The sequence below is a fragment of the Telopea speciosissima genome, chromosome 9 (assembly GCF_018873765.1).
Source record: "Telopea speciosissima isolate NSW1024214 ecotype Mountain lineage chromosome 9, Tspe_v1, whole genome shotgun sequence".
NCBI lineage: Eukaryota > Viridiplantae > Streptophyta > Magnoliopsida > Proteales > Proteaceae > Telopea > Telopea speciosissima.
Window position 1 is genome coordinate 50,529,603 of NC_057924.1, and position 72,089 is coordinate 50,601,691.

Below are 72,089 nucleotides of genomic sequence, written 5' to 3' on the forward strand. Positions count from 1 at the left end.
GCCTATCCAACAGAAGCGATGAAATTTTGCCCTCGACCGATAAACAACTATTAAGGAGGAGGTAGAAAAGTTGAGCCGAGTAGGATTCATCAGAGAGGAGAAATTCCCTACTTGGCTCGCGAACGTGGTCATGGTATCAAGCCCAATAGGAAGTAGAGAATGTGCATCTACTACACTGACCTGAATAAAGCATGCCCAAAGGACGAGTACCCACTGCCCAAGATTGACTTATTGATCGACGCCACCGTAAGACATGAGATGTTGAGTTTCATGGATGCCTACTTTGGTTACAACTAGATCCTCATGCATGAGGATGATGAATCTTACACCGCATTCCGAACGGACAAGGAGAACTACTGCTATCGTGTCATGCCGTTCGGACTGTAGAATACAGGGGCCACCTACCAAAGGATGGTCAATAAGATGTTTAAGGAACAGATTGGGCATAACATGGAGGTGTACATGGATGACATGCTCGTGAAAAGTGTCCAAGCCCACCAACACCTGTCCGACCTGGAGGAAGCATTCATGGTACTGAGAAGGAACCAGATGAGACTAAACCCTGCAAAGTGTGCCTTCGGAGTAACATCAAGAAGTTCCTTGGGTTCATGGTTTCAGCACGTGGAATTGAAGCCTACCCATCCAAGATCAAAACCATCCAAGAGATGGCACCACCTCGGACTGTCAGAGAAGTACACAGGTTGAATGGGAGGGTCGTCACCCTTTCAAGGTTTGTGTCACAGTCAAGAGATAAGTGCCTGCCATTCTTTAAGACATTAAAAAACCTCGGAAGTCCAAAAGACTTTGGATGGACAGAGGACTATCAAAAATTATTCAAAGAGCTGAAGGAATATCTGGAGAATCCACCACTACTTGGGTGACCAGAACCCAATGAAGAGCTACAGATCTACCTGGATGCGACCCTAGTCGCGATGAGTGTGGTACTGTTGAAGGAAGAGGGTATGTTACAGAGACCCATCTATTATGTCAGTTATGTCCTGATTGCGCAGGGACCAGGTACACAAGGATCGAGAAGGTAGCCTACACGTTGGTGATCGCGGCTAGGAAACTACGATCATACTTCCAAGCCCATACTATCATAGTCCTCACCGACCTACCACTGAAAAAGGTACTCCACAAGCCAAACATCTTCGGACGATTGATAGCCTGGGCAATAGAGCTGAGTGAGCATAACATCAGATGCCAACAACAAACAGCCATCAAAGGTCAAGCTTTGGTGGACTTTGTTGCTGAATGCACCCTACCTGAGATCGAGTTAGAAGTAGAAGAACTAAAGGAGCATGATCGAGGATCGTGGGAGATATACGTGGATGGTTCGAGTAACGCCACAAGAAGTGGGGTTATCTTCATACTCACCAGCCCCGAAGGATTTCGTATCCAGTATGCCTTCCAATTCACCTTGTCAGCATCTAACAACAAAGTAGAGTATGAAGCATTATTGGCTAGACTCCGGGTGGCCAAAGCCATTCAAGTCACACACCTATCTATTCGAAGTGATTCCCAGCTTGTAGTGAATCTGGTGAATAGAGAGTATAAGGCAAAGGTTGAGCAGATGGCATCATATCTAGCACGTGCTTGAGAATTGATCGGGGGGTTTATGAAGTTCGAGATGGTTCAGGTTCCTAGGGTCGAGAATGCCACCGCCGATGCACTGTCTAGGTTAGCTAATGATGAACTCAGAAACTTAGCCAGTACAGTGTACATTGAAATACTACATAAACCAACATTTCAAGAGAAGCAGCTCAATGAGATTGAAGACGGGCCTAGTTGGATAGACCCTATACTAAACTACCTACAAAATGACGTCTTACCAGAAGACAAGGTCGAAACAAGGAAGCTAAGGTGTGAAGTACACCATCCTAGACGGAGTACTATACAAGAGGGGAGCCACAACACCACTCCTTTAGTGCCTAGGACCCAAGGGAGCCCAGTGTGCTCTGGCAGAGGTCCATGAGGGGATCTGCGAAAGCCACATGGGAGGAAGAGCACTAGTCTACAAAATCCTCCGCTAGGGGCTCTACTGGCCATGAACCCAAGAGGAAGCAATACAGTACATTAAGGCTTATGAGCAATGCCAATTGTTCGCCCTAGTACCCCATCTACCCGCCACCAGGCTAACGTCGATCCTCAACCCCATTCCCTTTGCCATGTGGGTGGTGGACATCTTAGGCAACTTCACACCAGCATCCGATAATTGCAAGTACTTAGTGGTCGCCATAGACTACTTCACCAAGTGGGTAGAAGACAATCTGTTGGCCAAGATCACAGAGAATGAAATGGAAAAGTTTGTTCTAGACGATGTCATCTACAGGTTCAGGATACTAAGAATAATAGTGTCAGATAATGAAAAGCAATTCAATAACCCCAAGTTCAGAGCCTTCTGTCAGAGTTACAACATTGACTATCGGCCTATGTTAGTAGCCTAACCATAGGCTAATGGTCAGGTGGAGGTGACAAACAGATTACTGCTACATGGAATCAAGAAAAGGCTGGAAGGAGCCAAAGGGAAGTGGGTCGAGGAACTACTAAGTGTTCTGTGGGCATACCGCACCATAATGAGGACGTCCATAAGGGAAAGCCCATTCCACCTAGCATATGGCACAGAGGCATTGGCACTAGTAGAGGTCCTCGCCATATCCCATAGAGTACTACACTTTAATGAACGCACCACCTATATTGATGGACTGCGGGCAAACCTAGACTTCCTGGATGAGGTACGAGAGAAGGCATTGCTGAAAAACGTCGCATATCAACAACAAATAGCCATGTATTACAACACCAGAGTGAGAAAGACTATTCCACTAGGGGGACCTAGTCCTAAGGAGAGCAAGTGCATCTCAACCATGGAAGGAAATGAAGTTGTCGACAAATTAGGAAGGACCATACACAATTTCCAAGCAGATATGCCCACGAACCAACCGCTTGAAAACTCCGTGGGGCAAAAAGGTAGACCGTGTCTAGAACTCAGAACACCTGAAGAAGTACTACCAGTAAGAGTACCAGCAACAGTACAGCCAGCAGTAGCAGCAAAGTCACCAGTAGTAACAGTAGTAGTAGTAGCAGTAATAGCAGTAGCAGTAGTGTAGTCAAATGTCAGCAATGATACATAGTAGATTGCATAACAATATCCAAGGATAATTTGAAAATTTTTATTTCAAGTAAATAGTTGATTTTAGGTATACTCGTCTACTTCTACTACTCAATCGGATCACTTCCACCACACCAAGGCATAATGCCACCAAGGTCCGCAGACCACCAAGGCGCAATATCACCAAGGTATTTAGACCACCAAGGCATAATGCCACCAAGGTCCGTAAACCATCAAGGCGTAATGCCACCAAGGTCTGTAGATCACCAAGGCGTAATGCCACCGAGGCCCGTAGACCACCAAGGCGCAATGCCACCAAGGTCCGCAAACCACCAAGGTGTAATGCCACCAAGGTCCGAAAACCACCAAGGTGCAATGCCACCAAGATTCGTAGACCACCAAGGCATAATGCCACCAAGGCCCATAGACCACTAAGGCATAATGCCATCGAGGTCCGTAGACCACCAAGGTTCATAGACCACTAGGATTAAACAACTACTGAAGACAATAGACAACACACATTAACCATAAGGAACAATACGACGAAGAAGATAAGAAGTTAACTACTCTTAACAAGACAAGAAGGTCACAGTAATCACATAGTTCAGAATTCACAAGTTCAACATGCCATATGCACAACAAGTCAAGAAACTTCCGTTGGGGGAGTCAGATCCTCCTTTGGAGGAGAAGCCATCTCTGCCTCAGGAGCGGGTGCCACGCCCTCCTCCACAAGGGCAGTACCCTCATCAGGCTAAGCGACGCCCTCCATGGGCACCACAGTGCTCTCCTTCGTCGGGACATCAGTGGTCACACCAGCGACTGAGGTCAGTGCTATAACACATATAAATCACGAGAAGTCATAGCCAGGAGTCTCCTCAAGAACGTCACATATTTTATCTGTTTACATGGAAATATAGCTTTTCGGATAGCTATACCCTATTCGTATCCATATCCGTTTAGCTTTCGGACGGATTCGGATAGTGCTAAATGGATACGGACATGAATACGGATCATATATTTTATCCGTTTACATGGAAATATAGCTTTTTGGATAGCTATACCCTATCCGTATCCATATCCATTTAGCTTTCGACGGATTCGGATAGTGCTAAACGGATACAAACACAAATATAAAAATGGATTTTGGCTATTCATTTACATCCCTGGTTGTGTGGAGCAGTAATAGGCATATGATGACATGAGCGACATGAGCATTACAAAGTATTAACCATACTAAAATAGAGAGCAGAACAAAACAAAAGAAAAGAGAAATAAAGGATCATAATCATACCATAGCAACAAGAAAATGAGAGCAAGTAGATTACTTGATTTGCTTCAGCAGCAGCTACCCTAATTTATATTCTTGATTCGCTTGGTTTCTCTTACATGAATTGTGATTTTCCCCCCCCCCCCCTCAACCTAATGATACAGTAGTATTGACACATATAATGCTTACCTTTTAGTTCACAATATCACCCCAAAATCACTAATTTGATAGCTCTCAATTTGTGATTTTTGGGAACAAACTTTTTGGACTTCCAATTCCATAGACAATAAGGATATGTAGCTTCAATCAAACATTTGGCTTATACAAACTTGCTTATGAGAAAGTTGTTAAAATTTATTAGTTTGAAACAAAACATGTTTTTTTTTTCAAACTAGATAGAAAAAGTACAAATCACATTCAAATCTTACTCTAAGATCTATTGGGTATATTCTATAACTCTAATATATGTTCTAATATAAATCTACTTAAATAAGGAATAAAGTTGTGGTGGGCCCCACTGGATAAAGCCCATCTAACCTAAAACCCTAGTCTTTCCTATAAATACTAGTGAGGTAGCAATCTGTTTATTCCAAACTTGATATGCTGGGTGTATTGCTTTAAGCAACCTTGTGCTTAAACCTTAAACCTTAATAAGTTCAACTAATTGACACAAGCACAAACAACTCAAAGCAATAAAACAAATAGCCTCAGGATGCTGTAAATAGACGGACCTTTATCGCCCCCAGTACTACTGGGGGTGCTGTGCGCATCGTGCAGCACACCACCGTCCATGTGTGCACGGTGGGGCCCACTATGCACACATGGGCAGTGCTGCATCGCACGATGCGCATAGCATCCCCAATAGTACGGGGGGCGATAATTTTTCGTAAACAAACCCAAATCTTTTTTTTTTCGATAAAATAAATAGACCCAAATCAAGGACAAGGAAAACAGATGAATCACACAGTTCCAAATATATATTCACTAATTGACAGACCAGAAATAACTTTTTTGCCCTTATATGAACATAAGATGGTTTCCCTTACCCAACACCACCAATCCAGCTTCATCACATGCATTGGTGTCTCAATTCCCCATCTTTTCATTATATGGAATGAAGGGAGAGTCAAAGAAAGACTCTTTTCCTTGTCTCGAGGGCAGCTGATCTCAGAAGTCAATCTTTTAAAATGAGAAAATTTACGAAAACCTAATTGAAAACTAATGCAAATGCCCAAACTTAAAATAACCAAATAAACAAAAAAAAAAAAAAAAGGGAAAAGGGATAGGATTCTCCACCACACTGGTATGAAGTGGAATGTGCACACCACACCAATGGCAATGCAAAAACAATATCATCTACATGGGGCCATGTGGGCAAAGTAGGAGAGAAAATAATAATTAAAAAAAATAGGTGCAACAAATTGTTGTCTGGTCGTTTAACCCCTGCACCAGTGTAGGGCCAATGAGAGGATGCATAGAGGCATCAACAGAATGAGATTTTTTATTTCACGAGGATGGTAATTTTGTGCACTCCAATGTGTAAGCACATGATCCACACAATCAGGCAATATTCTTCCCCTCTCCCCCCTCCCAAAAAAAATAAAGGAAAAGAGAACGACACCCAGTTGCACAGCACACACTGCCCCTGTGCCGTGACACAAGGGCATGTGAAATGACTCGGCACCCTTGAACCACCATGTTTGGTTGCCTAATTCTGTGGGATGTAATTTTCCAGACACATGAATCTTATTTTAAAAAACTGTTTGGTTGAAAAAAGCGAATTACCTTCCAAAGATTTACAAAATCTAGAGATTCATCATTTTAGTGTAAAAAGTGAAATCTAAGATTTCACCTCATGAGGTGAAATCCATATTGAAACAAAATTTTGAGACAAGGTATAAAAGGGCATGTATCTTCAGATTCACAAAATAATCAGGGGAACCAAATAATTTATTTTTTCCAAAATATGAATCCACAGAAAGTCCATCTAGAGATTACCATTCAAAATCAATACATGCTTCCACAAATTTACGCAACCAAATGCGGTTATGGAATTGGAGAGGATTTTGTGCCTACAAAGTGTCAACATCTCCACTCCAAACTACACTATCATGTAATTGGAGAGGATTTTTTTTTCTATCTTGAGAAACTTTTTCTTTTCCTTTTTAGACATCCAAACGTAACCTTAAAGTTTTATTAGAAAACTATGTAAACCATTAGAGTGCGTGTTTGTGTGGATTGAAGGCATCGCAAGTGCAATCGCAACGGAAGCGTAAATAGGATCACAGTATCGATGGAAAATTCATTCAAAATAAAGAACGAAGCAAGGATCGATTATTACCTAAGCCTCACAAGTGCAAGACCTCCAACCGATGATAGCCCTTTTACAATCTTTTCACGCACCACACAAGCTTTGCGTTCCCACACGGTCAAGCTTTATGTCTCCTCCATACCACCAAGGAACCACCACCTTGATGCTTTCTAGGATCAAACACCAAAGAAGAGAGAAGGGAGAAAAAAGGATTTAGGAGAGGAGAGAGCTCCAACGATTTTGGGGCTTGTGTGTATCCTTAATTGTGTGTGATTTTGTGATTCCACAAATATATATATATTTGTCTCACAAAATCCCCAAAAATATTGGCTCACATGGGTGTGAGATATTGAGTTACTAAATGTGACTCAAATATCTAACCATCCAATCTTTCTCTAATAGGAAAGATATGCATTGTTAGAGGAATCCAATATTGGGTGGAATATCCAATATTCCCCCATTGGCTTTCCTTTTCTAATAATCTCCTCCATCCTACTGTTAGATCCAATCTTACAAGAGGATCATGAAAAGGAATTCACGATCATCTATTACCTCGTAGATGAATGGAACTAAAAGGAAAGGGGTAGGATCGCAATGGGATACCACTTAGCTTCTAAGAAATATGACATTGAAGATGCTAAGCAGATGCAATAACCTACGCCCAAGGTAAGTAGTTAAAACACGCATCAGTCCCCCACAAAACAATGTTGCATGGTTCAATATAAGGCATGTGTATGAGACTGTCAATCCTTAATGAACCGATACACCGATTGAGAGATTCAATTACCTTGATTGGACCAACAGAAAACATTTTAAACAAAATATTCAAGAAAATAGATAATGTTTTATATATGTAACTAAAAACATTTCTAAAAACATTTTTGAAAATGCTACCGGTACCGGATTTAAGTCCAATCCTATATAGAATACTCTCCTCAACATAAACCCAACGTATGGGATGTGGGTTTCATGTTGGGCATCTCTTTCGAATACAGTCAGGCACTGAGAATCCAGCACACCGATATATAGTCAGAGAGAGACATTAACCTTTGGTACACCAAAACTCTCAACATATGAATGCATCGATAAGGACCCCTCAGGTCAAGGGACCAATCGTGAACTACTTAAGAGAATCTCATTTTCTTTATACTGACAATATACCACATGTGAAATTCTCAATGATCCAGTCCAATGCACACACCATATGTACACTCACATTTGTGTCTTAGAAAAAATCCTCCCTAAGCACACACAATGTGACCACCATGCCGGATGGGATGTCCTGTTCCATCCCCAGTGATGAACAGTTTTAGGTATAAATACCTAAGGACTACAACTGAGCTCAATAACTGATCATGCTAATCAAAACAAGAATTTATTATTCAAATAGAAGGAGATTTGTACATCAGTGCCAGTCACCCATGGACTTCACCCCCATATTCCCAACATGTTTCTCAAAAATACTAGGAGCCAACGCCTTGGCCATGGGGTCAGATAGGTTATCTGCAGTGTCAACCTTAGCTATGGCTACATCACCATGCTGAATAATCTCACAAATTAAGTGATATTTTCGCTCTACATGCTTGTTCCTCTGATGAGCTCTTGGTTCCTTCGCTTGTGCTATAGCTCCCCTATTGTCACATCACAGTGGCATGGGTCGCTCCACTAGCTCAGGGACTACCCCCAGGTCTGTCAAGAATTTCTTGAGCCAGACACCTTCCTTGGCTGCTTCACCAGCTGCCAAGTACCCAGCTTCTGTCGTGGAGTCGGCTGTTGACTTCTGTTTGGCACTCCTCCAAATTATTGCACCCCCACCAATCATAAAAACCATCCTAAAAGTAGACTTTCTGTCATCCTTGTTAGTTTGGAAATCCAAATCCGTATATCCAACTACTGACAACTGATCACAACTATATACAAGGAAGTAATCTTTGGTCCTCCTTAAATACATGAGAATCCCCTTGACAGCTATCCAGTGTTCCTATCCTAGATTGGATTGGATTGATATCGACTCACAATCCCTACGGCAAGCTAATCTTTTATTAACAACTCCTTTTGCAGATATTAAGCAGCAGTTAGTCTCCCAGTGCAGTGCAAACTCTCATACTGAGTTCCTTACAAAGTGTGACCAGGGATAGGCTGAAAGGTTGGCTGGGATGTTGGTGTGGGTGATGGTTGAAGAGATGATGGCAGAACCATGGTGACTTACCCACGGCCAGCTGATTTCTGCACGGCTGTTCCAATCTACCCTCAAGATCTCCCTGAGAGGTTACCTCATGTCCCTATTGAGGCTTTTGACAGCTCTAGTGCCCCGATCTACCAGTTCTCAGGCCCAACTGGCCACACTTGGTTCGATGTCTGTACTTGCCCTGATTGCAGTCATTCAAGAATGAAGCCTGGTCATCTCACATTAGCTCGGGCCTTTGGAGATAAGGTTAACCGAGAAGGTCTTTCCGTCAGCAGCAGTGAAATACTGCTTATGGGGTTTCCAATAGTAAGAGGGGAGAACATGGGGAGCAAGGATGGTCATTGAACAACCTTTGTCTAAAGTAACTATGGTTTGTCTAAGTAACTATGGTTTGTCTAAAGCAACTATAGTTTGTCTAAAGTAACTATAGTTTGTCTGTAATCATGGTCAGTTTGTATGGTTTGTCTGTAGCTGTGGTTAATTTGTAAGCCTATAAATATGGCTAGTCTTCTTTGTATTAATCAAGGCTTGGTATACAACATGGCATACATCAGACTTCCAACTGCCAAAGCATAAGAAACTCTCTTCATATTCTCAATTTCCTCAGGAGTTTGAGGACTTTGTGACTTGGATAAATCGATTTCATGTCTGAGAGGCATATAACCTCTCTTTGAATCCTGCATGTTGAACCTCTCAAGTACTTTGTCAATGTAGGTGGATTGGGACAATTCCAACATCCTCTTCTTGCGATCTCACAAGCTTTATTCCTAGGATGTAGCTAGCTTCACCTAGATCCTTCATCGAGAATGTTTTAGATAACCACATCTTTATAGATGAAAGTAACTCCACATCATTCCAAATGAGTACTATCATCCACATATAGGATTAGGAAACAGACAGCACTCCCACAGACTTTCTTATACACACATGGCTCATCAATGTTTTGTTCAAACTCAAAATCCTTGATAGTTTGATCAAAATGGATGTTCCATGATTTGAAAGCTTGTTTTAGTCCATAAATAGACCTCAACAATCTGCATATCTTATTTTCCTCTCCTGGAGAGACAAAACCCTCTGATTGATTCATGTATATGACCTCATCAAGATATCCGTTAAGAAAAGTGATCTGTACATCCATCTGTCAGATTTCATAGTCATGGTATGTAGCAATTGACAATAGAATCCGAATGGATTTAATCATCGCTACAAGTGAGAAGGCTTCATCATAGTCAACACCCTCTTTTTTGGGTATATCCCTTCGCTACCAATCTTACCTTGAAGCGTTCCACCTTTCCATCCACACCTCTCTTCCTCTTGTAGATCCATTTACACCCTATGGGTTTTACCCCAACTGGCAGATCTTCAAGAGTCCAGACATGGTTAGAATCTATAGAATCTATTTCACTGCGCATAGCTTCCTGCCATTTCACCGAGTCAACGTCCTTAAGAGCCTCAACGTAAGTATAAGGATCTGTGTCTGAACAATCAGACACCATGTGGAAATCTTTCACCTTTTGATCCTCCTCCGTGAGAAGGTTCAAACTAGTTGGTGGCCTGATAGACCTCCCACTCCTCCTAGGCTCTTGAGGCTATTGCTCGACCGTGGGTACGTCAACTGGAACCTTTATCTATGCTGAAGGTACTTGGCCATTAGTTATTTCTTTAATGACCACTAGATCTGATCTCGGTGAGATCATATCATCCTCAAGAAAAGTCGCATGCTTATTAACTATGACTTTCTAATTAACAAGGTTATAGAAGTAGTAGCCTATTGTAGTCTTAGGGTATCCTAAGAAATAGCATCTATCTGTTCGGGATTCCAACTTATTCGTCTGTTGTTTCTTTACCTGCGCTATGCAACCCCACACCTTGAGATGTTGAAGACTTGGCTTACGCCGATACCACAACTCAAAAGGTGTTCTGGTCACAGACTTTATTGGTATCCTGTTCAGTATATAGATGGTAGTTTTCAGTGCGAAACCCCAAAAATTCAATGACAGTTCCGAATAACTCAACATGGACCGAACCATGTCCAACAAGTTTCGATTCCTCCTTTCTGAAACTCCATTCTGTTGAGGTGTTACCAGGGCTGTCAACTGGGTTATTATCCCAGCGTCTTTCAGATAGTCCCTGAACTCATTTGATAAGTACTCTCCTCCTCAATCAGATCGAAGGCACTTGATGCAATTACCCAACTATTTTTCAACCTCCACTCAAAATTGCTTGAATTTATCAAAGGTTTCCGACTTGCGGTGTATCAAGTAAATATAACCATAATGAGAGTAGTCATCAGTGAAGGTCACGAAGTATTCCTAACCATACCTTGCCTGAACGTTGATGGGTCCATATACATCTGAGTGTATCAATTCTAATACTGCTTCGGCTCTTCTTCCCTTATTAGAGAAGGGTTTCTTGGTCATTTTTCCTTATAGACACGACTCATAGGTTGGATAAGGTTCTACCTTCAATAATTCCAAAGGCCCATCCTTCACCAATCTATTTATCCTTTCTACTCCAATATGACCTAACCTCAAGTGCCAAAGGTATATAGAATTATCTTGGGCTGATTTTCTTTTTAAAGAATTATTGGAGATCTCATTAACCTCTAGTACTGGTTTTAAGAGATACAATCCGTTATCCAGTAGGCCAGAAGCAATAAAAGAATTGTTCAACCGAGTAGGTAACTTATTACCAAAAAGGAAAGTATAACTATCCAAAACAAGCTTACTAACAAAAACAATATTTCTCCTAAAATGAGGAACATAAAAACAATCTCTCAAAACTAAAGTACTATTATCAAAAACTAAAGTAAAATCTCCAACTGCCTCAGCACCCGTACCCGTTTACAACCGAACTTCATCCTTACTCAGTCTTCTTATCAGCTTAAATCCCTGCAACAAGTTGCAAATATGAGCGGTAGACCCCGAGTCCACCAACCATGTGTTAGTAGGTTCCTCTGAGAAATTAGACTCATAAAGGACTAAAGTTTCAGAAATACCTTCTTCCTATTTCTCCTGCTTCTTTTTCTGAGCAGCCAGGAAAGCACGACATTCCTTCTGCCAATGTCCGTCCTTCTTACAATAGAAACAAGCCTCCTTGCTCTTGTTCTTCTGAATTCCCTTATCGCCAACCTTAGGGTTTTTACCCTTGTTAACCTTCTTCTTCTTCTTCTTGCCCTTGGGCTTTGAGGAAGAAGACTTGTCCTCTATAGTCAAGACCTCCACTTTCTACTTCTTGGATGCAGCTTCCACCTCTTGCAACATGTTGCCCAGCTCAGGGAGTTCCACGAAAAGTTTATTCATATTGTAATTGACAATAAACGATCCATAGATGTCTTGAGGCAATGAGTGGAAGATGACATCCGTCTTATAATTCAGTTTGAATAAAGTTCCAAGGTTCTCCAGATCCAGGAACAAGTTCCTCAGTTTCATGACATGGTCAATAACCGGAGTACCTTAAGCCATCTTCGTGCCATGGAGGAGTGTCACCAGTTGATGATGGGCATGACGTTCTTCCCTCCCATACATCTCCTTCAACTCCTCCATCATATCCTTGGTCAAGTACATATCCTTGACCAAATCAGCGATGGTTTTCTTCAGAGAACTCAACACGAGGAGTTTTGCCTTAGAGTTTTTCTGTCGAAACAACTTATAGGTAGGCTTAGAATCAGGGCTCTCCTCATTAGGGAATCCAGGCTCATCTTCATCCAGGACAGACATTAGACCTTCCGCAGATAGGAGTAACTTGATGTTCCTCCTCCAATCAACATAGTTAGAGCTGGTTAAAACATGGTCTTTGATAAGGGCGGCATAGTTCATTTGGGTTGACATTTTTAAAATCTACATGATGTACAAAAATTACTAATTAGCATGATCTACAACCATTGAAATAAATGGGGTACGAACAATCAATGGTCTGTCACACCCCAAGCTTCCCTGTAGCTTGTAGGGCATGAATTGGAAACGATCAATCCTCATGCTCTTGACTTAGCCTATCGGAGTTCATCATTTGCATCTTGGTTGGGTGGACTATTCTGTCTGTCACTTAGACTTCCAATGTATTTGGCCACCTGAGTGTCATGCCCATTCCTATCAGCTGACACACACTCAAATCAAGTGTTTACCCTTAATTTCGAAGGAAACTATGGTGTTTGTGAGGTAATGCCTATTATCATAGAACACATACCACTGACCACATTCTCTACCTATCACATGTGAGATGAGTGCAGACAATTCCATCAATTCATCCAAATATTATCCTATCGGCATCTACAATGGTGGATCAATGACATTTCTACACTGACCAACTAAGGGAGGCCATGAGAATCCCACCAACCAGGGTTTCCCATATCACACTTGTAGTATAATGAGGAAAATGGGAACGCATATAAACCACAAGTATACATCCAATGTATAAACAAAATAGCACATCCATCCAAGAAAAACTATAAACACAAATACACCAATGGTTATGGGATAGTATTTTTAATCAATGTGAGTTCATAACTAAGACAAACTCACTTTGACCAAAAATGGATGGGAGCAATCATAGCCTCATATATTACTCCCACACATGGCAAAATTAGTGTGATAATGCATATGTAACTATCTATTGCAGGGAAATTCCAAAATCACAATAAATAAGGACACTTCAAGTGAGCAAGTCATTCCTTCAATCTTCTCTCCAACGAACCGACAAGATCCCTGATCCATGATCCATGATCCATAATCCATGATCCACGAGGTTACAATAAATATTTTTAAACTAAGCTAAAAAATATTACAATCCTTTCCAAATAAATAAAATTACATAACAGGAAACCAGTCCACCAAAATTGAACTGCTTGGAGGATAAAAAAGAAAATTACATATAAAATCACAACCATGCCATACCTAACACACACATACATCTAATGCATGTAATTTTTATATCCCATAACCACGGTCCTCATTACACTTATGATGCTAAAAAATTAATATTTCAACATTTATGTGAAAATTACCCAAAATACAAAAAACATCATTACCATGGCAATTCAAGTCATAATGATTGTGTGCATCCAATGCATCCATCATGTATCCATTACCATGATAATTTATGTCATAATGGTTGTGTGCATTACATGACCATTACCATGACAATCTAATGTCACTATGATCATGTACATCACATAGCCATTACCATGACAACTTATGTCATAATGGTCATGACACATGCCCCCACAAAGCCATCACATACATGCTTACAATAAAATCATTAAACCATAAAATATCATAAGCCATTATGCACATGGCGAAGGTGGGTGAATGAAAGAATCTTTTCACACATCTTTTTCTAAGAGATCTTCCCAATAAAACAAGCCAGAAATATTTTTTTTTTTTTTGAAAAACTACTACATAAAATAGCCAAATCAAAACACATAAACATGGGAAGATCATATACATAAAGTGCACAAAGGCACCTATGCATCACCACACACGGCAGGGCTGCCAAACCACGCATGCGGCAGGCAGCCATGGTGCGCGCAAGGGGGGTAGGCCGCAGCAAGGGGTGGGATGCATGAAGCTAGGGGTGCGCACAGGCAGCAAGCCCGCCGCCCCTTGTGCGTATGCATCTCACTCCAAAAATTTTTTTTATTTTTTTATTAAACAAAGTGGAATAAAAATTTTATGAGCATCACCACATTAATGAACAAATAAATTGAAAACAACCCCATCAATTAAGAGGCTCTGATACCATTGAAGGCATCGCAAGTGCGATCACAACGGAAGCATGAATAGGATCACAGTATCGATGGAAAAGTCATTCAAAATAAAGAACGAAACAAGGATCGATTATTACTTAAGCCTCACAAGTGCAAGACCTCCAACCGATGATAGCCCTTTCACAATCGTTCCAGGTACCACGCAAGCTTTGCATTCCCATACGGTCAAGCTTTATGTCTCCTCCACACCATCAAGGAACCACCACCTTGATGCCTTCTAGAATCAAACACTAAAGAAGAGAGAAGGGAGAAAAACGGATTTGGGAGAGGAGAGAGCTCCAACGATTTTTGGGCTTGTGTGTATCCTTAATTGTGTGTGATTTTGTGATTCCACAAATATATATATTTGTCTCACAAAATCCCCAAAAATATTGGCTCACATGGGTGTGAGATATTGAGTTACTAAATGTGACTCAAATATCTACCCATCAAATCTTTCTCTAATAGGAAAGATATGCATTGTTAGAGGAATCCAATATTGGGTGGAATATCTAATATTCTCCCATTGGCTTTCCTTTTCTAACAACCTCAAACCACAACCCTGTTTCATGGTAGCTACGAGAGAGAATGAAGTTGTGGGGGTGTAGAGAATGAAGTTGTGGGGGTGTAGTTTGTTCAACCTTGATTCCTGTAGGCAACAAGGTCTACATCTCTATGGAGAGCATGGTTTGAGGTATCAGATCGGATTGGTCGATTTTGATCGGTATTGACCGAGATCGATACTGATCCGAACCAGATATGGTTAAAAATGTAAAAAAAAAATTTTTTTTTATGAGAAAATAGAAACAAAAGTGTCATATTTACCCGAGTTTGGCTGATCCGATTCTAATCCGATCCGATCCGATCCAGCCGATACCGAGATCACGAACCATTATTCGAGAGTCTCAGCGATGGCATCATGTGTGGTTTTGCGAAAAGCCTGCGCGGAGCCGATTATAATTATTTGATCTCATCCTCACTAAGTGGAAATTCCTGCCAAACCGTTTCTGATTTCATGAGCCAAACAGACCCGTAAGGCTCCTCATAGCCTTTTTCTTAAATCTAATTTAGTAGTTTTTTTGGTAGAAAATCTAATTTAATAGTTTAAGGATAAATGACCGTGTTGTTATGGAAAGCTAGAAAGGGTTCAAATATTAAAAGCATTAAAAAAAAAACCATTTTCCCCTCTTTTCCGGTTCGTCACATTTGTGTTTATAATAAAAGAAGAAGACCGAGAAAATCAGTATGGGGGGAATTCTTTCTCAGTTTCAATTGATTCTTCGTCGTTATTTTCTATGAAAGCAAGCAAACATGCAAATCTTGTAATATTTCACTCTCAAATTTGAAAGTTTAGCTTTCGTTACGCATTTCTGTACTTATATTTCTTCTGTGAGCCTGGTTGTTCATTAGGTTTCCGTTCGATTCAGTTTCTGTTTTTAGTTGCCCAGAATCTCCCTTTGAACAGAATTGTTTTTAAGAGTGGTGGGAAACCAATTTGAGTAATGGGTTTGTAACTGTTTCTGCGTTGGTTATGGAAGTTGAACGGCCCATGTGTGAGATCGGTTGGGGTTTCTCTGGAATTCTCGTTTTGGGATCTCTTTTCTGCGCGTGCCTATCTCGTCTCGTATTGACGATGTTTGTTTGATTCAGGATCTGTTGTATCTGCGAAGTGCTGGTAAGTTGGTGCCCACATTTTTTTTGTGGTAAAAAGTTGGTACCCACATTGATGAATCGTTGATTGGAGATTTCTTTTTTCTCGTCTTCGGTTTCTCTGGTTTGGCAGTTTCCTTTGAAGTAATAGCTTTTTACTAGAAAATATTTTTGGTTAAATTTACTAGAAAATATTGCTGTGTAGCAGACTATAGGTGCTTGTTGATTGGTAAAGCGAGCCTAATAATTTACATTGGATCTATAAGGATTTCGAATTTATTCTTCGATTGGTGGGTGCCTTTGGTTTGATGGTCCAGATTTTCTTAGTTAGAATGAACAATTGGGTTTCGTTTGTTGTGGGTTCTGTTCAATTTAGATTTATGAGTTGTAAATGTCAGTTTGGAAGGATTATCAAGAGGCATTCGAGATATCTGTGACTGGTTACAGTTTTCTAAGTGGTTTCTAAGGATGAGAAGACCCAAAAGCGACCCTGCTGGTGGGAGAAGGCTCAAATTGTCCCATTTTTTCCTGGGTATGGCGGCATTGTACTTGGTTTTTATAGCCTTCAAGTTCCCTCTGTTGTTACAGATTGCTGCTGAGTTATGTGGGAATGACAATTTTGTTGGTCTGGATGGATCAGCAGTAGGTGAGGAAGATGGGGATATCAGCAAACCTTTCTTTAGTTCTGTTTACAAGGATACTTTTCACCGGAAGTTGGAAAATAATGAATACCAGAATGCACCACAAATGCCTTGGAAGGAGCCATTCCGGGATGAGACTGGCAATTCTCCAACTGTCAAGCCACATCAGTACCGCTATGGTCGTGTAACAGGTTATACTTTGAGGCAAAAGAATAAGACATGGGTTTGTCTCCTCTGGAGAAAATGGCTGATGAAGCATGGACTCTAGGCCAGAAAGCATGGGCAGATGTAGAGAAGATGAATCCTGAAGAAGTGAATCCAGGTTCTGTACTTGAGGGGAAACCTAAGTCATGTCAATGGAGAAGAACTTGAAAAGGGGGACAATATCATGTTTCTTCCTTGTGGTCTTGCAGCAGGTTCTTCTATAACATTGGTGGGGACACCCCATGGTCCTCATCAGGAGTATGTACCTCAGCTTGCAAAATTTAAACGTGGAGATTTTATGGTAGTATGGTATGGGTTTCACAATTTGTGGTTGAACTGCAAGGTCTCAAGGCAGGTGATGGGGAGGATCCACCAAAGATTTTGCATTTGAATCCATGGTTGAAAGGAGACTGGAGCCAATGGCCAGTCATTGAACACAATACATGTTACAGGATGCAGTGGGGTACGGCTCAAAGGTGTAGTGGTTTACCATTAGGCAACAATGATGACATGTTGGGTAAGCTCTTATCTTGCTTCTTTCAGTTTAAATTTCCCTAAATATCTTTGTTGGCTAACTAATATTACCAGTGAACTCATCAAGATTATGTTAGTTTCCAAAAAGATGCAATTACAAGGTATTAAGGTATACTATAAAGGCAATAAATATCCTCTGGGTTGTGGTATTTGGAGGCACTATGTGAAGTTATTTGTGAGACTCTGTGTTTAGGTTTATGCAGACCATTCGGTGGTCAATTGGTCTTAGTTTGACCCAAAGCTTCAAGAAAACCCTAATTAAGCATCTAAACTTATTGAAATCTTTAGATTGTAAAAAACACACTCAAAATAGTAGTTTGGTTTCAGACCTTAGGTTGATAATGTATGTCATACCCTGCTGTACAGTGTATACTTTCTCTACTATAGCCTATTCTACACTCAATGTGTAGTACCAGAACACACAAAATTCAATTAAAACAACCAAAGTATGCATTAGGAATGAAGAACAATCATTTAATAGTGTCCTAAACTCCTTGTTCCACTAAGAAATGTGGGTGATTTAGCAAAAAATCTGGGATTTTTTGGGCATTTTGCTCCCTTACTGTCAAAAACCAATGAAATCTGTAAAATGGGTCAAAATTTCAACCAATTCTGATTTAAAATAGTGCTTTTTTAAGCACTGTGTTGTAATGTTTCAACCGAAATGCCTAAATTTCTATGAAACTTTGCATACCTAGTGAGTTGACCCACATTTCGTTTTAACTCATTTTGAAACCAAAATAATTTGTGAGATTTCATCCATTTTGAAATCTTAGCTATGGTTATGGAAAGGACACTCATGATGCAAGACAGAATATATCATGTACTTTGAGCTGATCCTCATATGGTTTCATATGTTTCCAGAAATTGACATGGAGATGTTTATGGGATCCATGTCAAATGTGGTTTAGTTGTACCGGGACATGTCATAAAGTGATTGGAAAACATAAGTTTCTAAAGAAGTTGAAACTTGAAAGAGAACATAAAAATGTCAGGGGTTATGTTTAGTGAATGGTGTAATTGGTGAGGTTTTTGAAAATTGGTAATACTGGAAAGTACTAAAGTATAGACTGCATAGCTATGGCTGAGTTCCCTAAGATTTAGGGTCAAACATAGCGGCTGCAACTCAAGCCAATTTCAGTCTCAGGCTCTCAACTTTGAACCAAATCGGACCAGGCTTTGCTGGGCTCGGGGTTGGCTCAATTTGGTTCAAAATCAATCAGTTTCCCACCCCAGGCCCACCTTAAATTCATCCTAGTCAAACAAAGGCCACTTAGACCTATTACTTCATGCATTGGCGTCCATAGTTCCATTATTTTCCATGTTATCGTAAGGATTTAACATATTTATGTAACTTTGATTGTGCAATAATTATAAAAACAGTGTGTTGCAAAATTGTTGATATGTAATGCAAAGTGTGCATACCATGTAGAAACATTGGGAAGCATGTTTTGCCACTGTCTTTGAAGCCAACGGATGGATATGTGTTAATGGAAACCTGATTTTTTTTCTCTTCATAGTTGAACCTTTATCAAGAAATAACTCACTTCTTTTATTTGGAGCATAATGGATCTTTTGACCTGCCTACTTAAAAATCTGGTGATTGCCACCTTTTGGTGTTGAATTATGATTCAGTTTAGGCAAGAGGGGTCTTCTGCCAATCTATTTGGTTCCTGGTTTTTCTCAAGTTTGTAATGCTTTTATTTGGTGCATCACCTTTCCATGCTGACTTCGCAGTTGATTAATCCATATTCCAAAAACTGTGCCAGACATGTGGTATAATTTAAGGGCGTTAAAATTTTGCTCCTTTGATAGACATAGATCTTCCATCTCCATGCTGCCATATTTTTGTTTGAGTTTCACCCATATTTGTGGTACTTACTGTTGGACAGTTGATGGATTTGGGAGATGTGAGAGATGGATGAGGAGTGATATTGTCGATACAAAAGAGTCCAAGACAACCTCTTGGTTCAAACGATTCATAGGGCGTAAGCAAAAGCCGGAAGTTACCTGGCCTTTTCCTTTTGCGGAGGGTAGAATGTTTATCATGACTATCCGAGCTGGCGTGGACGGATATCACATCCATGTTGGTGGCCGACATGTGTCTTCATTCCCTTATTGAACGGTATGTAACTATGTTGTCCAGAAATACTTTTTATGATGAAGACTACTCACGTTAGGATCAGAAGATAGGATTAACTGTTCATATTTCAGTTGTCCAGTTGAGTGCCACCTTGGTGCTTGTGAGGGGTTTTAGACAGTTCATTAATCATGTACTGTCTAAGGGATGCCCTAGGGCAAAGCTGACAAATCATGTGAACCTTCTGCCCTATCTAATTCCATATCGTGGGAAACGTGGAGAATGGTCAAGAAAATTCTCAAACACTGACAGCTAATATGAACAATTCTGATGAAGATTAACCTAGATCCATCTGATGCGGGGGCCTGAACTGTCAAAATTAAAGGGGGATGTCTTTCTCCTGTTGGTTTTCCAGAAACTAGTTTTCATTTAATTCTGTTGCACTTTCACCTGCCCTCTCCTATCTTTTCTATGTCACCAGTTTCTCGGATATGTTTTAACCAATGGAACAAAAGGGTATTGCTGCTGTTAAAGTTTTGATGTTTATGTTCTTAGTAGGCTTTCCCTACTTCTGCTAAAATGAGCTTGAAAATGCTGTTCTGCTGATCAGTCTTTCCATTTCTTCAGGGATTTACTCTTGAAGATGCAACAGGATTAGCAATTAAAGGTGATGTGGATGTGCAATCAGTGTATGCAACTTCTCTTCCTGTCTCTCATCCAAGTTTCTCCCTCCAGCGAGTGTTGGAAATGTCAGAGAAGTGGAAGGCTCATCCTTTGCCCAAAACTCCGGTGCAACTTTTTATTGGAATTCTTTCTGCTTCAAATCACTTTGCAGAGCGCGTGGCAGTTAGAAAAACCTGGATGCAATCATCTGAAATCAAGTCCTCAAACGTAGTGGTTCGTTTCTTCTTGGCATTGGTAAGCCTTTATGTGTTGTGAGAGATTCATGGTTGTTTGTGCTAAGAAAGTTTTTTATTAAAATAAATTTGATGGATTGGATATCTGGGTAATGCAAGACCAGACCTTTAATAGTTTACTAGACCTAATCTCACAATAAGATCTCAAGAGTAAAGTCAAATTCTTCAAAGTCAACCTTCTCAGATGAAGGTCAAACTCTAGGATTCGATCACTCACAATGAGTAGACACCTTTCAAAAGATGAGAAGGAATTATTAATGGTTTGAGAGTAATTAGAGAATTTCAGATCTGACAGAGAAAACTCAGAAATTAGTAAATCTGAAATTAATTCAAGTCAGTAGGTTGGATGTACCCAAATCTTAGGTTGAACCACTGGTTCAGTCTGGAATTCATGCATAAGGATGTTAGCAGAGACACCAAACCTCATCTTGCAGAGACGGTGGATGGTGCTTGTTCTAATCACCTATCTCTACAGTGTACAAGAAGCACCATCCACCGTCTCTGCATGATGAGATTTGGCATCTTAACCAAATGAACACAAAGAAGCTAGGACCTTCTGGAATTCATGCATAAGGATGTTACCAGTCCTCATTGCTTGGCTTGTAGCCATAAATATGATGATAAATGTCTCTAAAGGGTAACAGAAGAAGGAAGAAAAAGAATAGATGAATGGGTCAGGGAGGCAATTCAGGCCGGAACGAGTTTGGCAATTGACGAATTTTGAATAGAGCTGAGTCCAAGGTCCAGCCTGATGTAGTTTGAGTATGAGAGGAATTTTTTAATGGGCTCACCTGAGCTCAATCCCCTATTGCACTGCCATGTTTGAAGCAAAGTTCTAGAATATTTGCCTATCTTTGTTGACAAAGACCTCATGGTTTGTTGTCTTTAAAAAGTTGTTTACCAAATTCTTCACTGCTAATTTCCGTTGAAATCACTGATTTCCTTAGCTGGCCTATTTGAAGTTCTAAGTATATACCCAAAGTCAAGGTTTATGTTGGGAGGTGCCCTTGATATGGTTGGCTTGGAAAAGTATGTAGAGCAGGAACCAGTGCCTGTCTCCTGTCATATTTGTATAATATGGAAATCTAGTGGAGAGATGGTAATTCCTGTATTGCTGATTAATGACTAATCTTGTCCCAATTTCTTGTCACTCTGTGTGCTAGCTGGCCTTTCCTAAGGGATGTCCAACCCCTGGTATAGCATTGGTACTAAGCTATTTTAGGGAAAAGGGTCGGATAATGTAGGATGGATGAAGTGGAGAGGTATGACTGGAGAACTGTGTGACCAACTCATTCCGTTAAAGTTTAAGGGAAAGTTTTACAGGACTGTTGTCCGACCTGCCATGATGTATGGGGTGGAATGTTGAGCAATCAAGAAGTTCCATATAACAAATATATGTGTTGCAAAAATGAGGATGTTAAGATGGATGTGTGGCAACAGTCAGAAGGATAAAGTGAGGAATGAACGTATTAGAGCTGATGTGGGAGTTGCTCCGATCAGTGACAAGCTCCGAGAATGTCGTCTGAGGTGGTTTGGCCATGTGCAACAGAGGGCTGGGGACGCTCCGGTAAGGAGAAGTGATCTGATGCCGATTGAAGGCGTTAAAAGAGCTAGGGGCAGGCCTAAAATGACCTTAGGTGAGGTTGTTAAGAATGACATGCATGTTTGGGTCTTGTGCCAAGTATGACCTCAAATAGAGCCTTTTGGAGGGCAAGGATCCATGTTATTGACACCATGTAGTTGAGATTTTCCTGTTTTCATGAGCTATACTCTTTCCTCTTTTATTTTTCATTTTCCATTACTGACTTTTTTATCCCATTTCTTCATATATATATATACTAGTAAAAATGCACGCGTGGGCATTTGTGGGGCGTGCAGGAGTCCAAGGAAAGAGCCATCAATTTGATTGCGAAGAGCTAAAGATCTAGGCCTTGCAACCATAACTATTTGGGCTGATAGTCAAAATATGGTGGATTGATTGATGAATGATCATGAAGAGGGACAATAGGAGATATTTTCAATCTTATACGATATTAAAACTCTAACCAAGTTCTTCTGTTTTTTTTTTTTCCCCGGTAATAACCAATTTCTTCTCTAAAGTATGTTTTATCAAACAATCTTAAGATTTAGCATTAATAGCTAGAATAGAGAAGATTGGTTGACGTGTAAACCCGATCATGCTGATCTAACCAGTCGAGTGCTATTGCAGTACATACCATCAGATGGAAGAGAAGAGCAGATCATAGTATAGAATAGCTTATTGGGAGTTCCAACATCTGCCTTGAACCCCACGTATTTAATGCATTTTTTGTTTAATGCAAGCCATGCTAATAATTCGGTAATTTTAGTTGCTTCTTGCCAGTTTTAAGTTATGCAGGTTGAGTTTAAGTAGGTTAAACATGTTTGGCTACAGAAAGATTTCTTGTTTTGATTTTTCGACTGAGACTGCAAGATTAAATAGAAGTCCAATTAAAAGAGGAAGGGACCTAGACATCCCATGCGCTGTTTAAGCCATGCATTCTTTTCCCTTAGAAAAAACTATCTCAGCACTTCCCAATGGATTGTGATGATTTAGTGCTACCTAGCACACTGAAGGTGCATTAGATAACTATACAAAATATGGTTTGAGACCATTTTTGGTTCTTTTTCTTCTCCTTTTCTTTCATGGTTTACTGCTGCTGTTTCCTTCATTAAAAAAGTATCAACAAAGAGACTGCTCTCATAGTCTAACTCCTTTGTTCTCAAACCCTAACAAATCCTAGCCTAAACCTAGCTAGTTTCAGCCCAATAACCTGAAAACTCAGTTTCCTGAATCAACAAGAAATTGAACTCCTCTACGCACGCACCCATGATTACAAAGACCTTAGACAACATAAATATAAGGAATGTCACATTATAAATTGCCTGCTACAAACAATGTAAGAAAGAGGGGAAAAAATTCTCAGTTAATCTTATCGAGTACATAAATTTTTTGTTGGTATAAACAGAGTGGAGCTTGCTAAGTAAACTATGGTGGGCATCAATCACAACAACATTAGTAGCATAAAGTGGGAACACTTACAAATCCATCCCCACAACAAGGCCATTGTTGAGAAACATTAATAGCCGGAAAATAAAGACAGTTGTATAGTCAACCTGTAACAACAACAACCGGCAGAAGAAAATACAAATGTAACTGATCAAAACTTATGTATCCTCTGAAAAGCCCAATAAGAAAATCTTCGATGACTACAAAAGTGAATAGTGAAATCTTCAATAGCCAAAAGCTCACCACAATCCATATATGCAAAGGATATGTACAGAGATGATAACTCTTCCAATTGATCGAAATAATGATTCTATTAAACAAATAGTCAAAGAATAAAACACAAGCTAAAAGAGAGACAGATCAAGTTCAAGATGCCAAAGGGAGAAAGTACTAAATTTTCTGAACATGGAATGTACAATTAGGACTCGGGTGAGGTCAAGTAATAGTAAAATTATCTAAATGAAATGAAACTTTCAACTCTGAATGATAATTGGTAGAAAAGTGACAGAAAATTTAATTGTCTTCACCTCAAGATGTTTTTGAATTAGTTATAGTCAAATATTATCATGTTTTTTCCCTTAATTTATAATATCTTCATTCTCCAAGTGAGGAGGGAGGCTATGATTGCTTCACATATAAGAAGGAAAAAATGAGCTAACATTGAAGACAACAAAAATAAAATTCTATAGTTTTGTTTAATTGAAGACCAAACTTTTGGTCTGTGAATAATATATGTCCCGATAAATAAATCAAAATCGGTCAGTTTTACATGTTACGGTAAAAAACACCGAATTAATGAAGATTTGGATTGACCCAAACCTGATTTGATCATTTCTTAAAACTGAGCGAATCTCTAATACTCCTAACCAGATTTCATGTTTTTTTTTTACTCAATTCGGGTGACATAAAACCTGATTTTCCAAATATCCTTCTAACCAAATGGGCTAAGTACTGATCCACTTCTAAATTGAGGCCTACCTTTTCTCTACTGGGGTTATGGATGACTCTAAAATCTACCATGTAGGCATGTATCAATTTATGATTCACATCCAGCCATGCCCAGTTGGACTGCCCATCCTTGAAAGCACCCACCCTTCCCTAAATCTGACTAAGATTGAAACTTGATATCCAAAATCCAAATTGTGATTCTATCCAGTGACAGTTCCCAAAGCATTAAAAGTTAAAGATTGGAATACAGCAATTACACAGCTAGCAAGCTAGGTAGCTATAGCTACCTTCTATTGTTGTCTAATGATAATTGTAATCATGATAAACATTCTTATTTTCAATTTATATTCTGCCCTTCCCTTTTCTTAAATGAAAGTTATTGTTACTGAAAACCCCATATTATTCTCTCCCTAGTGACACAAAAGAGACAACCCTGCTTTTATTTGAAGGTAGACAACAGGCCAACCAGCTAACAAGACAGGAAGGACAAACGATTGCAGAAACAGAAAGAAAAAACTTTTTGACAACCTCACCACTCCCATCCCCTCCATCCTCCATTCCTCCATCCTCATCTGATCTTGTTCTGATCTGATCTGATCAGAAGTCTTCAAAGAAACCCAAAACACAGGTAAGCTCCCCAGCATTTCTCATTGGAAAAGGCTGCACCTTTTTTATGACATGACAGAGACTTTTAAAGTTGGATGAGAAGGAAAGGAAATGGGCTCTTCCAATCTACCTAATTCCAAGAGAAAAATTAAACACAAAAAAGGGGAAAAGGAAAAGTAAATATAACATGAAAATTGATAAGAACATATAAATCCTACAACACCTAGCAACAGGGTCTCTAGGACTATGGTAAGGACTTCCTTTTTCATAGATTTTGCTCATTTAGGAAAGGTCTCAGCATACTTCTACAGAATACGACTCCTCAAAAAGAAAACATTCTCATGCTATCACAATGAAGAAAAAGGATGCAAAAAAAAATACTAATTCTCTGCTGCTGTTGCAAAACAATCAAAGGAGGCTCAAGGACACCTGCGGCTCTGCTGTTCCTGCCCTGTTTCTCCAACAGATTCCGGACTTGAATATCTCCTCAACCTGCCAACGAAATCAGTTTTGGAGCACAAAACACACCTACCAGGACCTCTACTCGATCCAAGTTTCAACCTCTATTGCTGCCTTACTGGCTGGATTGTTTTACAGCACTTACGTTTTACCTTCAATTTTCAAAACCAACTCAAATCTCCACTTTTAACCATCGGAATTGGAACAAACTTGGAGCACGTATTCACCCCACCAAGGCTAGCCTTAAATCAGATTTGGAGACCATTCCCACTGCTGATTTACTCAGATTTGATTACTTTCTAATTCTGTCCACTGTCGCTATTTTGATTTGTGAGTTTATTTGCGGCTAGGTTAACCTAATCTAGTCTTACATTAGTACCACGAAGTAAAACTTAAGGCCTCATACCATTGAATAACAATCTACTGGGAATGATCGTCAGCTTCCCATGCTTGTTCCTTTTCTCTTCTCTAATCTAAAAACAACTGTTACAATTCATAAAACATAAGATAAGATTTGTGGGCAGGAAAACTTGGACCCTTCAACTTCACGCAAGACAGCAACCTTCTTGGGTTCAAAGTACTCCACACAAAATCAGAGGTATACCCATCCACAAAATTTAGTCCCCATCTGATCTGCCATGTAGCATATACTGCCATCGTGAGAAATTACCAGGTCAGCCGTCCTCAATAACTATGCCCCATATAAATTAGGAAGAAAGTTCTCTTTACAATGGAGTGTTATCTACACCTATCACTCAAGAAAAAGTGCATCATTACGCCCTAAATTACAAAACATTGGGAAGTGTTTAGACTTCAAAAGAAGAGGCTGCAAACCAGTTGAGAAGTGAAAATTCACAGCCAACCACCATGAACCTCTCCAATAGAGTACCAAAAGAGTAACATGTGCACTATTCCCTTCTGCAACTGAGAAACTCGGTTTTGCTAATGAAACTATAACCTAGGACTCAGAAGCTAAAGTAGGACCTAGGCACTAATTTTTTTCTTCCCTTTATCAAAATGGGAAAGGGAAAACCAAATCATGACCCACATAACCCAACTCAAACCTAAAATAACCCCCATAACCTAAACCTTACTAAACCTGAACCAAACCCAACCCATGTACAGTGGAATTGCACTTCTAATGTAGAATCCTTCAAAATTGGAAGGAAGGATGAGTTTAAGATACATATATACTCCAAAGCTTAGAAATAGAAAAGGTAAAAAATGTTAGCACTACAAGGAGGAATTGAATTAGAATGTTGGCTTTTTAGTACTGTGCATAGACTTGGGAAATGTTAATTGTCCTCACTGCTCCTCAGCAATGCTCTGCAGGGCAGGCCTCCAATGTTCTAAGGTTATTGATAATAATGGTGATGCTTTGTGGGTGTTGTTCTTGTCAATCTCCATCATTGCCAGCATTTGCTTCAGGTCTTCCTTCTTCACCACAACCTTCATCCGAGTGACTCCACCTCCTACGTCGTGGCGAGAAACAACAATGCCGCCATGCGCTTAATCTATCACCGCCAACCGATTGCACCTCATTGTCTTTTGATCACAAACTCTTGCTTGACGGCAACCCCTCTTCAGGGAAGCTTTAACTGCTTCTATTATCTTCAAAGCCATTGTTGCTTGTGTTGGCTGTTTTTCTATTTATCTCAACGTCTCAAGCAAAGGAGAGGAGAGTACTTATACAAGTGGCCAGATCAAACCAATTCACGTAAGGCAGTGGTGAGGGTTTATAGATAAACATGTGAAAAATGTTAATTTCTTTATATCTTAAAGACTCATTCAATATCTGGTTACATCTCAAAAGGATCAATCGGTGTAGGTAGCTCTATCACTCGCAAGAACTTAATAACTCGATTGAGATTGAAGTCGGGATTGAAACAGATAGGCATTGCGCATGAGACAGGTTTCAAATTTCTAATCCTCCAATTCAAGTACAATGATGGATGAACTCTCTCCTGGATTTTCCAGGAAATTGCTGAAAGCATGCATTAACAAACTGAAGAATCGGTTCTAAACATTTAGGAAACCTTATTTGAGGTGGGAAAAAAGAAAAAGGAATAGGAAAACCAAGTAACCTAAAATCATATAAAGTGAAAACACAAATAACGTACCATTAGAGTCGAGTCGAATCGAGAAACAGTGAAACAAATCCTTTAAAAAAAATTTGCTTTGCCAGAATCACACACCTGTTATAACAGAAACACAAATAAAATATCCAAGTTGATTGAGGTAGAGAGAAGAAAGGAGACGGGTTTTCTCTAGCTAGTGGCTAGCCGGAGAGGCTTGAGTTGTAGAAGAAGAAAGGAGAAGAAGAAATTACCCAATCTAATATGTACTTTCCAAATGATGACTTGCTTAGCCATAGCTCTTCAAAATTAATCATGCAAAAATGCCGTTCATGTAGAATTGAACTCAAATCCACACAACCATATAATTGAAAGACCATATACCATATGGCTCTAACGCAAATCAAATTGCAAACCTCATCGGGTGTCAACGCAGGGAAAAAACCCCAAGTATTTCATTGTAGCGGGCTCATGACATTGAACTCTGTCTGTCTGAGCTGCCCTTCCCTTTCTTGGTATCTGCACCAAAACCCCCCATGGCAAGTAAGAACAAGGAGTTTCACACACATTCAGGGCAACCATAAAACAGATTTCTGAAGACTAACAAACTTTAATAGCAAGGAACAGAAACACGCTACTTTGGTTAGACAGCTTGGAGAAGATGAAGCAATCTACTGGATATCTCGATCTTTGCTTGCGGTGATGTAGACCTCAATCTTTTTTATGAGAGAGAGAGAGAGAGAGAGAGAGAGAGAGAGAGAATGAGAATGGGGAAGATGAAGGAGGCGGTGGAGAGGGAAGGAGAAGGAAGGGTTTGGTAGAAACGATGAGCAACCTATAGGTATACCATCAATTCAGTGGATCGGTTTTCTCTGTGGAACTGCAGAGAATGAGAATAAGTAAGATGAAAGAGAAGGAAAGAGAAGGAAGCCATCGAAGCCATCGATATATATATATATATATATATATATATATATATATATATATATATATATATATATAGATTAATTTTCATTCCTCTTACTTTGTTTTTGAAAAGATCCATGTCGCCGACCCCATTTAGTTGGGATAAGGCTGAGTTGTTGTTGTTGTTGTTGGTTGGATACACATGGAGGTGCCTACATGGGCGATTTTATGAAATATCTGGGATAAGAATATATTACTCAAAGATACTTTTTCCTCAAATTTCAGGATGATAAACCATGTAGCTATATGGTTTTCTCAGTCACGGCAGATGAGATGTGCAGAGCTATTTCTGGAGAGACTATTTTGGACTCGCACAAATTATTTAGCTATATGCTTTTGCATTGGGCTTCAGCAGATTGAGTGTTCAGAGGTATCTCTGAAGAGACTATTTTGAATGATCGGAGCGTTATAGTGATGTCGATCTCCTTCACCCATTACGTCTGCTTGTGGTACCCTTCAGCTCAGATCATTGCCAAATTAAATTTTGATGGTTACTTCCTGAGAGATCTCTGGCAGTTGGGATTTGCTTCACAGACTGGCAGGAGACCTACATATGCACAGTTGATATTGTGATTTTGCCATTTTTGGATTGTTATGAACTGTCGTTTTTAAAACCATCGCCATCTGTGAGTATGGGGTGAGTTAAAAGTTATATATTTAAACCTTTTCCATGCCCCTTTCAAAATTGAACGTCTTTTGATGATGATTATTTAATGCACATCCAGATTATTGGGCCACGTATTGAGTTTTTTGTGTTTCCCCAAAACTTCTGTTCTCCAGGTTTGGAACTTGAGTGCTGCATACATCATGAAATGTGATGATGAACCTTTGTTAGGGTGGACACCGTTTTAAAAGAAATTAAGGGTCTCTCTCCCGAGAAGTCCCTTTATATGGGCAATCTGAACCTCTTGCATAGGCCTCTCAGACATGGAAAATGGGCAGTTACTTTCGAGGTATGATTTAGAAGGGAGTTCATACAATTAAAAGAGGACCAGATTTTCGTGATTCCGTTGCTGACTCACAAATGTTTACAGGAGTGGCCAGAAGCAGTATATCCTCCTTATGCCAATGGACCTGGATACATAATGTCAAGTGATATTGCAAGATTTATCGTCTCTCAACATGCCAATCAAAGCTTAAGGGTTTGTTAATGGGAACAACCTTTATCTTTCCCTTATTCTATTGATGTTGCTTTTCATGGATTAGATCACATTGTTACTGTTGTGATTATTATTGTTCAGACCAATTACATTAGAAGTTTTTACTTTGTTTGGCAGGTGTTCAAGATGGAGGATGTCAGTATGGGATTGTGGGTTGGCAATTCAACAGTACCAGGGCCGTCCAGTACTCCCGGAACTGGAAATTTTGTCAGTATGGATGTTTGCAGAACTACTACACTGCACATTACCAGTCACCCAGACAGATGATCTGTTTGTGGGATAAATTGTCGAGGGGCCGGGCCAACTGTTGCAACTATAGATGACAATGAGTGGCTGTGATCATTGGAGGCTCCCATAGCACCATTTGTCCCTTCATGTCCGCTTGGTAGTTTTTTACTCAACTTCTGCAAATCGTTGTAACATTACACCAAAAGTTTGTTTGACGTCTCCATGCTTAGGAGATGTCCGCGAAAATGTTTTAATTGTTGGAAAAGAGCACTGTATTTGGTGTTGTTAAGTCAAAGCTAGAGAACTAGGTTCTGTTTTATCTGCATATTAGGCCAAATTGTAAAAGTACACTGTATATTGGTTTTGAACAGTTCAAATTCAAAACTAGCAATCGAAGGTTGATCAGAGAGAACTGCCGGAACCATTGCTGAACTTAAATGTGGGTTACATGAACTGTACTCATGTTTTTGCTGACAAAACAAGAACTGTACTCATCTATAACCTGCAAGAACAGATGATAATTTTGTATTTTTGTTGTGCCTGATGATATAGCAAAGAAGGTTGAATGAAACTGAGGAGAGATCTTATAAGCCTATGGAATTCAAATGCAGTTGGACTCATTGATTTGTAAGAAATTACAACAAGCTGACCTTTCATATATCAGAATATAACCATACAACTTGGGTGCTTCTTTACCTATCTGTGCTAAAGAATCTCATCAATGCTGTATTGTTTACAAAGATGAAAGATACAAACATGATTGCTAACTGAAATCATTCCCTAAAACGAAGAGGGAAAAGGAATGTCAATTCTGTGCTAAAGAATCTCATCAATGCTGTATTGTTTACAAAGATGAAAGATACAAACATGAGTGCTAACTGAAATCATTCTCTAAAACAAAGAGGGAAAAAGAATGTCAATTGTCTGAGGTGGCACTCTTTCTGATTTACATGGATGCCAGTGGTTGGACTGTGATTGGATTACAAAGGTCACCCAGAGATTGGTTAGACCTCATTGAGTCAACGAGCAAGATGTTGACTGCCTCTGTAGGATCATAGAAGTCCCACCACACATGATTTGAAGGCTCAAGACAAACCATTTCTTCTGAAAGACACCCAATTCTACTACCATATCTTCCATCACCACAACAAGCCAAACTCACTTCCTCGAACCCGTATCGACCCGGATGGGTTATATTCTCCATCATCCCTCTGTATACATCACAGTATACGATTTCTGCGTCTGGCAACTCCAAGGTGAGCTCAGTAACCCTCTGGGAGAGCATATGTTGTACTCGATGATGTACTCGTTGATCTCATCCACACAATGTCCATACCCTGCAGATCCGACCCGATACCCATGAGACTCATACAGGATCCGTGGGCTGAAACCCAAAGCCCCAATACCCATACAGATTATCTTCCTCACATCTGCATTGTAAAGATCCTTCACAACCTGGTGCATTTGATCCACCAGAATCTGAGCGAACCCTGTTGATCCAAAACTCAGTATTACTTCAGGAAAATTGCTAGAGAAGAGGTTGATGTAGTCGTCTTTGCCAACTGAAAGATAGAACAGAGACGGTTCTATGAATTCTTGAACTTCTTTTATAGCCAGTTGGAGCTTTAACAATTGAATCGTATCAAGAGCTTGTCGCAACTGGTGATTCAGTCGATGAAAGTCCAATTGGGTCAAGATCGTCGCCGGAGAAGAACCAAAATTCAAACCTGCGATGAGACCATCAACTGTTCCATTTTGGCTGTAAAATTGGAAATTTTGGGGCAAACCCATCTTCTCAGCAAGCAATTGAAGAATGACGATTGGTTGAGAGCCATTACAGGGGAAGAGAATAGAATCTTGACCGAAACAACGAACAGAGGAATCTCCCATGATGAACATTGCAGAGATGGAGAGGCGTTCTTGGGTAGTGTCTGTGACAGGGTATCGAGCAAGAACGAAAAGGAAGAAGCGGGCTAGAAGAAGAAGAAGAACTATAAGCAGAACTGTCAATTTGAATTGGATGTTCTTGTTACTCATATTCTTACGAGAGTTTTTGTGATTGAAGATTCGCGAATTCGTCATCTTCTCTTTCTTGATTTTGATGGAACGTTCAGAAACGCCTGTTTCTTGGGAAACGGTGAAAATGTTGAAACAAGAACCGGAGAAGCCGTCCAAAATCATAAGAATGATGAACCAAAAGATGTTCCAGCAAATCACCGGAATTGAAGAAAACCTCACAGCAGTATGGGCACTGAAAATAGATGGTTCTACCGAAGATAAGGAAGCCAGAGCAATTATGGACAAATCGGTTAATACTATCCAAATGAAAATCCATCTCTTCGTAATCTTCCATTTCTCAACGATTTGCAGAAATTGAATAAGGAACTTCCAAGCGGACATGAAGGGACAAAGGAGGAAATGAAGATTTTAACAGAACAATGTGGGTTTCAAAAGCCAAGAAGGCGCCTGGGTTTATAAACTAGACAACAGAGAGCGCCTGGGTTTATAAACTAAGCTAGTACGAACGAATGTCCTATTACAGGTTGAACCAACCAAGCAGAAACCGGAATTTGGATATTAACAGTGTAAAGTAAACTGGCGGTTTTGTTGATCGAATCTACACTTTCATGGAAGCAGTTGTGTTATGAGACAATGAGAGTGATTGGTTCGTTTGGGCTGCACGTAGTAGTTTAATAGGTCACAGACTCACAGCCCCCAATCCGGTTCATTACCCGGTTCTGTCTCAAAATCTGCGCGGGAAGGGAAGAAGGGTGGAATGGATCACTTTTCTCAACATGGGCTTGTGGGTAGGCCTGTAAACGGATCGAATTTGACTCGGATACGGATATTTTCTGGTCGAATACGGATACCTCTAAATGGATTCGGATGCCGATTGAATTCGGATTTTCGACCATTCGTTTACACCTCTGCCTTGTGTAACCCGAACCTTCCTCCCCCTAGTGGATACAATTCACTCTCAATCCATAGTTTTAACTCATGATTTTCTTCTCCTCATATTCTAGAACCTATTGAATTTTCAAAAACCCTCAAGATTGTTATTTATTTAATTTTTTATAATTAAGTATTCGGATTTTTATCGGAGTATTCGGATTTTTTTTTCGGATATCTCTAATCGAATACGGATGTCCCTAAACGGATACGGATGCGAATCGAATTCGGATTTTCGCATATCCATTTACAGCCCTACTTGTGGGAGAACCAACACACACACACAGCACAGAGAGCCGCAAGAAACAGAAAATTGAAAAGGGGTGAGGAGGGGGATTCGGGGCAGGGCAGAAATAAAACGAAAATTCTTACTGTTATGGGTAGACCCTTGGGCTGCGCCACTGCGACTGGTATACATTCTCAGAATGTGTTTTGGGACTAGAATGCATTCTAGAACACCAAGAATAGGGGTGAGACAGGCCCAACCCTGAGTTCTCTTACCTCAACCCAAGCTTAACCCAGCCCTAGGTTGGGTTGAGATATCTCAGCATAGGCTCAACCCTGTCAGGCTCAGTCCAGCTCAACCTAGTCCAGCCCTGATTGACTCTGATTTGTGCCATTTGTGTCCTATGCAATGAAAATGAGACACAAGTGATTGAGTATTGATTTGCTTCATACTCGATTGACTATTCAACTTTTTATTTTTATTTTTTATGGTTAATTAGATTTTTTTCGATAAACCAATAGATAACTAGATACTAAACAAAAATTATAAAATGTAAACGATAAACTGTAATGCATAACCTAACACAGGGCCGGACTAGGCTCAGCCCGAGGCCTCAACATTGGCCCAGGCCGACCCTAACCTCGAGCCTAAAAATTTCAACCCTAACATACCCATAGGGTTGAAAAATCCAGCTCAAACCCTGTTCAGGCTCAAGGCGGGCTTGGGCCGACAGGGCCAAAATTATAGCCCCTAACCAAGAACATGGTTTGGTATACATCTTCATTCTGGAATCTTAAAATATTCTCAAGAATAGACCTAGTTTTGTAGGAACTTGAAAACTAATTACAATACAAGAAAACAAATACAACAAGAAAAAAAAAATTACACAAATGCAACACAAAGATTTATGTAGGTCAACAAGATTGCTTACGTCCACGACAAGATGAAAACTGATTCACTAATAATAGAGAGTAGGGTTACAACCATAGTTTGAAATTTCGTCTCGCCTCACCATTTCGGGCTGGTCAAAATTTTCGAAATAGTCTGAAATTTCGGCGAAATATGGTATTTTTTTTGCCATATTTCGACACTCCATTTCGATAGATTTTTGGCCAAATTAAGGTCTGATACTTCATATACACCCTTATTTAAGCTAAATAAACACATTTAAACCTTCATAGTGCAAAAAAATTAACTCTAAGTGGTGTTTTGGGTTTGCACCCTTGATTGACAGTATACGGTCAGACCTTGATGTATAAATAGTTAAATACACATTGTTTAAGTAATATACCAAAGTTTCACGAAATATAAAGAAATTTGAATATTTTTTATTTCGGAAGCCCATGTCATCTTGGAAGTGTTCAGATTTCGAAAATATGCCGATCTATTGCGAAATTTTGAACCATGGTTACAACCACTCATCCTCACATCTCTTGCTTAGAGAAGTACCTCACTATAGAAACACATCATACAACATACAACCCTATAAAAATTTCTTCATGGACTATCACGCTCGAATCCCTACACGGACCACTGGTTCATCGAGGCCCTAGTAACGAAGATAACACCTAAATATATAGATGTAAGATGACTGGTACAGCTTATCAAGGTTCGTAGGGGTAGGATGTCTTGTATCCATCTGAGGAAATCATTGGTGTTGAAGAATAGCCTATAGCAGTAGGGACATTGGTAGTACATAATCCTACCAAACAGAAACATGCCAGTGCAGTTACGCACAATTCTATTAATAGAATCATAATGAAATTGTATGGCTTCGTTATCGGATCCGACTCCTCTACTTCGCCTGCCCGGTACTTTCGTGTGCTCACACAGACAAGGCGGGTGGAAAGTACCGTCTTACACCCGCTCGGGCAAGGCACTTGGGCAGGGGTAAGACGGCACATTCCATCCGCCTTGTATGTGGGGCACACGGAAGTACTGCTCGAGGTGGAAGTAGAGGAATCTGATTCCTTTGTTATCAGCCATGGCTGAATCATCACTTGCAGAGAAAACGAGGGAGAGGGAGAGAGACAGAGAGAGAAAATCAAGAATTTTAACAGAACGAGGGAGAGAATCGAAGGGGAGGAGAGCTTTATATAGTCGAATACAAGGGGCGAGAACCCAAGGAACCCGTACGACACAACCCAACAGCTGGATACTGCCTGGACGTGTTGGGCTCGCTGGAGAGGAGCCCATTTATGCTAGAAGAGAGCAAGCCAGGAGGTAATTAGTCTTATTAATGGAGTAATTCCATTTTGCAAGTCCAAATAAAGGTTGTTTGAGGCATAACCACACTATAACAAGAGAAATATCAAGCCTTTCTTATTTGGCTGTATAGTAGATTAGAGGAGTTAAAGAAACTAAAGGTAGATGGATATTTGAAAATCCGAATTTGATTTGCATAGGAATGTAAATGGATATTTAAAATTTTGAATTTGATTCGCATCTGTATTTGTTTAGGGGTATTCATATCCGTTTAAAGATATTTGAAAAAAAAATTCGAATAATTTGGAAAAAATTTAACCGATCCAAATAGATATTTAAGCCAGGGATGTAAATAAATAGTAAAAAATCCGAATTCAATTTGCATTTGTATCTATTTAGGGATATCCGTATTCAATCATGAAATATTCGGATCCAATCACATCTTATTCGTATTCGCTCCATTTACATCTTACTCCCCCCTCCAAAAAAAAAAAAGAAGAGATAAACATGGATCTAGATCCTCTCCAATGAAGCGCATGCCCAATGAGCATCCAACGGTTGGGCTGGCTGGGAATGCTGATTGGGCGTGCACCGGGATATGATGTAGTTCATTTAATGGTAATTAAATTAAAATACTATAATTTAAGTACATATTTGGAACCCCTAGTTTTAGTTTAATAGATGCAAAGTTCTGCAATTCCATAGCTCTAGGCAATGCTAAAACTACTTGTGCAAGTTTGGCCTGGTGACCCCAAAAATATCCAAAGCCCTCCCAAAAAAATCCCCAGACGTTTGACTAAGGTTTAGATTCTGAGGCCTCGAACTGGGCTGGGCCTGGGCTGAGATAGATTTTGGGTTGAGTGCATGGTAATTGCCAAGGGTGTCAATCGGTCGGGCCTAATTGGGCCTCACCAATTTGTTGCCCTGTACTAGTTTGGCTTATTTAGATAATTGAGCTTGTAGGCTAGGGTATGGATTTTTCTATTTGGTTAGTTGGTTGTCGGTCCATAATTGAGCTAAGGTAATCTGACTAATCGGTCTATAATCAGGCTTCAAATGTGCTAATTGAGCTATAAACGATGCTTAAACAGGTCATAAGTCATAACCATACTATAATCGGGCTAAATGAGACATAAGGGGCTAATCGGGTTATAAACAATTGGTTATTGGTCAATAGGGATGTAAACGGATCGGATACGGATCGGATGTGATCGGAGCCGGATATTTCCTGGTCGAATACGGATACCTCTAAACGGATTCGGATGCGGATCGGATTCGGATTTTCGACCATCCGTTTACATCTCTGCCTTGTGTAACCCGGACCTTCCTCCCCCTAGCGGATACAATTCACTCTCAATCCATATCTCTTAGATCATGATTCTCTTTTCATCATATTCTAGAACTTATTTAATCTTCAAAAACCCTTGAAATCATTATTTACTTAATTTTTTATTATTAAGTATTCGGATTTTTTTTCGGACGGATTTTAATCGGAGTATTCGGATTATTTTCCGGATATCTCTAAACGAATACGGATGCCCCTAAACGAATACGGATGCGAATTCGGATTCGGATTTCGGTTATCCATTTACATCCCTATTGGTCAATCCCAAACAAGCAATCGTCAGACCACCACCTTATACTGAGAATCGATCGGTGCTTGATCCCATGTTTAGTAATCAGTCTCGGGCTTTTGCGGGCCTACCGGTGAGGGTCAACTTTTGACACCCCTAGTAATAGCTAAAGTACTGGTACAAATGAAATGGATATATACAAGATGCACGACCATATATAATGAGGTATTTATTGAATTAGACGTTGAAATTTGGCTAATCTTGACCACATCCACTCTATCCAACCATTGGAATAGACACATTATTTGTCCATATGGTAGAATAGATGCCTTGTGATGTTTGGAAAAGTAATAGAGTACCATTATTTTCATGTAAGATCGTGCCACCTAGGGGTGCAATAGGGTCGGGTTGGGCCAGACTTTATAGAACCGTAGCCCATCCCTGAGTCTCCTTAGCTGGGCCCAGGCCCGATCTGACCTGAACTTGACTCAGGGTCTAAAAAATCCAATCCTGACCCGCCCTCAGGGTCGGGCCGGGCTGATCCAGATTGGCCCTGATCATGGGGAGGGGAAAGGGAGAGATGCATGGGCTGAACTAGACCGGGGAGAAAATTATCAATTTGACTTAAAATAACACTATCATAAAATGTTTATATCACTTATTATCTTCATAGATAATATATTATATAACAAAATGTGGCTTACACTTAAAGCTTATTATATATATATCATATCAATTTATATTTTATAGTATAACTTAAAACAAGATTGGGCCAGGCCACGCTAGACTTAGCCTGAGGCCTCAACCCTGACCCGACCTGACCCTGGTACAGGGTTAGAAATTTTCAGCCCTAACCCGCCCAAGCCCTGTTTGGGCTCAGGGTGGGTTAGGACGGTTTTGGACCGACAAGGCCAAACTTGCACCCCTAGCCACCATTAGCTTTCTTGACTTACCAACAGAATTCATATACTCTAGAAAATCATAAACGATTGACAAAAACTTCAAGGTGCATTTGTGATACGACCTTGGTTGCAAGAAAAGTAGAAGTTAATAAGAAATAAGGTTGAAGAAGGGAAAGACTGCTTCGAGGCGTAGTTACCTCCTAAAACAGAGATGAAGAAGAGGTTTGTTTAATTCTTTTCATACCCAGGGGTAATGATTACAAAAGTTTCTTTTTTAGGTTTGAAAATTTTCCCTTCCTTTCCCTTTAATTCTCCTTGCTACCAAACGGAGCCATAAGGAAAGAGGAATTGTTAGGAAACATCATGGAAGTATAATAATGACAGAAGCCAAACAATATAAGATATTTACATTTACTATGTGGAGAACTCTCTTGGGCTGAAACTTATTGTTTACACCTTATTTTCGGTCAATAGATTGAACCTATTTCAGTGACCGATAGATGAATGGTAAGTGACTGATAAACAGTCAATGATTGGCGAATGATTAGTGATTGATGAATTGTCGGTCGACAAATGGTCAGTAGGGGAATTATAACCAATCTTTAAGGAAATGAGTAGTTCCGTAACTACTCGGTAATTACTAGAAACCACCAGAATTACCAAGAATATCTATAAAAGAAAATTTCAGCACCAAAGGAAAGGATCCCCAAATCAACATAATAAACAATACATTTATCTTATGTTTTTTTTTTTTTTTCCTTTTATCTTAGGATTAGTGATAATGTAGACTTTTAGATTTAGATCTAGCTTAAAGAATAACTTCTGCAATATTTTGACCTATATTGCAAAAGATATCCATTAGCATCAAGTTGTAAGCTTTAACAGTACGTAGGTAGTAGAATTGTGAAAACTTCAACAAATTCGTTTATGAGAAGTAAGCAATTTGATTTCAAAGTTCTTCTTCTTCTTGGCATTGTCATTTTACATTTAAAAATCCTTGGAACAATCGAGGCACTAGAAAGATCCCACTCTTTCTTTATGTTGCATGTTCATCTTCAGCTCACGCCAATTGTTGAAAATAATGGAAACACTTGTGATACACTTAGGTGAGCACAAAGCTTGACTAGAAACCAAGTGCCTTGTACAAAAGAGATGTGCCCTGCCAAGCCTAACCATCTGCACAGTTGGTGTCCTTATTATTCATAACTAAAAAAGATAATACAAATCAACACTATTATGAAAGTATTTTTTTTTTGTCAAGTGCACACACCAGCTCAAAAGGGTAAACTAACCTTTGAAACTGCGGAGTGCAAATAAACACAAACACACACACATACCCACCCGATGTGGGACTAAACCCTACTGCAGGGGGTAGACCATATCTTTTTATGATGCAAGTAGTAATAAGGTTTAAATGAGTTGAGCTTAATTTTGAGAAACTGAACTGTGCTATCTTTCAAAAAGATCCATTTTTATAACAGAAAAACAGGATCCAATTTGAAACTCAATTCACCTTATGCTTTTCCAGCCACTTGGATCAATTCATGGACAACACAGCAATTAGAACCTGGCAGGAGTGAAGAATGATTAAAGAGAAGCTAAGGTTTTATAGGGCTTCTTCACCTGTAACAACATTGTATCATACCTGTGCAGGGATCATTGCATGGATATGATTTACCCTGTATCCCAAATCTTGAAAATTTTAATGATTTACTTGGGAAAGTGTTGAGGTTGATACTGGTTCTCAATTGAGGAACAATGCTTTCTTAATGTCAAGATTAGAGTTGTAACTCTGAGGTTCTTCAATAGGATATTTTCACGCTCTTCACCAATGGATGTAGTCTAGAACTTCATATTAATCTTTATCATTTTTATGCGGATACCGTTCAAAGAATAACTTATAACCATGACTACAAAAAACCATTGATTACACAGTAAGAACCCTCTCCAGAGTTCGAAAGGATTACCATAAAAGATATTATGTGCCCAAAGAAGAGTAGAAAAGAGACTGTTATGACTTGGTGCTTGTACGACACGGCAATTTCCTCAGTCATTCAAAAATTTTAAGATGCCCAAGTACAACAGATGAAATGGGATGGTGGAATCCGGCCTGTTTGGCGGATATAATCTGCTTGTGCGGCAGTTCTTGCTGCTTGCCTGTTCCTTCTGGCTTCTGCAGCAGCCCTTTTTCCTTCTGATCGCTGCCTTGCAATTGAAATCTTCCTCATCATCTTCTCTTGAGCATGGGTTCTCCTATGTTCAGCTTGATCCTGAGATGTTGCAAATTCACAATACATTAAGAAAAGCTGAAAAAGGACATGTTTGTACTCTTCCTACATAGAACTGTAAGGAAACTATCATTGTACACATGATAAAAACGATAATCAATTAACTTCCACCCAAACTCTTGGCAATCTTGAGTGAAGCCTCCAAACAATGTAAATCTAGATAAGCAATGGCAATAACAGTCCTAGCTCTCTCGAAACATATTCACTCCAAAAAATTGGGTTCATGTATGTCTACCAATTCGGTTTTTCAGGCTTTAGCTAACATGAAATTTAGTTGACAATTCAGGTCCCTTGGAATTTCAGGTAAACTACTTTATAGTTTGTTTTAAAATTTGATCAGTACCTTCCTTGATGGTGTTATGAAGTACATCATAGGCAAAGGGAAATACACAAATAACAATGTTAAATACCTCTATTCTCCTAATCTCCGCTTCTATTTTTGCTTTCTGTTGACTCTCCCATGCTTGAATTTTGATCTCTTCACGCTTATATCTGAAAATTCATAGAATTCATTTGTCAAGAATTGAAACAACAAGAAGAAGTTGGTTGAAAAAGCAAAACTGTGACTTGGATTAGCCCTACTCAGGACCTTCAGGAACAGAACATAAAGTTGAATTGGCCCTAAGCTATTGGCTTTTCCCTTTTTGGTGCAGCTTGGAGGAGTAGAAAGGCAAACCTGGCCGTGTGTTTAGATTTTTCGGCTTCTTCCCATGCAGCTGCACGGTTTTCATATTCGATTTTAATCCGTTCCTCTGCATAACTGTGTTCAACTGAATGAGCATTCTTTTCAGTCTCATCTTTACTTGCCCAAGCAGCAATGTTCATCTTTCCAAGTTGAACACCAAGGGCTACAATCTCTTTTCTTGTCTTAATCTTCAATTCTTGTTCCGATAGCTGTTTCTTGTTATCTTCTTTTTGACATTCTGCGTTATTGTCTGTGGTGAAATCCATAGGTGTGGATGCTGGTGCTCCTCTTCTGGGGGTTGATGGAATTGAGGAAGTCGGGCTACGGAGAGGGGTGGTTGCTCGTACAGGAGTTGTGGTCCTTGAAGGCTCTTGGCTTGTAACAGGTGTCATTTCTGTTCCCATGTCTCTCATTGCCACGGACCTTATGTTAGGAAAAACTGCATATTTTAATCACAAACCCATCATAAGAAGAAGACAACTTGAAGAAATATTGCCATAAGTAAAATGTCATGTGGAGAACTTAAGGGAACACATCAGAAATCCAATATAGAAATTTCAGCAGGAAAAAATACATGAAAGATTCAATATGAGACATGCAGATCTATATACAGTTAGAGAAAGACGCAGGTTTAGAATCAGACCAACTAATGCTGTACTTTCTTGATCCATACAGTAGGTCAAGGCAGAGTAGTTGGGAGACCTCACAAGAGATCAGTTAGGTAAGAAAACAACATGATCTGATAATTCACTCGTCATATTTTTATGAATTTTTTTCCAGGACCTTCAAGTGTTCTCTATTTGTCCAAATCTGATTTTCCGAGACTTCACATTCAGATATTCTCCAATGTCCTAAAGAAGTGATTGCTTTGATGGTTAGGATCAGATTAGAGATCCTAAATTATGACTTTCCAGTTGACCAAATGAAGGCTTCTAAGCCACATGGATGTTCGTCAGCATAGCAGCAGGAGCAGGGTGTTCCAATGTTACTGACATACTAAAAGCTTACAATTGAAATTTCATATAAATGATTATAGTATGACAATGTGCCATTGGTATCATCCACTTTAATGCATCATGCACATTTTCATACTGGTTCAGACCATGAAAAAACAATTATGCAGTCAAAAAATATGTTTCAAATAAATTTAGAATTGTGTTTGATTAACACCATCTATGGGAAATTCAGATATTTGGAGATGCATCTCTTGATTGTCAATCTTCAAATTTGACAAAAACACCATTTACCTGCTGTATTTGTGGTAAACTGCCATGAATCAGATAATTCCTTTTTATCCATTTCCTTCTCATCTTTGCCGAGGGGACAAAGATCAATTGCTGCATTAGCTGGACCTGAAACAGGATTAGTCCCAGGACTAGTAAAACAGAACTTCTCCAAACCTGCTTGTGAAGCAGAATGATGGGAATCAATAGGCTTAGTATCCACCACTGGAATAACTGATGCCTTTTGATCAAAACTGTTGTATTCAGGGACAACCTTCACCAAGTTTGTTGCTGTTTGCCGGTTCACTTGGCTTTGCAACATCATCTTCTTAGAATGATTAGTGTGTAATGGTTGCTTATTCACCAACCATTTCTCAGCATCATTCCACTTTGAAGGTATCGATCGAGAGAAATGTCTCACCATGGGATTCTGTAAGGACCTCTCACCTTTATGAAACTCAAAGTTTGATGAACTAGCATTACTCTCATAACCAGTACTATCTTCTTCTTGAGATTTCATTGGGTGAACTGTGCTCAAGTTCCCACTAACACCCCTTGATAAATGCTGAACTTTGATACCACTTATATCCCCAGTTTCCTTCTGCCTGGAACAAATCTGATAACCTTGGCCAGAATTTGACATTCCCTCTCCATATGGTTTTACAGAGGAAGAATTGATGCTGGGAGCTTCAGAGTGAACTGAAGGTTCACTAGAATCTTTTGAGCCACCTATAAGAAAGCAAAACTTAGTATAGAAAACCTTTATTTAAGAATTTGTTAATTCACTTGGAATCAAGGACCCAAAACTCAATCAAACTAAGTTTGAATCTATAGCCTTCACTGGTACTTCAAGTTTAAGAATGGCATTAACACAGGAAAGGAAAATCTTTTTTTGTTTCTCCCTTGAACCCCCCAAAAAAAAAAATGCACAGTAAAAATAATGTCTATGGGAGATTTACTGACCTTCATCATCAAAATCTCCATTTTTGGAAGCTAATAAGCTGTTTTTCACGAACTCTGCATCATCATCAAGCCTGGCTGGAGATGTTCTTGGTGAATTATTATTTGTTCCATCCTTCCTCTTCTGATGGTGAGGTCCTAGGAGTTTCAGCCTCAATTTACTAGGGGAAATTATGCCCGTCTGCATTTAAATTTCAGAAATTAAAAAAAAAAAAAAACCAAACGTTAATTAGTACTTATTTAATACACCAACCCAAACCCATCTAATGTTCTTAGATTCAATTTTCCTTTAATTTATAACTGAAGTTCTAAAATCCAATACACATTAAGCAATCTAATCTGGAAAATACATGGTTTCCCACATTCAGATCAGGCTCTCAATGTACAAACCTCTTAAAGGCTAAAAGTGGAAGCTTAAATGTAAGACATTGAGACTACTGATTATTAATCAACCCTCTTAAAGGCTAGAACAACAAAGAACATAAAAAAAAAAAAAGGAAACTATTGAATCCATATAAATTCATGATAATTCCTGCATTTCTTTCAGACCCACCAAAGAAAAATAACAGAAGGAAGATATCTGCAACTGAAATATTCAAAAGAATACAAATTGCAAGAGAACACCCATCTTGAAGAACTTACTTTGTTAACCAAGCAATAAAAAACCAAGAGAAACAAGCAAAATCATACCTGAACTTTGTCAATCCTCTCATACTCCATTGGATTTCCCTTCTATCTTTTTTACTCGATCTGGCTGTGTAGTTCACACAGAGAGAGAGAGAGAGAGAGAGAGAGAGAGAGAGGGAGAGAGAGATGCAGCAGAGTTAAGATTGCTACGGGGAAATCAATCTTACTACTCTGTATTTTGTAGTCAAGGTGACAGGACTGAAGTAAGGGACGAAGGGTCGACGATGTTTTGACTACCCAGACGAGGAATTCGCGATTTAATTAATTTTTCATCAGCGATTTTAATATAGTTATTTTTTTTGGAATTTTTTTTTCCAGTTTCGTAGGGATTAATTCAAAGATATTTTGTACGACGAAACTTTAATTTTGAACAGTGACAGCAGTCTATTTTCTTAGCCAAAAATTAATGATGAAAAAAATGGATAATAACGCCAACCCTGCCTGCGCGCCTGGATTTTAATCCTGTCCAGTTCCCTAAATTGTGCACTGCAGCGGAGTAGAGATTTCAGCCCATGGCAGCTCGGACATCAAACCGTTCGACCTCATTGATTTTCATTTTGTGTTTTTGCATTTACTTGTTAAGTTTGGTATTATTGGATGTCCGAGTTGTTAGGTGTCAACATCTTTATTCTGAACTGATTTATTGTACAATTTTAAGGAATTGAAGAGGATTATTTTTTTGTACCCCAACACAGGGGTGCATGAAATGATCGTCATACCCCTGATCCCTCAAAAATGATCAGAGATGCGACAATCATTTTGCATACCCCTGTATTGAGGCACATGACAGTGTACTGAAAAGGATCTCTTTCTCATAAATCTTTACCCTCCAATTAGCTCTATTCGAAATCATTCTTGATACAAATCGTAAGTTATCATGTCTATTTAATGGAGTTGATGAGAAAATCTCTATGTATGAATACCTTCTCCCAATAGTAATTAATATGTCCATTTCTCATGCTGTCAGGTTTCACTAGTTCATGATACCCAAAGAGTTCTCTTCATCATTTCAAATTTCTCATACTTACCCAATAGTAGTTAATAAGTCAGAAATTGATGTTTTTCTGATGTCTATTTAATGGAGTTGATGAGAAAATCTCTATGTATGAATACCTTCTCCCAATAGTAATTAATAAGTCCATTTCTCATGCTGTCAGGTTTCACTAACTCATGATACCCAAAGAGTTCTCTTCATCATTGCAAATTTCTCATACTTACCCAATAGTAGTTAATAAGTCAGAAATTGATGTTTTTCTGACTGTCCCAAAATTAAGTTGATTAATGTCACATCATTAAGCATCTATTTCTATGTTTACCCAACACAAAAAAAACATCTATTTAAAGAATATGTTAAGCTAAGGAGTAAGAACGAGACCTCAAAAGAACACAAAAGGGTAAACTACTCATATCTCCCCTAAGGTATGATCTAATTACACTTTTACCCGTGAAGTTTGGAAAATTTCATGTACCTCCCCTGAGGTTTGACCTAAGTAACAATAACATCGACTCTGTTAACTCTGACTAAAAATGTTAAAATTTTGTTTTCATTGACCAAAATGTCCTCATCTTTTTCAAATCGTTTCCCCACAACCTGAAACCCTAAACACATTTTATGGTTTCAAAACTCCATTGTCTCCTATAGCGGCGGCCAAATCAAAAGGTCGGCGGTCTGGATGTTACTCGTGAAGGATTGCCATGCTCCGATGACTGCGATGCCGGCATCAAATGTCCGTGAAAGTGGACGCCGATCATGAATCAAGGGAGAATCCCTTTTAGGGTTATGAAACCAGATTGCTAATTCATCTATTAAGAGCGCCCCCCCTCTTTTACCAATGCTCCTACTTTCAGGAGCTCGACTTTAGATTCAAGGTTGGCGGTGGGATCCACTTTTCCCGAAGGTTACTAGACATCATTGCATGCACCACCTGGTTCAGGAAACAAAGAGATGGAAGTACAAATGCTCAAGCCAAGAAGACAAGAAATCAAAGCTCAAGTTCGAGCTCTAGCCCTCCTTTGTCTTCGAATGGAGGAGAAGTGCGATCTGGGTCTACTTCAGAAGCATCGGTTGTTAGAACAACCTAGGGTTTTCTCCAAACTCGAATCTGTCTCCATACAGAGATCTAGAATACGATTGAATAAAAAAACGGGAAAATAAAGTGTACCTATCACCTACGTATGTTGACAAAGAACAATAACAAGAAAAGCTCCAAAGCTTAATTTGTCCTTGAACAATAGCTAATGTTCTTTCGGTCTGGATCTTCAACAGCCTTCTCTTCCCACCTTGGCTCCCTTTCTTGTGAGAAGAATAGAAAATGAGACTAAGAGGTTGCAAGGACCCTAATCATGTATTTGTAATAAATACAATCCTAATCCAATCCACCCCCACAATGGAAAAGACTAGTATACCCCAATATCCTTAAAACTATTCTCAAACAGGATTTATGCCTGTAGACCCACACTAATAGGTATGGCATAATTAATTAAGCCCAAAAAATCCTAACATCAGTTTCTGCAATTTCAGATAAATTTGACATGGTTGTTATTCACCCTACTCCGAAGCTCTCCAATTTCTATGTTTTCTTCTTGTTCTCCCACCTTAGTCCGCCTATTCTGTGTGGGTTTCCAACTCTCTCTCTCTTTCTCTAGTTTCATTCTCATTGCTTCTATTTCATGACGAAATTCAGCGGATTAAAAAAAAGTTGGAATTAAGGTTAGAATTTTGGTGGGTTTTCTGTAGCACTGAAGAAATGTGATCGTAGTACTGTTGAGGAGAGACAGGAGGTGGATTATTTTAAAATTCAGGAAATTATATCCGAGGACCGCAGTAGCAAACCCTCCATCAGGGTACGTATAGATTTCATTCAATTATAAACTTAGTATAGCATAGGGTTTCTAGTTGTGAGAGAATGAACAACGACAATGACCATTTGTGGGTTCAGAGAGATGGAAGGAGAGGAGGAAGGAGGGCGACATCAGCTATGGATAGAGAGAGAGAGAATGGTGGGTGGTGGTGGTGGTATTGGGTATTTAAATTTGTAAAAGAAGAAGAAGAGGGCATTACTGTCATTTTACCCATCAAGGGTATATTGGTCATAACAAGACTTAAAAATTGCAACCGTTAGCAACTAACATGTACAGTTAATGGAGTGGCTGTTTTTGTTACTTAGTTTGAACCTTAGGAGAGGTATGTGAAATTTCCAAACCTCACCGGTGAAAGTGTAATTAGGCCATACCTCAGGAGAGGTACTTGTAATTTACCCAAAAAAAAAAAAAAACTAGTGGAGATCCTACACGCCCACTATAAATGCCATATGGTAGCTACATTTGTGCCTAAATTTGGTAGACATGTCATCCGTGTCACAAGATATGGAAGCCTCTTAATTGGAATATTATTTATTTACAATATAGGAGGTCTTGGTTTCGTTATCAAAAACTACCATGGTCACATAGTTTCAGCTATTTCGGAACCTGCTTCTTTCACATCTGTCATTCAATATGAAGCCATGGCTATGCGATCAGGTCTCCTTCAAGGTCTCTCTAAAGGCATTTATTTGATGAAAATGTCCATCCCCCCCCCCCCCTTGGAAATCTCAAGTATTCTCGAGGATGTTCAATTCTTGTACCCCCTGTTTGAATCTTGTAATTTCAGTCATATTCTCAGAGAAAATAATAGCGTGGCTGACTCCTTGGCTAGGAAGGCCTTATCCTGTGAGAGACAGATTGAATGGGCCCTATCCACTCCGTGACTGTCTGAATTGTATAATTTGGACACCATGAGCTACTCTCGTGATAATAAATGATCTTCTTTTCACCAAAAACCCTCTAACTTTAAAGATTCAAGGGTCAATTCCAATCTTCCCCCATTTATTTGATGAAGATGTCCATACGATCACAATGAAACCAATTTAATGGTGGATAGCACTTGTCAATGTTCTTATTAAACTATTTCCTATTTTAGAACTTATATTGGTTTCGTGAGCTAGTTGTTCAAGAAACCTTGTGTATTCCATGAAATTCTAATGAATCATTTTTCTTATTACCAAAAAAAATATTCGTTTTGACTCTTAATCATATTAGAAGACTTTATTTACATAATGGATCCTCTAAATAGCATAATCTGTGTATGACCCTTGTATACTGCATTTAGAGAGAAGGCATCAAAGTGTATTTTGATCAATGGAGTTTAATATTTTAAATTGATCAAAATCCCAATATGATGCTTTTCCCCTCCCTTTGGATGTCACATGTAGGCTTTCCCCTGGAATCTCATTCAAGTGTAGAAATTGCAAGTGTAACAACTTCACTTGACTTGGATTTTACAACATTGCAACTTGATTTTGTCTCTACTACATTGCAAACAGTTTCACTTGTCAATCGACCTCCATGATGGGAACTGATTGTGAGGGGCAAGACAGCCTGACCTATTTCCAATCCATGGATTCAAGATCAATGATTGACATTCATGAGTTTTCCTGGTCCCTTTGAATAAATTCGATTTTCACCGGGGAAAAAAAAGCTTATAAAAACAAAACAGCATTCAAATTGTTTTACTTAGGTCAATAAAAAATAAAAGGTTGTACCCACAAACAAAAAACAAAACCCAAAAAAAAAAAAAAAAACTGCTTGAAACAAGGAGAGAATGAAAATCATCTTGTAATTAATGAAAGATTCGAGTTTTCCTCAACCCATGGATCCCATGCACCATGGACCTTTATCCATTGCTGTGTACTGCAGTGCTGCTGTGCCATCGTGCGATGCAACAGTGGCCATATGTGTCTAGTGGGGTCGGCTATGCACACATGACCGCTGTTATGTTGCACGATGGCATAGCAACGCTGCAGTGCACAGCAACAAATAAAAATTCATTCACCATGGGGCGAAGGAGACAGAAAAGACCATCAACAACGTATTTTGAAACATATTAAAACCCTAAGACGCGTTTGTGAACCACACCTAGGATCGTGGGTGAGCCATCCTCTTGGAGGAAACTTACTGCTAAATGAAATGACACTCAACCACCCTCTATTTATGATTGTTCAAAAGGGTGTGACACATGGTATAAGTGGCCACGATTAAACAGTCCAGAATAGAGAAAATACTTGATCATGATATAATGGGCCCACCAAACGAACAGCCAAAATTGTCTGATTTCAATCAATGAAATGATCTACGAATTGCATTAAACACCTCCGTCAATTTCGTCCTATCTTCCGACCGGTAATAAATTAACATGTGTCACCTAATTCATAAAATGAATAATTCCTCGGCGAGGATTTCCCGATGAGAAAGTGCCAATTACTTTCATTTATTACATTATAAAAATATTCTTTTTCCCTTCAAAAATAAGGGGTATTCCTTGGGCAGTCAAACGTACTTCCCAAAAAGTCCCCCAATGCACAAAAATCCAATTTTTATAAATTATTTGTCAGTTTAAGTGTACAGAATTCTATACTACCAACAACCCATATATATTTCATCATCCCTCACCATTGCCTAGAGAGTAGAGATACCCCCACCCTTAAACCCTACTCATTAAGTTAATCTTAATTACAAATCCACCAATAAGAGATTAGAGAAAGATTAATTAACAGATAGACAGAGGATGGAGTGCCATTCTCACTCTAAATTTATCCTCTCAAGGTTTCCTTGGATTCCAAGCCCAATTCTAGTCTCCTCAACCCCCACAACCTCACAACCCCATATCCACAGGGTATGTACTATGATAATCATATTGTTTAAGAGCCCAAAACCCTAGATGGTTAAAGGGGTTAAGCCAATAAGCCCATAGTTTTAGGTATTATAGGCCGTGACCAATATTGATACGATGTTTGTACATGTCATTGGTATTGAAAAAAAAATGGTCTTTATGATTTTTTTTTTGGTTTATACTGATACATATCGATATCGTATTAATATCCATCCAATACCGTGAATTAAAACTATGGTTAAACCTCTCACTACGGCTTCTTAAGAAACTATTCTTTAATTAATTGGGATTATCTTTTAATTTAGGGGAAAGGCTTACTTCATGTTGTAGGTAAATTCTTTTTAAGTGTGAGAATTTGAAGAAATGAAGGGAGAAGACAAAACATTCTTTTCTTTAATTAACCATTTGTGGGTTTAAGGTGGAAGTCGGGTTTGAGCCCTTCTGACATTTAATTAGGCTGCTCTCTTTGTCATTGTTCTATGTCCTTAGTGTAAGGTATGATGTGCCTGTCTAGGGGCTTTGAACCATTTTATTCTCTTAGATTTTGGAAAAATGTGTATCTATTTGAATTTTTTTAAATACTCATATCCATGGTCCATATGCATTCATATTGGACCACAATTGCCACTTGTAATGTAATGGAGAAAAGTTCTGTATAGGGAAGTGTACTGCCCACACCCATACACAAGTAGAAGACGAAATAATCGCCCCACCCCTATGAAAGATAGAAATTCTGCTCCTATGATTCTTTCATGCACATTCTCATTGGCCCCTGTGTGCATGCAGAGGTCGAATAATTATCACCTGCAATTCCTCCAATTCCTCTAATAGGGGAACTGGACCCCACCTTGGGTAGTGTTTTGGAGCAGGGGGTAAGGTGGTCATTTCCGTCCCCATGTGAGGAATTGGAGGGGGCAGTGAATTGGTGGGGATAACGATTCACAGAGGCCATGCTCTCTCATAGAGAACACTCCCCCATTAATCATTTATAGGGATGTCATTCGGTCTTTCAATTAGGCTGAACTAGTTTAAGTGCGGAAATGAATGGATCCAAAGCCAAACCAATAAAAAAAGGTTCAGTTTCTGTTTGATATTTTCCATGTTTGGTGCCGTTTTCAATCGATTCGGTGCAATATGGTTTTCATGCGAGTACACAGTACTGATCCAATAAACCTTTGGTTCAATTCGATTCGGGTTGGTTCGATCCGATTTCACCAGTTTGGTCCACATTTTGACACCCCTAACCATCTAGTTAGACATAATTGTGTGGACCAAGTTTCCCTCCACCCATAGTGAAAGAGATCTCATTCACCAAGAGACGGGAGAGGACAGAAATGGGTATCGAGAGGGTATTTTGGAACATACAAAGGAAAACTTTGTCCTAATTGTGTAAGCATTTGAATTTAAAGATGGGATATCAAGCATCCCATTGGATCCATACTAGAAAAATTCCTCAAGTTAGGTTTGGATTCTTAGCTAATGGACCCCACCATCTCTATTGCAATTCTAAGCTATTCTATTGAGGTTATCATCATGGAGATCTCTTACCAAAAAAAAAAAAAAAATATGGAGATCTGATCCCTATTACATGGCCCAGATGGTTTAATTGCAGCATTGATCTTTTATGTCTTATCACTTCACTTCACTTGGAGTAGGGGACCCAACCAAAATGCTCTTCATGATGGATCACATTAATTCAAATTTGTGAAGAAATTAAGACTCAAATTTGAGAGACAAATTAGTTTGGAGGTTAAAGTTTTTAAAGTTTGGTATGTGTTTTTGACTAGGTTGGACATGATTTGGATTGAACTATATTCAAACCATGAGGCTTGACTTAGGGTGGCACCTTGGATTTCAATTTTGTCAATATGGGCCGGTTGATGTTTCACCCTCTTTCTCCAAAATTTTGAAACCAATATCTTTTGGGTTGTAAAAAGTCTTAGATTTTCATTCTTTGGATAGAAATCATAATTCCTCTCTTCTCATTATGGTCAATGAATTTTCTGTACGAAATAAAGTCTGAAAGATGCTTACATCCCCTACTGATTGAAGGCAGTTGAACTCAATTCTTTGTTATTGTCTTGTGGACAATATTTCATGAGAGACCATGTGCTTGGACCACCAAGAGAGAGAGAGAGAGCCAAAAAAAAATAGGCATCTATGCATTTCTCATTTAAACTACATGGTTCTCAATGTATGCTTAAATTTGATCTGATTTATTGAACCTGATCATGGTTTTCTCTTGTTCATTGAACCGACCCAAGTTGGTTTACACAGTTCTCAATTTACAGGTTTGTTGCGATGAATCAGGGAAGAATGAATCCAAAATTCTGTTAACATGGGTTAACTCTTATTGTGATTTATGTTTTTGTTTAGTAACTGTGAGGACCATGGGTGATGGTAGGATTGCCATGTGTTATCCATCTTATTTTTTTTGGGGTAAGAGAAAGATTAATCAAATCAGAGTCATCATCTAGATAAGGGTCTAAGACTTGCACAAAAGAAAAGTTCACTCCATGACCACCCAATGAGGAATTAATTGATCCAACCAATGGTTTGAGTACAGGTTTATTTTATAGTTTAGGGAAGGTATTAGGCACCCTGGGCCCGCCCAGTTAAACTAATCTTCCTATTATTTGAACAAATATAATACATGCAATTAAATAAACTAAGTAAAATACAAAAGCTAAGATTTAGAAACTACATACTTGGAGAATTTGGCTACAAAACAAAAGTTTTTTTTTTATTTTGGGTGAAAGCTTCAAAACAAAAGTTAGTATACATAATATAAAGGAAAAACAAATATAATACAACCAAAGAAAAAATGTAATAAGGGATGAACCCTAACATGCAAGCCTTAAATATGCCTTAGATGCATGAAAATAGGAAAATAAGAAAATAGGAAAACATGAAAACACAACCTAAACCCAAAATAAGGAGAAAACCCTAATAAATGTAATTATAAATAAGAAAAAGTACATGAAAAATCATTTAAATAAAATTTAGAAAAATCCTTAAAAATAAGAAAGAGCCTTTAGAGATTAAATCAACGATGGAAACACGATGAAAACACTAAAAAAATATGATCTGGAACATATGCTATGATCAAGACTGAAATCCTAAAAGACCGACAATGCTTATATTCTGACGGTGAAAGATGTGCAAGAAGGAAACAAGTGCATGAAAGAAACATATATACAAGATGAAAATCAATAATTTATGAGATATATAAACACATGAAGATGTACAAATGAAATAAACCTCGATCTATCATGAGAAATAGGCATACACAGAAACATGAATGCACACATTAATCTTAGGCTACGTGCATGCATGCATATATGGAGATGTAAAAACATTTCCTATGAAGAAGAATCAAACCATAATAAAACCATGACATAATATTATGTCACCTAAATGAATCAATTATCATGAAAGCATCTAGGAGAGATGAAAAGAAGATGAAAGATGTGTATTTAAGAGAAGAGCAGAGAAGAAAATCATCCATTGCAAGAACATAGAATATCAAAATAAAGCATGTAAAGAAGCCTATATCAAGCAATCATCATTATATGCAAAACCTAGATTAAGGATGCAAGAAGGAGAAGAAAAGGAAACAACATGCATAATCATAGAACAAGAACAAGATGAAATAATACATCAAAACAACAAAACATGGGTGTATGACCGATACCTAACGAGGTAGGACCACACACCCCTTGGGATATGCAAAACCAAAAAAGAAATACAAAGAGTAGAACATAAATAAAAAAAAAGTTCAAACCCTTACCTAACTTGAGACCAACATGGAGAATGAGTTGGAAACTACTTATGACTCAGGAGAGAAGCCTCAATTTTGAATTGAACTCATCCACACTAAGAGTTTCTTGATTGTCTCTCTCTAGATCACTCTAGTGAAGGAGAAATCCATAAATGATTCAAGCTCAACCCATATCTATCATAAAACTAGCCCAAGCAAGGTCGGGTTTCAAAACCACCGGACTAAAAGAGAACCAGTCCAAGATTAACAAGACTCTTGCTAGTGGAAAATCTCCATAAAGCTTCTTGAGCTATCCTAGTGGAATGATAATATGGGGAGTGTTGCATGTGAAAACCTCCGGTACTTGGTTCGCCCGATGGAGAGTTTATTAGTGGATGTTCCGATGACGATGTGACATCCACTATAAATATATCTATGACTAAGTTCTTCTCCTCTTGGGTCTTCTCTTAAAGATAACATCAAAACCTCTCAAAACACTAACCAAGGTTCTTTGGAACAAGTATCAACACCTTGAAATAAGAACCAAGATATTGTACTTGTTACTTGGAGCAACCAACAAAAAAGTGGAGAAAAAGCTCTAGAGTTTTTCTAAGTCAAGAAGTAATCTTAACCATTGAAACCTCATTTGAATTAATCAATGACTGAGATATCATAGAAACTTTTAGGATTTCTTTTGTTTTGGCTATAAAAGACATGCTTATCTTATTTGTAATAAAGACTAGAATTTTGATATTGCTTTGAGCATTTGTTAGAACCATGATGAGTTCTCCTTTTTTAACTTAGAAGAGTTCATTTTTTGAAACCTTGAAGAGTTTCTCACCATTTGCATCATCAGATTAATATCGCCTTAGTCGCTAGTGCTTCTATCATGGCACATTCTGACTACAAGGGCGATGTGGGTAGTGACTTCGTTGATGGCCCCAGCCCTTCGATAGCTACCAGAGCTGGGCTCGAAAACATTGCTGGAGATGGAGAAGGAGAAGATACTGGCTCCGGTGTCGGTGCTGGAGAAGGTGAAATGCTTCATTCCTTTATCACACTTGATTTTGGGTAAAGGGTAAAACAATAAGTTTATCTTTGTTTGAAGGTAGTTTGGGCATTTAAACAAAATTAACTTGCTTACGTCATCACTTAACTGTAGGAAACTAACGGATTGGACTATCTTGTAATAAACCCAATTAAATAGGGGAGGTTCAAGTGATCTTTAAACTTAGAGGGGATATTGTGAGTATTGGGAAAAGTACAAAGTAGTCCGTGTAATTTACCCATAAATCTATAACATTTAAAATAAGACAATTTTCCTCCAGCCAGGTAACCATAGAGGACGGTTCACCCACCATCCTAGGGTTTTAGTATATTTCAAAATTCTTTCCCGATACCCATTCCTGCCCTCTCCTGTCCCTCAATGAATGAGATCCTGATGCAGCCCAGAATAATGAAACCCAAGTCTAAGTGCATACGCAAGTGCAACCCTTAAGGAGGTCAGCCCATATCTGGGCCCAAGCCCATTTGATCCATTTGAACTAAGGCCAAAAGGGAACCAAGTACCAAGTGGCTAGGCTACTTTTCATCCCAACAACCTAGCCCCACTCAAAAGTGGCTTAAAACTAGTAGTGAGATTCTAGTCAAAGTCTTTTGGTATTTTCCATTTTACACTTCTTCCTATGAGCACTATCTTGGTCTTCTAAAAACTCTATCTTGAGTCTCCAGAAAGGAAGTCTTGGAAAATTCAACTTCAACATAGAGAATTATTTTAATATATGAAAAATTACAACAAAACATGGGAATCATAATCTATGTGATGACATATATGGTGGTTCAACCTAGGTAGTGGATTGTCTTTTTTTTGAAAAGTCATTTTCTTTCTCAGTAAGTTATGTAGGTTAAATTTCAACCTTTGTTTTGCTTTTAAGAAGCATGCATATCTTGTTTGTAAGAGACTAAAATTTAATTAATGAAAATAGCTTTGAGCATGTGTTAGAACCATGATGAGTTCTCCTTTGAAACTTAGAAGAGTCCATCCCCTAGAAAAGCTTAGAAGAGTTATTCCATCAACCTAGAAGAGTTTGTGTTTTCCCTTTTGAAAACATAAAAGAGTATTCACTCCATCCTCGAAGAGTTGGAGCTTTCCTAATTGTATCCTTGAAGAGATTGCAACCCCTTGGTGTTACTATACATCCTTGAAGAGAAGTGTTTTAACCCATATTTATCTTTTAATTTTCATAGTTTTGTTTTTCATTTTATTGTTTTGTTCACATTTGCACACCTTGTATTTGTCCAACTCACTCTCCCGGTCCAACCATTTACAATAAGATTCAAATGTTGAGATTAAACTAGCACAACTTGTTAAGAAAGAAAATGACTTTAAAAGAAGACAATCTACTATCTAGTAGGTTGAACCACCATAACATACCATCACATAGATTCTAATTCTCATGTGTTGGTGTAATTTTTCATTTATTGAAATAATTCTCTATGTTGAAGTTGAGATTTCTTAGACTTTCTTTGTGGAGACTCAAGATAGATTTTGTAGAAGACTAAGATAATGGTCATAGGAAAAAGTGTAGAATGAAAAAGACCAAAAAACTTTGACTAAGAACTCACTACTAGTTTTAGGCCACTTCTGAGTAGGGGTTGTTGGGATGAAAAGTGGTTGTCGGGTTTCCTCATGGTCTTGGTTCAAATGAATCAAATGGACTTGGGCCCAGATATAGGCTGACCTCTTTAAGAGCTGCATTTGTGTATGCACTTGGACTTGGGTTTCTTTATTCTAAGTTGCATCAGATCTCATTCACCGTAGGTGGAGGGAAACTTAATCCTTTAAAATAAGAATCAAATAAAAAAAAAAAAAACATGAGTGAGAGATACTTAACCCTAGGGGTGTAAATGAATAGCCGAAATCCGTTTCCGTAACCGTGTCCGTATCCATTTAGCACCATCCGAATCCGTCCGAAAGCTAAACGGATGCGGATATGGATAGGCTATAGCTATCCGAAAAGCTATATTTACATGTAAACGGATAAAATATTCGATCCGTATCTGTGTCCGTATCCGTATCCGTTTAGCACTATCCGAATCCGTCCGATAGCTAATCGGATAAGGATGCGGATATAGCACTATCCAAGCCGAATCCGATCCGTTTACAGCTCTACTTAACACATCTAAAAATTAAATGATTCAAGAATGGTGGACTAGGTCGTGCATACCTCACTCTAGAAGGCTGGGAATTACACCTTAGAATGGATCTTGGTCTCGACTGACAAACTCTCTTTCAAAACTCTTTTGATTCCTTTTGAACTGGGAGGAGGGGTCTTATTTATAGCCAATGAAGTAGTGTATCTTCCAAGAAACGTTTTGCGGCTGGTATCATTCAAATCCATTTTGATATTGAATGAGATTCGGTCAAACAATCCAATGATGTCAATTATTTTTTTTTAATAAAGAAATTTTATTAACGTTGGAACAACGTTCCAGAAGAGTCAGAGAAAAGCGGAAGAATACATTCAGGGGGTGGAGAATCAATACAAACTTGGCTGTTCTAAGAAGAGGCCCCAATGGTGTCAAATGAAGGATGATGTATTTATCCAATTAGAGAGGAATTTGATCCTCTTTTCTCATATTTTGAGAAACCAAAAGAGGTTTTGGATGGGAAAAAAAAGCACAACGAATCTAAATATGTTTAATGCTAAGTGGAAGAGTTTGGAGTTGATTCAAACTAAAAAATATGGTAGAAAAAAAACCAAAAATAGACCAAAATATTTAGCGGGATCTGGAGCGCGCCTAACTCATAATTGGGCTCCCTCTGTTGCTTGTTCACTCAGGGAGTTGCTTGTTTAGGTTGAAGCGTGACACATTGGACACTGGCCCACAATTATTGTGATCGACTGTGAATTGCTTGTACTGGCCGAGGATCATTTAGGTTAATTTTTTTTTAATGGCAGCATGTTCTCTATCCATGAGCACATCTGGGCGTAGGCTACGCCTAGACACATGGGAAAACACATGGGTGGGGTTTGGATCATCCAGGGGTGGGTTGGTCATTTCGCTCACCTCCATGTGTCTGGGCCTGTGCCCCAGTGTAAGAAGTTTATCCCTCTTTTAATTTATTTCAAATTTTCATTTATTTTTATTCCAGCATTTGAATTTCATGATTTTTGGGTGTGTTGAAAAAGTCTTGCCAAATAATTTTATTTTTTGGTAAATCTTTCCAAGTAATTTCCAATAAAAATCGAAAAGTAATCTCACTAAAAGCTAGTTGAAGAATCCTGCCAAAAGTGGGTTTCACTAGATTAAAAATGGTTTTGTGCATAAAACAATAGTTTTTTTTTTTTATTTATTTATTTATTTTTTTTGGTAAAGGGGGATTTTACTGATTTCCAGGGTGTGTACTACCAATGACCTCGTTCATACATGAATCATGAAGCCATGGAATGGAAAATGGCCACTCTGTCTCGCACACAAGAGACAGTGCCTTTCTTGCCAGGGTATCCGCAACAATATTTAGATCCCTTGGAATATATGAAAAACTGATAGAGGAAAATAAAGCAGAGAGCCTTTGGATATCAGAGAGAACATCCACCACCTCCATCGGGGGTGACCTACTAGAACTTTGAATAAACTCAATCGCAGCCTTGTTATCGGTTTCCACCTGGAGCTTAGAGAACCCTTCTTCCAAAGCTATTGTTAACGCAGACCTGATAGCAAGGATCTCCCCCTGCAGCACCGAACTAAGTCTGATGGGGATTGAAACTGCCTTCCTTAGAGAACCCGTGTGGTCTCTAAACACCAAGTCCAAACCCCCTCTGGAACTCCCCACCTCCAAAGCTGCATCGCAGTTCACCTTTACTTCTCCTACAGGAGGTGGAATCCACTTAAGAGAGGACCTGCTTTCACCCACAATATTAGCGTTTCTAACTCCAGTAGGAGTTCTTGTAGCACCAGAAAACTCAATAAAGGCATTTTCAGCCAGGGAAATAACATCAGCCGGAGTCCAGCTCTCTCCATTGATCACAAGCTAATTTCTGGCTCTCCACAGGTACCAGCCAATAAACGAAGCTCCAGAGAGAGACTCTCTCGCCTTGCACTTATCGGCACGAAACCATGCATCCCAACTTCCAATCCAATCAGTAAGCCTTGGGTTTGGTGGAGGAGTGAACTGTAAGGAGCATCCAAACCAAACATTCCTTGCGAATGGGCAATCAAGGATTATATGGTCACTGTTTTCCAACTGTGCGCCACATCTTGCACACGATGAGTCAACCTGCAACTGCCAAGAAACTAAGCCTTCACCTGTAACAAGTGCATCATTGCATGCTCTCCAGAAAAAACTCTTAATTTTTGGAAGTGCTTGAATCGCCCAAATGCGTTTCCAAATATGCTCAGGAACACGATCCCAGGCATGAGATCTTGAGGAGGAAGCTCTAGCCCTATTTTTCTCCATCTCTTTCTTAACAAGTAGACAATAGGCAGACTTAACCGTGAACTGCCCATTCCGCGAGGCACCCCACACTAGCGAATCTTCACTTTCAAATAAACTAAGTTTAATTTTTAGGACCGCATCAACATCTCCTGGTTGAAAAAATCTATGCAAGATGTTTGTATTCCATGACCGGTTCACTGGATCTATGAGCTCCGAAACCAACTTGAGATTGCACCCATCTGGTCGGTGAGACTGGAGTTTAAAATCAGTCAAGGAGGGTATCCACCGGTCCCCCCATATATTGACACTCGCACCATCTCCAATCTTCCACAACAAACCCTCTTCAAGGACTCTCCTACCCACCAAAAGGCTTCTCCAACCCCAAGAGGGACGATTGCCCAGCTTTGCTTTCAAAAACTCAGTACGTGGGAAGTAAATACACTTTAAAAAACGAGCCCAATAAGAGTTGGGTGAGGACCATAAGCGCCATGCTGCCTTTGCAAGGAGAGCAAGATTCTGCAACTTTGTATCCTTGAAACCAATCCCTCCCTTTGATTTCGGCCTGCACAACCTCTCCCAAGACATCCAGTGAATTTTCTTGTGGTCAGTTGTGTCACCCCAGTAAAAGCTTGAAGATGCTTTCCGAATAGAGTCATGAAATGAAGCAAGCAACTTAAAGTGAGACCCCGCAAAGTTTGACATTGGAGCTACTGCAGCCTTCAATAGGACCTCCTTCCCTGCATGGGAAAGCAATTTCTCCTTCCAACCTTGCAATTTGTTTAGGGTCTTTTCTTTCACCTCATCAAAAATAAACTTCTTTGACACCCCAAAATCTGTTGGAAGGCCCAAGTACTTTGAGGGGCCATCTCCATGCCTGTGCATAAAACAATAGTTAAACCAAAGTAAATATAAATTTTGTGTATAACTGTAATGCAAATTTGCCCTCGAAGTAATATATCTTTTTTCTTTGTCTCATAAAAAATACTAAATCAAATCATTTTCAAATACAAGGATTTTAAACAATAAATCTCTCATAATCATAAAATTCGGTCCAATTTTCTGGTTGTTTGACTTGATTTTTGACCATTCAACTTGTCAATCGTATTTTGGTAATTTTATAAATTGCTTTCTCTAGATTATTTTTGAATGATTCCAAATGTTAGTTGGACTAGAGGCCACACAAGACCCTTGAGACCCTACACCTTATGCTAGGCCATCCATTCATCATCGATGTGCAACAAACATGCATGTGGGCTTGGAAATTTTGTGGTGCATGTAACTTGCTTAGTTGTATTACCAAAAAAGAAAAAACACTCTCTTAGTTGTGAAAAGCCCCTAGCTCGGTTGGTTGGAGGTTTGTGAGTTCGATTGAATGCCCCTCAAGAGGTCAAGGGTTCGACTCTCCTGATCACATTTGTTTCTTTAAAATGGAATCTTTCTTTCCTTCTCTCTCCTTCTCCGAAAAATAATTTTCGTCAATTCTTTAAAACTGTGCAGTGCGACAGTTCGGGGTAGAGATGTCGACACATGGAATCTCAGACATCGAAAGGAGCCAAGCTCAACAAAAAAAGAAAAAAATAGAACTCAATGAGCTCAAACCATTGGATGTCTAAGCTGCCACATATCAAAATCTCCACCCTAATTGTCACATTGCACAGTTTAGGGAATTGGAGCGAATTAAAATACTTCCCAACCCCCCCCCCCCCCCCAATCCCCTTGATAGTTGTAGGTTATGTTGGTTTGTCTTAGCGGATTGGGTGAGCTGAAAGAATAAGGGGAAACCAAAATTGAAACCAGCCTTTCAAATAAATAATCTTTTATTGCTTTGGTTCGATTTGCATTGAAACTGAACCGAATTACTTACTTTCAAACCAAACCAAATTGACACCCTTTTGTTATATAAACTGTCAAAACCTTATGCCTAACTTTTGTTTTTTTCACTCTTGTGTCTATATTTTTCACTAGCACTATTGAAAGTTTGGACTTTAGAATCTTTGGTGGAAACCCTTCTAGATATGTATTGGGTCTTAGTCAAGTGAATTTATGTGAGCTGAGAATTGATCAATTTGATCCCAACCTGGCTTTTCACTAGCCACCTAATTGATGGGTTTTTTTTGGTGAAGACCTAATTGATGGTTTTATTTCCTATTCTCGTTGGAAATTTTGAACCTAGTCAATTGAGTGGCTTCTTACTGAGGGTTGACTGCCAATTTGGTCCAGCACAACCCAACCAAACAAATTGGAAAAAGCAAAAAAAGTTTGCGTTTTCTGTGTTCGAGCATGACCCCTACGTGTACATCAAGGCCAATGAGTAATTATACAAATATGGGAAAAATAATCCTTCTCATATGAAAAGACATCTCTACCCCCTTGTTTTGAGGTGGAGAGAAATAGACACATAGGAGTGCTAGTGTACGCCACACTCTCAGACACAAAACTGCTTCCAGTTAAATATATAAGTTAAGAAAGAAATGAATGTAAAATATATAAGTTAAGAAAGAAATGAATGTAAGAAGGGAAGGAAATATATTTATGCCCGACGAAATTGAATACTTAGTTGAAGTCAAGGAAATGCAATATTATCCTAAAATTAAACATAAACTCATGGAAATAGAAAATAAGAAAGTACTTTTCAATACTCATATAATTTATGAAAATGCCATTACATGCATTAAACGATTCTAAATATATTAAAAAGAAAAATATAATTTAATTAGTGTGACAACCATATTAATCTAATGACTAACATGAACAAAGAATAAAAATGTCAGAAAATTTTATATTAAAAATTAAAAAATATTATCCTATTCAACGAAAGTTATTTTAGTGCAAAATATACCTAGAAACTAAGATGATTAACGTTAAAAAGGTTAAGGAAACATAAAAAAAATTTTAAAAAAAAATTGTGAAAGAAGTCAAAAAACTAATACTACATAACCAAAACACCTCATATGCAAAACAAGATTATGATAAAAATATAACTGAAAGAAACCTAATAATACAGAAAATTAATGTAAAATCAAATTGAAAATTATTAGAAATAAATAAATAAAAATCTAATTTCCTAACATGGCATTCGTTAGAAAAACAACGCAACAGAATGACGATTTTGCAAAAGAAATGCAAAGGGAAAGAGAAATCACAAACACGACAAGATTTATGTGGTTCACCCCAAGAAGGAAGGTTACATTTACGGCCGAGCAATAGTACGAATCCACTCTTTTTGTGAAGCAAATACAAATCCTCTCACTCATCTCTCAAAGAGATAACAATAATATATAGGAAAACCCTAACCCCAAAAACCCACCCGGTTCGGTCTGAATCAAAATAAAGTTAAATACATATCAAGCGAAGATCTCAACGAGCTCTATAGGGGTCAACGCCTACAGTGCTATTGTATGCACTTTTTGGTCCTTCTGGTGTGTTTCAAATGTGAAACGTCCCACCAAAGAATCACCACAACCCTTTTTGGACTGAGACCATGCTTCATCAATAACACCATTGTGTGTAAAAATACCAAAAATCTAAATATTTGAAGCAAAAATACACTGATAAAGCAATGAAATCATGCTTTAGAAGTCTCAATCATAACTTTTTTTTTGGTAAATGTTGCATGTGAAAACCTCCGGTGCCCGGTCCGCCCAAGGAAGAGCCTGCAAAAACCGAGTTAGCGCAAGAGAGCCGGTGTGGCTCTAGCTTAGGGCTCTCCGACGCTCAAGTCAGGTCTCCAATGCAACAACGTAACAGCTACTGAAAAGCCAGATGAGAAATAGAGCTCCATACCTTAGTATTTATAGAGGGAGGTGAGGCGGTTGGAGGAGTCCTAATATGGTAAGAGTCCTTGTTTGGTAAGGCTCTTCCCGCGGAGCGGAGTGGAGTAGAGAGTTTCTTTCGGGGTCGGACTCTTGTTAAGGTAAGAGTCCTCATGGGAGTGTGATTCGGTATTGTAATGAGATTGTGACTCGATTCTTATCCCGTGATTCTCGGGTGGTGCTGACGTGGCGTCGTGATCTCCGATGGGGTGTTATGGTAGCCTTCGTGGAGAGCTCGGCCTCGCAGCTTGGCCTCGGCCTGTATGACCTGAGGGTCATCATTAGTTGTGTGAGCTTGGCCGCGCTATGGTGCTCCAATTGCGGCCGACCTGCGTAGGCTCGGACCATGGGGTCGACGGGCGTGCAGCTCAGCTGTGATGGGGGATCTTTGGGTAAGTATTGATCTGCCGTGCCGTGCGGCTAGAGATCGGCCAAAGAGCTAGGCCTACTAGGTCGGCCTCTTCAGACCTGTTCGAGTTCAGCTCAACGTCCGGTTGACTTGGATGTGTCTGACGAGCTCGGCCAAGCAGTAAGGTTTATCAAAGATCGGGTCAGCCCGATCTTCTGCTGAGCTCGGTTCGGTTCTTGGAATGACCTCGGCTCGGCCATGTGGCAGCTTTTGATTGGTGGGGTGTTTTATGCCTTATCACAGGCCCCCCTACTCATCAGGGATCGGCTCGGCACTGATGAGTGAAGTTTCCTGGTCTGCTCATCTGAAAGATTCTTGTGGCTGAGCCAAGCTCATTTTGTCGAGGATTTGACATTGTACGGTCTGACAGTTGGGCGTCAGTGCCACGTTAGTAGAGTCATTATCGCAGGCTCGGGAATTCGAATCATCTTTTGATCTGGACCGTTGAACTATGTTGAGCTCTCCTTGGCCGTTGGATCAGTTCAGCCCAAGAGTTATAAATAGGCGACTCCTCCCTGTTCATTCTTCACTGCTTCAAGTTATTGACTTCTCGACAAGCTCAGATTTCTCAGCTCTGCAGCGCTCGGTGCTTTCTGGTTCATGATCAGCTCGGCTTTTACTTCGTTCGTGTTTAGCTCATCTTCAGCTCTGCTTCAACCAGTAAGTCCTCTCCACCTAGTATGTCAGTTGGTAATAGTCACATGGGCGAGCTGCTCATCGGGGCAGCAGAGGGCACAAGTTCGAGCCGAGAGCTCCCCGCTCGTTCTCCCACAGTAGACTTGTTGGGCTCGACTTCGAACGAGCACGATGTAGTGGAGCCTCGTCAGGCCAACGTTGTCGAGCCTCCGTTGCCCTTGGAGTCTGGCCTCGTGGCCCAACCAATTGTCAGGGATCGAGCCGAGAGCTCTGGATCGTCCTCATCCGATGATGAGGAGTCAAGTGAGGGCGATTCTTCAAAAGCGGGGGTTGGTTTGGTCAGCTCGTCCGCTGACACCCCTGAACCCAAAGAAGGGAGTGTCGGCACCGTCTCAAGCACGATCACGGATACCGACCTCAACTATCTCAGGACGACCTATGCCATCCCCGAGAACATCCAGCTTCGAGCTCCCAACCCAGGGGAGATGGCCTGTTACATCAGGCCCGGCGAGGTGGCTTTGTACGAGCTGCCCTTCAAGTACGCGTTCAGGCTCCCCGTCCTCGACCTGGTGGACCAGATCTTGGACCACTTCCACCTGTCCCCAGGTTAGCTGGTGCCGAACTCTTGGCTGGCCATGTATAGCTTCTACGCCCTATTTTGCGAGATGGGCCGAGGTGCAAGCATAGCGCTTTTCTCTCGGCTCTTTTTCTTGAAGAAGTCTCTAGAGAAGGGGTGGTACTATTTTAGCCACCAATCTGGGAAGAGTGCGGCCCTGGGCAGCCACAAGTTTTTGGTCGGTACGCCGAGCTTCAATAAGTATTGGAAGCCTCATTTTTTCTTAGTTTCCATTCCAAACAGCCCTCTCCGAGCTGAGTGGAAGGAGATCAACTTGAACTACGTCAACAGGGTATTGCCCCTGATCAAGAATGAGCTGACCTCGCTCGACCTGATCCCCCAGCGCCAGCCCCTTGATGTCCTCCAGCTTCAGGACGAGGGGTTCCTTCAAAGGTGGCATATGACCCCTGGTAGGAGCCCGAGCTGAGCTCTTTTCTGTCGCCCGAGCTGACCCCTTTACTTAGTCTTCTTTTCTTTTTTGGTTTGTTTCTGACGTTTTGTCTTTCTTGCAGTGGTCGGCCATATTCCCCCAATGGATTCAGCTCGGCTCAGGGCCGAGACCATTGCGGACCGGAGGAAGAAGAACGCTGAGAAGAAGTCCCGGGGCTAGTCCTCCAAGGCTTCCAAGGGTAAGGCTGTGTTGCCGAGCCCATCAGAAGCCGTGGTCGGCCTTGAGGCTGAGAAGAGCACGGACCCAGTGGGGTCTCCAAGGAGGGGAAAAGGTCAGAAAGGCGAGAGAAGCCTGCTGAGGGACATCAAACGTCAGAAAGCTCTTGGTTAATCTGACGAGTGGTGGTCTTCCACCCGTGGCCTCACCCCCCAACATCTCCTGATATGTCTTGGGGAGGGCCTCGGCCAGCAACGTTCCTGTGAGGCCGACCTGGCGCCTCTTCCCAGGGGACTCAAAATTGATGTTGCCCGCGCATGCCAAGGAATGGCTGGACGTAGGTCGGCTACCCGCCGACAGGGAGAATCTTAAGGCGCTGTCCGACCCCGAGCTCCTCTCCACCTTGTTTCAGGAATTTAATATGGTAAGTTTCTTGTTCAGCTCCTGTGACTAGATCCGACCTGTGTAGTCCAACCTGACATTTGTTCCAATGCTTTCTTCCAGGGCTTCGCCAAGGCAGTGGAGACCATGCTTCATTTTGAGCGGCTCTTGACCGAGAACCACTCCTTGGGCATCCAGTGTAAAAAGGCTTATCGAGATGCTCAGGAGGCCGTTCAGAGGTGTCGAGAGACTCAAGAGAAGCTTACTACCACCGAGGCCGAGATGAAGAGCTCTAGGGCCGAGATGACCAGGCAGAAGGAGAAGGTCAAGGCTCTGTAGGCCCAACTCGATGAGGTGAGGGAGAAGGCCAAGGAGGACCTGGCTCTGGCTCGGGACGCGGCGATCAACGACTACCTCCAATCGAAGGAGTACACTGACGTATGCCATGAGATCAGGAAGCCTCCTTATATCGATGGTTTTGAGGCAGGCCGAGCTGATCTCTTGGCCGAGATCAAGGCTGTCTATCCTGATCTCAATCTCTCGCGCTTTGATGATGATGCAACCACTGTGGCCGAGGAACTGGGAGATGAGGCTGGGGTGGAGGTTGACCAAGGTGGTCTGGCCGAGATTTCTCCCCGGGACGAGGTCGCCCCCTCCGCCGAGGATGTCATTTACAACGAGGTTACCACCGAAGACCTTGCCCCCAAGGACCCTACCGCCGAGGACCCCCTTCATATCGCCGAGCTCTAGGCTCATTTTTCTTTCCTTGGTGTACCTGTCCCCCTGCGCGGGGTTTTGAATACATTTTCCTCTTTTTTTTTTTTTTTTTTTGGTACAGGGCCGAGCTGCCCACTTTTTGTAACCTTGCCGAGGTATCGGCCTTCAATGAATAGAACGTTCTTTTCTAAATTTGCCCAAGTGTTTGAGCTCGGCAGTTGTTTGCCCTCTTTTCCTTGTGTATATTGTTTCATTTGGTGTCGTGGCCGAGCTGACGACCCGTTCCGTTAGCCTAGCTTAAGGACCTGGCTATTTTTTAGCTATGCTTTACTGGGTCGTCGATTCGGCCATTCCATGTCTGAGGTCAGGATGACTTTCGCCTTGGTTAATTAATTCACTGTTCCCAGTGATCCGATCAGATCAGCTACCACATAAGCGGCTGTGTGGCCGAGCAGCCTCCATGGCTGAGCGTAATGCCTTAGCTTAGTTTTAGACTTTGTTTAGCTCGGCCATGGGGAGAGTTTGCTCCTGTTGGTTCAGACATCGGCCAGTCTTTGTGGGCTGGTCTTATGAGGGTCGGTCTTTGAGGTCAGCCAAATCTATGAGGACCGATCTTACGACTTGGTTGCCGACCTATGAGGGTCGATCTTTGAGGTCAGCCAAGTCTATGAAGACCAGTCTTACGACTTGGTTGCCGACCTATGAGGGTCGGTCTTAGAGGTCGGCCAGGTCTATGAGGATCGATCTTACGACTTGGTTATCAACCTATCAGGGTCAGTCTTAGAGGTCGGCCAGGACTATGAGGACCGGTCTTATGACTTGGTTGCCGACCTATGAGGGTCGGTCTTAGAGGTCGGCCAGGTCTATGAGGACCGGTCTTATGACTTTGATTTTGGAGATTACAAATACGTTAAGTGGTGGAGAAAGACTTTGTTTTATTGAATCAAACGTCGGGGCTGAAGCCGAATACAAATATGCTTGTCATAAACCTTGCCGAGCAGGATACTTAAGGGAGTTACTGAAAAATTTGCTTCAAATTTTCCGAGTTCCAAGGTCTCGGTACCTTCTTGCCCCCCGGAGTCTGCAAGCGATACGTCCCTGGGCGAATTTGCTTGGAGACTATGTACGGGCCTTTCCAATTTGGTGCTAACTTTCCTTGCTACCTTGGCTGGGATACGCTGAGCTTTCTGAGGACGAGGTCCCCTTGACGAAAGTGTCGTTCTTTACTCTTGAGTCATAGTACTTTGTCGTCCTCTATTGGTATGTCGTGGTCTGGAGTAGGGCATTTTCTCAAACTTCGTAGAGGAAGTCAAGGTTGGCTCTCAGCCCATCTTCATAGGTCTTCTCGTCGAAGTTGAGCACTCGGTATGACGATGCCATAACTTTGATCGGGGCGAGGGCTTCGGTCCTGTAAGCGAGGTGAAAAGGGCTCTCCCCGGTTGGTGTTCTTACCGTCGTCCTATATGCCCATAGCACACTTGGGAGCTCTTCCACCCATCTTCCTTTGGCCTCATCTACCCTTCTCTTAATGTCGACGAATAATGTTCGATTGGACACTTCTACTTGTCCATTTTCTTGTGGATGAGCTACTGAGACGAGTCGGAAGTCAATGTAGAAGTGCTCGCAGAACTCTCGGAAGGACGGGTTATTGAATTACGTGCCATTATCTGTGATGAATACTTTTGGTAGTCTGAACCGATAGATGACTGTATCTCGAAAAAACTTCTCCATGTTCTTCTCAGTGATGGTTGCCAGGGGCTCGGCCTCTACCCACTTAGTGAAGTAATCGATCACCACCACCACGTACTTCCTGTTTCCAGACGCCGGGGTGAAATCTCCGAGAATATCCATCCCCCACATAGCAGAAGGGATTGGGCTCAACATTGAGGTCAACTTTGTTGCTAGTCGGCTCGGAATTGGTGCAAATAGCTGGCACTTCTCGCACGTCTTCACATACCTCATGGCCTCTTTTGGCATTCTTAGCCAATAGAATCCTTGCCAAAGTATCTTGTATGCCAGAGCTCGGCCACCCATATGACTCCCGCATATTCCCTCATGTACCTCGGCCAAGGCATACTCGGCTCCCTTCGGTTCAAGGCATCGGAGAAGAGGTGCCGAGATTGCTCTTTTGTAGAGCACTCCGTCGATCATGGTGTACTTGGCAGCTCGAATCTTGACCTTTCTTGCTTCGTCTCGGTTCTCCGGGAGCTGGTAATTCTGCAAGTAGTTAACAATGGGATCCAACCAGGTCGGCCCGTCTTCTTCAATGTGTTTTACGCTTTTTGATTGCAAGGATGGTTTCTCCAAGATCTCTATGTACACTGATCGGCTCAGATATTGGAGGTCGGCCTCGGCCAACTTTGACAGAGAGTCGGCCACGGCATTCTCTTTTCTCGATATTCAGGTCATCTCAAAGTGCTTGAGTTCGGAGATCAAATACCGTGCTCGGCTTAGGTAAGCTACCATCCTTTCATCTTTTGCCTCATAGTCTCCGTTGACCCGGTTGACCACGAGTTGGGAGTCTCCTCGCCCCTTCAATCGCTTTATACCAATTGCCTTGCTGACTCGAAGTCTGACTAGGAGGGCTTCATACTCGGCCTCATTGTTTGAGGCGGGGAACTTGAACCTTAGGGTATACTAAATCCGAAACCCCTCGGGGCTCACCAGGATCAGGCCAGCTCCGCTTCCTCTAAAATTACTCGAGCCGTCGATATTCATGGTCCAAGTCGGGTCGGCCTTAGCCCCCGCCTCTTCTGTTGTCTTCTCTTCCTCGACTTTGAGGTTAGGCACTGTGCACTCGACGATGAAGTCGACAAGGGCTTGTCCTTCTATCGCCGTCCTTGGGCGATAGCTTATATCATATTCACTCAGCTCGACCGCCCAGGTGACCAGCTAACCCGACACATCGGGCTTGTGCAATATCTTCTTGAGTGGCTAGTCGATCAGTACCGCGATCGGATGAGCTTGAAAGTACGGCCTTAGCTTTCTCGCTGCCATGACAAGAGCGAATGCTACTTTCTCGAACCCGAAGTATCTTATCTTGGCATCAACAAGAACATAGCTGACGTAATATATGGGTTTTTGAGCTCGGCTTTCTTCCTTAACCAACACCGTGCTGACCGCCACCGGGGTAGCAGCTAAGTAAACTTGAAGCTCCTCTTTTGGCTCAGGTCGGCTAAGAAGAGGCGGGTTCTCCAAGTATATCTTCAGCTCTTCAAAAGCTTGTCGGCATTCGTCCGACCAGACAAAGTCCTTCGGGTTCTGGATGTTTTTCAGGGCCTTAAAGAACGGTAGGTACCTGTCGCCCGACCTCGACATGAATCGTGCCAACGTCGCCACTCGCCCGTTTAGCCTTTGTACTTCTCAGATCGTCCTTGGAGGGCTCATCTCTTGGATGGCCTTGATTTTTGTCGGATTGGCTTTGATGCCTCTGACAGAGACCATGAAGCCAAGGAACTTCTCTGAGGTCACGCCGAATGCACACTTGGCGGGGTTCAACTTCATTTGGTTCTTCCTCAATACGCCAAAGGCTTCTTCAAGGTCGGCCAAGTGGTGCTCGGCCTTCAAGCTCTTCACTAACATGTCATCCACATAGACTTCCATGTTTCGTCTGATCTGCTCGCAGAATATATAGTTCACAAGCCACTGGTATGTCGCTCCGGCATTTTTCAATCCGAACGGCATGACCTTGTAGCAAAAATTTTCTTGGTCAGTTCAGAATGCCGTGTATGGCTCATCCTCCTCGTGCATCATGATTTGGTTATAGCCAGAATATGCGTTCATGAAGCTCAGCATCTCGTGGCCTGCCGTGGCGTCGATCAAGAGGTCGATCCGAGGTAGCGGGTACTCATCTTTTGAACAAGCCTTATTGAGGTCGGTGTAGTCGACACACATTCTCCACTTCCCGTTCGGCTTGGGGACCATAATGACGTTAGCCAACCAGGTTGGAAATTTTTCTTCTCGGATGAACCCTAATCGACGGAGCTTCTCCACCTCTTCTTTGATCACGGCTTGCCGATCAAGGGAGTAGTTCCTTCTCTTCTGCTGGATCAGCTTTCGGCTCGGATCCACGTGGAGTCGGTGCTCGTCTATATGCGTTGGTATGCCGGGCATGTCGGCAGCAGACCAGGCGAAGACATCGGCATTCGCCTTTAAGAAATTTCTGAGCTGATTCCTTTGATCCTCGCTTAGCAATGATCCGAGCTGCACCACCTTTGTTGGGTCTTCCTCGCTGAGGGGGAATGGGGTCAAGTCTTCCACGGGTCGTCCTCTCCTTTCGATGAGCTCATCCCGCTGATCCTCAGGGAGGTGCTCGACACACATTGCCATTCCTCGGACATTGCCTTTGTTTTGCTTGACAAAAGTAGCATAGCACTCCCGTGCCTTCTTCTGGTCACCTCGGACTTCACCGATACCATTCTCGGTAGGGAACTTCATCTTCAAGTGCGTCGGTGAGATGATGGCTCAGAGAGCGATCAATGATGGGCGGCCAAGTATGGCGTTGAAAGCCACTACCCACCGTACTACCATGAATTTGACCCGGATCATCGCCTGACATGGAGCTTGTTCGATCGTGACCAACAGATCAATTAAGGCCTTGATGGTCGCGGCAGCTCCCGAGAACCCGTGAAGTGAGGTACCCTCCGGCTTGAGTGCTTCGTCGCCGAAGCCAAATTGTTGATACGCATCTAGCGACATAAGGTCCACGGATGCATCGGTATCGACCAATACTCGATGGACGGGTCTCTTCGCAATTTCTACCTGCACTACTAAAGCATCATCATGAGCCAAACTTATACCTTCGAGGTTGGCCTAGGTGAAGGAGATTGTCGTCGCTGGCTTGAGCTTCTTGGTGGGCATCTCGGTGACTCTGACGAACCACATGTTTGCCTTGGCCTTTCGAGTAGACTCTTATCTGGGCCCTCCGAGGATAGTGTATATGGGAGCTCCCTTGTCATTGCTTGGCCCGGACCCTTCCTCTTTCTTCTCCGCTCGGGCTTTGTCTTCGTCTCGCTTGGCTCGCCTATTTTTGGGTCTTGGCTCGACTCTCCTTTGATCGCGATCTTCAGGTCGCCGACCCCCACGCTCTTCGCGGCCTCCCTTGACATATCGCTTCAGGTGGCCCGCTTTTATCAGTTCTTCGATTTCTCTTTTCAGCTGATAGTAATCCTTGGTGTCATGACCGGTGTCCTTGTGAAATTGACAATACTTGTTGGGATTCCGAGATGACCCAGCTTGCATCTATCGGGGCCGGCAGATGTACCCGCCGTCCTATATTTGCATCAAAATCTCCTTGCGCGAGGTATTCAGTGGGGTGTAATCGAGGCTCCGAGCTCGGTCTGATCTCTCGGCTCGGTGATCCGCCCTGGGTCGCTTGTCCTCCTTGCGGTCATCGATTGTCGGCCTTTTCTTATCGGCTCGACCTTCATTTCCCTTCCGAGCTTGGAGCACCTCGGCCATAATTACAAATTCATTACACCTCTCCAAGAGCTCGACCAGGTTTCTGGTCGACTTCTGGGCCAAGTCTTTGATGAGGTCCTTATCGGCGAGTCCGTTGCTCATCGTAGTATGGGCCGTGGCCTCATCCAAATCCTTGATGTCTAAGGATTCCTTGTTGAAGCGAGAGACGAATGCTCGGATCGACTCGTCAGACCTTTGCTTCACGCTAAGAAGGTTGACCGTCGTCTTCTTGTGTTTCATACTACTCTGGAAGCACGTGACGAAGGCTCGACAGAGCTGAGCGAAGCTTGTTATGGAGTTCAGCGGAAACCAGGAGAACCATGAGGTCACTGCGCCCTTGAGGGATGCAGGGAAAGCCCGACAAGAAACAATCTCGGTTCCCCCGTACATGGTCATCATCGCATTAAAGTAGTTGATATGAACCGTCGGGTCGGTCGTCCCGTAATACCGGTCGAAGGGAGGAGGTTTGAACTCGGTCGGCAGTGGCGCGGTCATGATCTCAGGAGGATAAGGGTGTCGCCCGACTAGTGAATAGGCATCCGGGGTCGCCTGTTTTTTCAATCCCTCCACCTGCTCGGCCAAGTCTCATAGCCGCCTTTCCATATTGGTTTCAGGCGCTCGGCCGTTCGGCTCATCCACCCGGTATAAATTGTCTTGTTTGCTAGGCCTAGGTCAGCCATTTTGTTCTTTCGCTCGAGGTCGGTATGCTCGATCGTCCCATCGTGGTCGGC

General features: G+C 40.7%; 2 protein-coding genes and 1 pseudogene across 4 annotated transcripts; 1 reads left to right on the forward strand and 2 right to left on the reverse strand.

Moving 5' to 3' along the window:
- Nucleotides 1-12,330: 12,330 nt before the first annotated feature.
- On the reverse strand, nt 12,331-12,705 carry LOC122639023. The gene has a single exon (XM_043831860.1). The coding sequence runs from the start codon at nt 12,703-12,705 to the stop codon at nt 12,331-12,333; it is 375 nt and encodes a 124-aa protein (XP_043687795.1).
- Nucleotides 12,706-16,517: 3,812 nt separating this feature from the next.
- LOC122641018 lies at nt 16,518-30,552 on the forward strand (annotated as a pseudogene).
- A 9,349-nt stretch (nt 30,553-39,901) lies between these two features.
- On the reverse strand, nt 39,902-43,969 carry LOC122639341. Of its 3 annotated transcripts, none has more exons than XM_043832171.1 (7): nt 43,817-43,969; nt 43,130-43,307; nt 42,344-42,895; nt 42,191-42,289; nt 40,935-41,382; nt 40,669-40,750; nt 39,902-40,240 (listed from the first exon to the last, which is right to left on the reverse strand). In XM_043832171.1, the coding sequence occupies exons 1-7, from the start codon at nt 43,844-43,846 to the stop codon at nt 40,034-40,036; spliced, it is 1,596 nt and encodes a 531-aa protein (XP_043688106.1). In that variant the 5' UTR covers nt 43,847-43,969; the 3' UTR covers nt 39,902-40,033. The 3 variants fall into 3 exon arrangements, with proteins under 3 accessions (XP_043688106.1, XP_043688105.1, XP_043688104.1); XM_043832170.1 differs by having other exon boundaries at nt 42,191-42,295; XM_043832169.1 differs by having other exon boundaries at nt 42,191-42,895.
- Between the last annotated feature and the right edge of the window lie 28,120 nt (nt 43,970-72,089).

Excerpts from the sequence above, each read along its gene's own strand:
- LOC122639023 (XM_043831860.1), bottom strand. The coding sequence starts at position 12,705 with ATGTCAACCCAAATGAACTATGCCGCCCTTATCAAAGACCATGTTTTA.
- LOC122639341 (XM_043832169.1), bottom strand. The coding sequence starts at position 43,846 with ATGGAGTATGAGAGGATTGACAAAGTTCAG. Across the intron at positions 43,308-43,816 it reads AGAGGATTGACAAAGTTCAG|ACGGGCATAATTTCCCCTAG; the intron begins GTATGATTTTGC and ends ATTTAAATGCAG. Across the intron at positions 40,751-40,934 it reads AAATCTAAACACACGGCCAG|ATATAAGCGTGAAGAGATCA; the intron begins GTTTGCCTTTCT and ends ATGAATTTTCAG.